Below are 72,089 nucleotides of genomic sequence, written 5' to 3' on the forward strand. Positions count from 1 at the left end.
TATATCAGATGATAGACGACATTGATATATGAGGAAACGAAAAGGAAGGCAGAAAATTGGGAAGATCGGAGAAAGCTGGGTTTGCAGTGAAAGACCTCGCCTTGGACAAAACACTAAATGAATTAATCTAATTCCACATAATGTGTTGAACTACATGTACTGCTGCCAGTAAGGTTGCCATATGCCGCGATTTTCGCTGTTAGCTCGTAATTTTATAGTGTAAGAAGAATGTCCGGGCCAAAAAGACGGAAGTTCGCGATTTCGAATGCAGTCGGACAGAAATTTGGAAAACTACAGTAATTTGTAGGATAGTGTCAAAATGATAGACTTAGTCAAGTGAATGAGAGGCTTCTCTTCGACCAGAATATAAAATTGAAATGTTTCCTATCTGACAACAAAGAGGATCTGAAGATATACTTTCAGACAAAATCTGGTAAATTTTTATCACAGCTGTGTTTCTATGGAGTGGTACTCAGAATTGCTAATAATTGTAGAAGTTTAATAGGGATATCTTATGCAAAGTTTTACCGTTAGATGACAGAAGCGTTCCATGCGGCACAACGTGTTGTAGGACTAACAAACAGTTGATTACGTTCTCTCACTTGTTGGTTTTCTATGCGTGTCAAAATTATATGTACAGTATAGTTATTTTGTATTTAACCTAGTATAAGTGAGTGTAGTTCAGTACTTTATTATCTCATAATTTAATTTAATTTACAATAAATAATAGCTTAAACTTGTATAATACTGAGCGATTCCCCTTAAGAGATGGATGGGGAAATCTTCAGTACGCAGAATATAGATACGAGTAAATTGAATATTTATGAACATAAACGAGGACTTTGAGAACGAGGTGCACGAATAAAAAAAATATGAACTTTGTCGAAGGTGAATATTACCTCTTTAATCATTACATTGTATCGTACGCTAAAAAACAGGATATGCAGCCACCAATGTGTTCTTTTTATATAGAGAAGGGACTAGAGATTGAATTCCTCGTATTTTTTTTCTAGTTGCAGAAAGATAAAATGTAATGTTTAATAAGATGATGTAATATGGTCGTAGTAGTATCACCACAGTCTAGTATATACAGTCACAAAGCTCAATACGTAGTAAATATGCATCCATAGATAGCTGCTAACCACTAGGATCGCTAATATCGCCTCATTACAGACAATGAGAAATAGTACCGGCACAGTCTATTGTTCCTAGCACCCTCACAACTCAAGCTTCGTATATACTAGACTGTGGTATCACGATTATTTCTGTGTTTTGTAGGTTAAGGACATGTAGTTTTGAATACTATGTAGAATGATTTAGAAAATTTGAAGTAAAAACATGGTTTTAATAATTAGCCTACAGCACATTTAAAACATAATTCACGAAATGGATTTCACTATGGATCGTCCTGGATAATAAACATCCCAGTTAATCGAGAGTTTACTGCAGGCATAAACTTCGGAGAAGTACTGAATATAATCTAAGTTAACATAGTTTGCTTTTGAGGTTTCATATGTTTTCATTAATTTTTCTTTTCCCTATTCTAAAATGAAACTGTAGCCGGCAATTCCTTACTTGAAGTAGTTATTTTTTTTAATAGCTAGTACTTTCGAGGCTCAATTTAATTAGTTAAAGTTTTTAAGGTTTAAAGCATATATTCAGAATATTTCGGGACCTGAATGAAGACAAGGCTTTCCCTGGTCTTTACATATAGGAACACAACAAAAATTTGGCATTTTGAGTTGTTTTTAAGAGTATTTAATGTACTAATACACTACGTAAATTCTCAATGTTTATATACCGAAAAACAAATGCACACGCAAAGCGCATCCCCCAAAGTACACGCGCGCTATCTATTGGTGCTAGTTCAGGATATCCCTATTCTCTGTACCTGGACATAAAGCCAACGTTGAAAGAGTATTTTCTTTTATGGATACTCAGTGGACAGAAGGAAAGACTGGCACATAACTGCAGATGCAGTATAATATGAAAACTGCAAATTGCAGTGAATTTTAGAACGTCATTCGGAAACAAAAGTACGGTACTTTTCTTTCTTGTGTTAAAATTTCTGAGAAATATGAAGTATCTGTGGTGGTGATACATAGACTTGAATGCTCTGCTGCTAAAATAAACGGTATTAACATAATGGACATGCCAAATAAGATTATCGATAAAATAAATTGTCTACTTGGAGAACTGTTTCAGAACAAGGGAGGAGTGACAGTAGGAGGAAGAAGAATAAAGTGCGTAAGATATTCTGATGATATGTGTTGTTAGCAGAAGAAGAGATGATACTAATGGATATACAAATTGAGCTAAAAACAGCTGTGAGCAGAATGGGATGAAGATAGATAAAAATAAGACGAAAACCATGGTCATAGGAGAAAAAATAAAGAAGGTAAACTTGCGAATTCTTAATGAAGCAGTAGAGCAAGTGACCAGCTTTAGATAATTGGGGTGTACTATAAGCAGTAACGTGGGTGCTGCCAGGACGTCAAAAGGAGGATAGCAATGGCAAAGGCAGCTTTTAATAAATAAAGGAGCATCGTCTGTGGACCTCCGGAAAAAGAACTTAGGAAGAGACTAGTGAAGTGCCTTGTATGAAGCAGAAACATGGACATTACGACGAAGTGAAGAGAAGCGAATAGAAGTATTTGAAATGTGTATATGGAGAAGAATGGAACATGTGAAGTGGACAAACAGAATAAGATGGATGCACTGGAAGGAATGGTGAACGGGAGAAGAGTTCGAGGCAGAAGAAGATATCGATATACGACATTAAGATATACGGATCATAAAATGAGGAGACAAAGGGGAAGGCAGAACATAGGAAGGTTGGAGAAAGCTGGGTTTGCAGTGAAAAATCTGCTCTTGGGCAGAACACTGAATAAAATGAAGATGAATCGAATTACTGAAGTGTCCAACCCTATTCGTATTAAGTAAATAAGGGATACTGGTGTAATGTTTATAGTAAATAAGTTATATTTAGAATAATATTAAAAACTCATCACTGTAAGTTTCTTTAGGTTCATAATTGCCGATTGAATTGGGTCGATCATGTCTTGGTTTTGTGTTTCTTTTAGTAGGTTATTTCACGACGCTTTATCAATAGCTTAGGTTATTTAACGTCTGAATGAGATGAAGGTGATAATGCCGGTGAAATGAGTCCGGGGTCCAGCACCGAAAGTTACCCAGCATTTGCTCATATTGGATTGAGGGAAAACCCCGGAAAAAACCTCAACCAGGTAACTTGTCCCGACCGGGAATCGAACCCAGGCCACCTGGTTTCGCGGCCAGACGCGCTAACCGTTACTCCACAGGTGTGGACTTGTGTTTCTTCATGGCAACCCTAGCTGCTAGCAACATCAGATCGTCCATCTTTTTTTATGCTCGAGTGCAAATTCCTATTCCCGGTCTAGCACAGGGTTGCCATACGTACGACTATAGTCGTGCTTTTAAGCCCCCCCTCTGTGCTTTTAAAATCGATCTGTAACTATGCTTGCCATGCAAGTCATAATTTGTCATCTTGAGCTCTAGGTTTCACGTAGACGGCGCAGTTATATCAAAATAATACGAGTTTAATTTTATTAACTTCCTTGTTTGTTCAATAAAGGAAATCTTTTATCAATTAAATAGTACCGTAGTAGCATTAAGAAGTCTAAACGCGCCAACAATATAGAGGTGTCGGGTTTGAGTCGACTGTAGATGGAATTAATTTGATTTTTTAACTTTTTTTTGGCTCTGATATCTATACTTAACTCTTTTTAATTTATTTTTATTTGGTATTTTTCATTTATATCTATATCTGTGTCTTTTATTTAGGTAGTATCTATTTGTTTTTTTTTTTTTTTTTCATTTTTAATTACAGCTGTATCTTGCATTTGTTTCTGTTTTATCTCTTTTATCATGTTATATGTAATTCTATGTTTTCTTTTACAAATACAGTATCTGTACTGTCTTCTGTAATTGTGGCTTTGCCCTGTTACAGACATGAATGAATGAATGAATGAATGAATTTTCAGCCGCCGCATTTATTGGCCTATCTGCCGTCGGCCGGCCATAGATCAAATTGTGCTGATTTTAAATACAAGAAAGTTGTTTCTAACCAAGCGTCATCGTGCACGCCTTACTGCGATGACAGTGCTGATGATGAAGAAATAAGTGGTGATTTGTTTCAATGCTGAATGTCATTGTGATGTGAACTATAATTAGTAGTATTTTTTTTGGAACTAAAATTTACTGGTAGATACATTTATTTTGCGATTCTTTATCAACTGCGTAATGACAGGAAGGTGATAATGCCAGTGAAATGACTCCAACACCAAAAGTTAACCAGCATTTGCTCTTAATGGGTAGAGGGAAAACCTGGAAACAACGTCAATCAGATAACTCGTCTCATCCGGGATTTCAACTCTGGCCCGCTCGTTTCACAGTCAGACGTGCTAACCATTACTACACAGCAGTGGACTAGAAGTATATTAGGAAGTTGAGAAATGTACGACAATTTTATGCTTAAGAGTATTTAATATACTAATACACTACGTAAATCCTCAGTGTTTATATATTTGAAAACAAATGCACACGCAAAGCGCATCCTTTAAAGTACACGTGCGCTATCTATCGGTGCTAGTTCAGGATATCCCTATAGACTGTGTCGGTACTATTTCGAATTGTCTATGATGAGGCGATAGTAGCGATCCTAGTTGTTAGCAAGTAACAATGGATGCATGTTCCCTATGTATTGAGTTTCGTGACTGTATATACTAGACTGTGCTATAATTGTAAAATTATTCCATCTCTCACTTTCGTTTGGTCAGGGAATAATGCAAAGAAAATGAGTCCCGTGTGTGGTGTGGGAGGATATACAGTAGCTATAAGTGAGTCATTCCACGTCAAATCGCACAGGAATAAAACACGACCTTCTCGGAAATGGTCGATTTTTTTTCATGAATTCCAGACATCAAATAAGGAGACCCGTATTTTTTTATTTTCACAATTATTAAATATTTGTGTAGTTATGAATATTTGAAGTTACGCAAATTATGCGCGCACTGTTACATAAACTCGCTTGGAACTTTGTGTCTACATATAATTGAGATTTGCGGTTTGGCGCATTTGAAAGACGAAATACAACGCTTTTTGTTACTTTAGGCCTATCACAAATAAATTTAAAATTTGGCCTATTTTTTTAATCATTTCTTTTTAAAAGCAAAATTACTATATTAAATAGCCAAGTTAAAAATCTGAAAAAATATAGACTTGTTCGCTGATGTATTATCTGTAAACTACTGCATTTATAAATATGGGATCGGCACCCATACATTTGTAACAATTTATTTTCCGGAGGCATGCACGCGCTCGCGATGCCCAGCTAATGAACTCCTTGTAGCCATAAGCTAGAAGGCTGCCCGTGGAAATTTCCCGTTCCATCTGATGTCACCATACTAATCATCAAATGATTAATACCTTAAGGAACATTAAATATCTTATCTAAAATTATTTTATTATTGTCAGCTCAGCTGAGGGGGAAGCCCTTCACAGTTTATACTGTAATATAGCCAAGTGTTTGATGATAGCAAGACTGAGTAAGGCAGTAAACTTTATGGCAGTAAACAGATGGCATGAGAGAAAAATAATCAGTTTGGGTTTGAATTTCGCGCAGTGACGTGACTTCTATACAACATGAGTGATGGTAAAGATCGCGTAATGTATAACAAGTGTTTAAATCCATTTACCTTCCTAATCACGCTTTTAAAAAGAAAAGTACACTAAGATGCGTAAGTCGCGACTTATTGATAAAGCTCAATTTAAAGGAGTCTTTGAGTGTGCAAATATGTGATTTGTTCCGTAAAAATCAATCAATTTCCGCATCAAATTATATGTGAAGCCGGTAGTTCTTGTGATATTAATAAACATGAATCAAATGAAAGTGCGGACAGAGAAAGTGATTATCCCAGTATTTCTTCTAGCAGTTCTATGGATACAGTGCTAGAAATCAGTAATATTGAGGAATTAAACAAGAGTTTGATGTCAATAGAATCCCCTATCAAGAAAAGAAAGATACAACAAAACGATATCCCCGTGAAAAGTTTCAAAAGTAAAAGACTCCCTAGCATGTTAAGTTTTTCATGTAGAAGATGCATCATCATCCATTCAAAAGTGAGCCATATTTTATTTTTGACGGAATGCAAAGAAAGTACAACCTGAAAATTACATAGTTATTGCAGACTTTCCTGAAAATTATTCATTTGTAATACAAGATTCAATACAATGTGTGCATTGGAACATATGCCAAGCCACAATACAGTACAATTTTAATTTTACTTCCTACTTTCTTTTACTTTATATTCTCTTATAGGCCTATTAATATTATATCTGAACTGTGACCGAACACGAGCGCTGCTCATTCGGTCTCAAATTTTGTTAATACTACTGCATCTCCTTTTTTTATATTGATTGTATTATTTTATTTCTATTTCTCTTATTTGTAATTATATTCTTTATTCTGTATATTTAAATAAATAAATAAATAAATCCTTTCGTAGTATATTTCAAAGGAGATACAGAAATTCGTTACAAAAGTAATGTCATCTCAGAAACCATGAAACATGACACCGATCCCTTTCACTTTTTTCAATCCGAAGCAATCAATTTCTTAAAGCAAGAATTCAACGATATGAAAAAAATCATCTACTTTTCCAATGGATCAAGTTCACGAAAAAAAAAAAAAAGTATTTTAAAAATAATTTCTTTCTTGAAGACGATTATGGAATTAGTGCTGAATGACACTTCTTTGCAATGTCGCATGGTAAAGGCCCATGTGTTGGCATTGGAGATACTGTTAAAAGACTTGCCACGAGAGTTAGCCTATACAAGACCCTATAAAAACACAAAAAAAAAAACTGTTTGATTAGTCACAAAAAACATTTCTAACGTGTCATTTATATTTTGTCCATTCAATAAGCACAAAAACCACACTGAAAATTTGCAGGCCAGATACCATAATCTAAAACCAATAACTGGTACATTAAAATTATATTCTTTCATTCCGTTGTCAAAAACTGAAGATTTAGTTAAACAATTTTCTTTCAAGAAAGAAGGTAGGCGAATGAAAATTTAAAATGTGAATGAAAAGAAACATTTGAAAAGCATAATGTACAATTATTTGAAGATATCATAATAAGTAAATTAGCAGTGTTTCCTCGAGTAACGTGATTCGTACTGGGTGTAATGTTGCAACGTTCAGTCAATTATCCAGCGCCGATAAACCTCTTAGCGCGCTTTAACGCTTCCCGTCCACTGCTGCTGCGCCGACCGCTACACATTCTGTCATAAGTAATTCAATTTCCATTAAACTATTGGAGATCCCATTCTGATTTTTTCTGGAATTATTAAGAATACTTCGGTGCACCTAGTAGGCATTTTTTTAGATTTTTAATAGGGCTATTTCACATTGATGTATATGTTTTAAAAATTGAATTATAAAAAAATATTTGAAATAATTATATTAAAATTAGTAAATATTTAATAAAAGACAGTACTTTAAGCTTTTAAATGCATTTTTCAAAACAATTTTAACATCAATATCGTCAGAAATATGACGCTTTAAATGTTGCATTGTGCGACATTTTTAACGAATTTTAACATGTAATATTTTAAAATCATGTGGACTTAGGAGGAAATAAAAATACACTTGTTGCTTTATGAGACCCATAGAGTTTGTAAAAAAATATAAACGCAATCAGAAATATGAAGGTCAAAATTTGTACAATTTTGTGCGATTTGACGTGGAATGACTCAAGTTTCAATTTATATTTCTAGCATTGCTAGCATTCTAGCTGCATCTACACGGTTCAATATTCCATGCGCGAACGCATGCAATCTGGGAAGAATATTGAAAGAATCAAGTTTAAAACGCAAGTTCAGTTAAGATGCATGAAGATTTTGTGTCTATATGTTGCGTCGTTTTGATCGTCATCGTCACTACGTATACAGTATATTATGTAAGCTTTAAAACCCGAAATCCGCTAAAACCAGAAACTAGTTTAAGCAAATGTAGGTAGATAGAAAGCGAGATTTCGTAAGATCTAGAATCAATGACAGGTTAGGTTAGGTTTGGTTTGTTTAGGTTTTTGTTTGGTAAAAGCCTAAACAAACCAAACCTAACCTGTCATTGATTCTAGATCTTACGAAAATTCGCTTTCTATCTGCATTTTTAAAACTTATTTTTACTAATTTAAATTGGTTTTGACGGACTTAACGCTGGTTCACAATAAACCGGGAACGAGAAGCAGAGGACGTTAATGTGAAAATTTTTGATTCACAATAAACCGAGAACGTAGACGACTATGCATATCGATATGCATGCCAATAACGATATGTAAAGTCGATATTACGCATTCTGATGTTATTTCTGTATAATTGACCAATGGCGTTCTCTCATGAGTACAAGGCAGCCAACATAAACACAGGTTAATAAACTTCGAAATTTCAACTGAAACATTTCATTAGGTAAGGTACTATAAATATGTCCATGCGTCTTTATTATCACAACCTATTTTAAGTCTATAATAACGTAAAATAATTAGAGAAGAAACATTTGCAATAGAACAAAAATGAACACAACAGTAGTTATTGAATTGAAGCATTAATATGTAATGTGTAATACAACCAATACAGCATTAAAATATGATTCACTTACGATCGGTGTTCAAAGACGCAGCTATTGAAAGCCATGTATTCGCCTTCATTTTCTCATCATTATACGAGGCGCGCCGCTTATCGTAAACGTGAGGATTTTCCTCAACACTCAAAATTAGAATCTCATCAAATGAAACTTGCTCCATGATGCACAGCACAGAACAAAATAATGCTACGGTCTTCTTGCTACAAAATATACGACGACAAAATAGCTTTTAGATGGCAATAGAATGAATCTAGTGGGCTATGATCGGAAACTTGAACGCCAAAGTTGAAACTTTGCCAACCCTCTGTTCCCGATCCCGGGCTCCGGCAAGCTTTTCGTTAATTGTGAATGCTCACATTTAAATGTACACAATTTAACAATTTTATCGTTTTCATTTTCGTTCCGATTCTCGTTTCCGGTTTATTGTGAACTAGCCTTTAGGGTTTTAATGGTAACATATGTAAAAAGTAAATGCTTGGCGCTACAGTCCATGAAGGGCCAAGACCGACCAGCAGACTGCTGGCCTCACGTCCACATGCCGAAACAGAAGTGGACGATCATCCAGCCAGAATGGAGGTATCGTGTGGTTAGCACGATGTCCCCCCCAAGCCGTTATAGCTGTTTTGCGAAACCGGATTTTTGCTACCTATCATAGCTTCCCAAGTGCATCACGATGCTGGTTGGGCACCGGTCCCATACACTGACCGAAATTTCATGAGAGAATTTCTTCCCCCATGAGGACTCGAAACAGCGCGCATTCCGTAACGCGAGTCCTAGGCAGAATGCCTTAGACCACGACGCCACGGCGCGGGACAGTAACATATGTAGGACTATTAATTAATATTAAATATTAATCTTGCATGCAATGCTTTAATGCACAAAGTTGAAAGAAAAGTTGAACCGTTTAGATGCATAATTATTTACAATTTATTTTCACATCTTTTTTTTAGATTTGGAAATAACTGAATCGGCCTTTTTATTTTCTATAATACTTATACATTTTAACAGAAGTATATCTAACAGTTCGTCCTTTCCTTTTTGCGAGACATTTGTAGATCGTTGTTTTGCATTCCCATCCATAATTTACTCGTACTCGTCACGTACAGTCACTACAGTGTCATGGGCGGCAGGAAGCTGGATCGCAACGGAAAAAATGAATTTCGTAATTCATTATTGTTTTCATGTATTAACGCCCATTTTTCAGAACGGAGATTAAGATTTGAACTACATTAATGTTAACCGTACAGTACGATTATTTAGTCCTGACAGTCGCAGGCGATGTTCAGGTCAGTGTTGCCAAGTTAGCGGTTTTGTAACTAAATCTTTGTTTTTAGGACTATGGTCAGCAACAGAATTTTACCGTCAGCGGCTAGCTATTTATTTGGCGTTTTTTGATGATTCTGGCAGGAGATGATGTTTTTAAGTTTTTTTTTTCTGTAAAGATGTTATATGTACTTGCGAACAACAATGTTAGTTAATCATAAATCAGAGTTTAGTTAGGCATTATCACACTTTCTCATTGTGCGAGTGTAAAAATCAACGTTTTATGTGAACTCCATTTGGTGCAACCATTTTCTGCCTCATCCATTGTTGTACAAATAAGGTATGTCGCATTCGTTAAACTCTTAATCTAATGTATGCATTATTTTTGTAAATGAATTAATGTATTTAATCATAAAGAGAATAGATAATGAACTGAATGATTATTTAAGTTTTCATTTCGCATTACAGTTTATGTAACACAGACATACTTAAAACTTTAAACCAAACTCATTGTTGCCAGGCACGTCTCCAGCTCGATGTGAAATCAGTTTCCGAACCGACTATGATTTGATTATTTCCGAAGTGTCCAGTATATTTTTGATCTACTTCATTCAATTTTGAATATATATATATATATATATATATATATACATATACATATACATATACATATATATGTATTATTTAACGATGCCGCGTAAAACTCCATACGTACAAACATTTAGAGATGTGTGGAAAAAATATAGTGTTAAAAAATTGGGTGTAAGAAGTTGCCGGTGATGGTTCGAAAGCTCGGTGTAAATGATGTAAGGTGATATTGAATGCAAAATATTAAGATTTAACTACCCGTGCTGATAGAGATGAACACAAAAAGAGTAGCGAGTGTTTTTCTGTTGCTCGGCAACAGTTGCCCGGCAACAGTTGCTGAGATACAGTGGCGGAAAATTAACTTTGGGGATTGGAAAAATGTTTCCAACACTACACACTTCTGGGCAGAGATGAGTGTTATTTCAATTTCCAAAGAATTAAAAATATTAGGTTTTTTTTTTTAATTTTAAATCTCATTATGGTTCATTCCAAATTTTAGGTTGCGATTTTCAGTGACGCATGTGGTGGCCATTCCTTCAGAGAGCTAGCTGAACTGGCATTTTATTTCCTTATCCTACCATTGTCAAATGCATAGGTTGAGAGGCTGTTTAGTGAGATGAATCTTGTGAAAAAGCACAGGATGGAAAATTCCAAGCTAAATACAATTTTTACCATTCGAGCAGGACTGAGAAGACTTGAAAAATGTTGTTGCACTTATTTCGAATTTGGAAGTGATGTAGTAAGAAAAATCTGTTTTTTTTTTTTTTTAACTACAGTTTAGCGGCTTTTTAAGCTTGTGCAGCAGTAAATGGAATTCTGAGTTGGCAACACTGGTTCAGGTTAGTCTGTTGCCTGCAGTCGTAGCGATCGGATGTCTCGCATGCGGTATTTCCAGTACAGTTGATTTATACTGCATTCCTTTGCCAACCGCTCGCCAATATCTCTACTCCGGAACTCTCCCCACTACTCCTATTACTTCCCCTCTTTCGCGTTGCTGAGCTGTCAGGACTAAATAATCGGGCTGTACCTCTGATTGATGTTCTGGCTGATATGTATATCTATTATCAGGCTGTACATCTCACTTGACGATGTGTCAGAGGAAGAATAATGTATGCATCTGAAGTCTGATTATTTAGTGGAATATGTAGCTAATCGGCGAATGCATTGGAGGGGGAAAGAACTGGCCATCCTACCCCGTTATCTTTTGGCCTAGTTGCCTCATGAGTGATGCCTTATTGGTGTTGCTTATGAGCAGAGATCGGAAGTTTAGGCATTATGAATCATTAAAATAGGCAGGCAAAAAGGCATCATAAATAGCTAAATTAGGCAGACAAAAAGGCATTATAAATAGCTAAAATACGCAATAAAAGGCAATTACAAAAACCTTGCACTAGGCCCACAACCTTGCACTTTCCAAAAAGGGATTTCGGCAGCAAGAAAAGCTCTACATAAGTCGAATGAAAATTGAGATTTTCGACTCGATGTTGCAATTATTACTGTTGGAAGCAAAGAAATCATCTTTCCAGTAAAAAAGGTAAAGGTATCCCCGTAACATGCCATGAAGGCACTTGGGGGGCATGGAGGTAGAGCCCCATGCTTTCCATGACCTCGGCACTAGAATGAGGTGGTGTGGTCGGCACCACGCTCTGACCGCCTTTTACCCCCGGGAAAGACCCGGTACTCAATTTTATAGGAGGCTGAGTGAACCCAGTAGCCTTGGAAAGTGCATTTTTGTGTTTGATTGTACTGATATGTTGCGATATGAAATATTTAGCTAGCTACAACAACGTCACAATGAAAACTGAAAGAAAAATAACCGTTAAAATAACTTTAGACCCGCACTCACTGTTGCCTTGTCAAATAAACACAAGCGATAATTAAAACTCTTATTGTTATACATTTTTGCACGGCAGCACTCATTATTGCAAAGAGAATATGAACCGACTGAAAGACAATAATATACATTTGACTGCCTCCATGGTCTGTTGGGGAAAGCTTAAAAATTGGTATATAAAAAAGCTCATTGTCTGACAATTTATTGTTTTAACAGCTCTTTATTGAAAGTGGGTAATCTTAGTCACCTGTGTTAATTATTGTCCCTCCTCAATCCTCTCTTTCACTCTTTCGACATCTCTGCTGCTATACGCCTAATTAGACCTCTTTCTTACTAGCATATATGTCAGTTTTATTTATTATTTTTTTTTTTTTTGCCATTGAACTGGGGCGGGAAATGAATAGCAGTTGCAATTTGAGATCTCTCTCATGATCCTGTCTTCAAAGTTAAGTAGTTAAAGAATTTGTCTGAGAAGCTCTATGTAAAACTGCAGACTCAAACTGAACATGCAATGTGAATTTAGAATAGTTTTATCAACTTTCGAATTTCTTTACAATAGCATGATCATGTGGTTCACACCTGTGGAGTAACGGTTAGCGCGTCTGGCATCGAAATCAGGTGGCCCGAGTTCGATTCCCAGTCGGGGCAAGTTAGCTGGTTGAGGTTTTTCCGGGGTTTTCCCTCAACCCAATATGAGCAAATGCTGGATAACTTTCGGTGCTGGATCCCGAACTCATTTCACCGGCATTATCATCTTCATCTCATTCAGACGCTAAATAACCTAAGGTGTTGATAAAACGTCGTAAAATAATCTGCTAAAATACAAAAATGATCATGTGACATGGTGCAACATGACTAATTTCAAACAACAGGTTATCACGGGTGTTGTGACTTTAAACGTATGGGGAATCCTTAAGTCATAGAAAACCAGAGCAGGTAGAGAAGAACTGCTGATTTTGGGTAATGTGCGAAACGTGTTATAAGCTTAAGTTTCAATATGACGTTATATGCAAGCGCAATAAAATTATTAGTGTTATCGGTGTTATACAGTATTTTGATATGAGTAAGAGGAAGAAAAATTATTGTTTTGTATGCATCTGAAGTCTAGTGTAATATGTAGCTAAGCGACGATATATGCAATGGACGGGGAAAGAAACTGGCCACCCTGGCCCATTACTTCTAGCCTAGTTGCCTGATAAATGATAAACGGTGTTTTGTTGGTATTACTTGTAAGGTTCAGACCTGACTACAAAAACAGCCCTAGTCATTTTTAATGAAATTGAGTTAAAGACACATTTCCTACTATTTCAAATGTTTATAGACTCCAAAAACGACTCATGTCAGGTGCAATAATCACAAGGATAAACACCAGTTGTACGGAAACAGCTGACGTGTTGTTCTATTTATTTTTATTGTTCTCATGAAAAATACCAATTTTGACAAGAGTTGTTTTTGTAATAATGTCTTCATATTATATATAATATGTTGAAAATTGAGAAGATATACTGACATTACTGACCGATGATGTTTTTATTACTCCAAGTCATTGATACTGACAAATCAGTAGGGTTGGCAACACATTTGATAATATCGCTCTTGCACGCTATTGGTCCACACGAAACGTCAGAACTGGTACAGGAGCAGGAGGTTCGCTGATCGTCCTTACGAGTGAAGTCGCCAGTCGCAGATACGATAGGTAGGAAACGTGTGTGAGAATTTTATTATTAAGCACAGGTATGTAAAATATATTTTATCAATTAGAAAGGAGAGGTAAAGTGTTACATAAGTGAGTAATTTTGCTGGATGTATCTACCTGGGCACTATAAATTCTCACTGTTAACCATTTTGTGCTAAGGTGACAAGATTAAAAAAAGGATTTGATTTTCTTGTACGAAAAGAAGAGACAGAGTGGGACAGGAAAAGTAGGCCTAATGAATATATCGGTGATATATTTTAATACTTTTATTTCGTCATTTTTAAATAATATTGAACATTTTGTTCTTTTTACACATATCTTCATTTCTCTTATACGCATAGTCACGCAATGTTACCGAAGCTTCATATCTTAGAACAAATCAATTTCTTATTGCTGAAGGCTTTCCGATGTTTACACTGAAATGAACAGCAGTAGTTTCTAGTTTTGGACATCTGATCACTAGGATCCAGAATATGTTACGTTATGTTTTATTTAACGACGCTCACAACTGCAGAGGTTACATCAGCGTCACCGGATGTGCAGGAATTTTGTCCCGCAGGAGTTCGTTTACATGCCATTAAATCTACTGACATGAGCATGTCGCATTTAAGCACACTTAAGTGCTATCGACCTGGCCCGGGATCGAACCCGCAACCTTGGGCATAAAAAGGATCCAGAATACAAAAGCACGATAAAATTTCATTAATATATAATTACTAAGAAGGATATTTATTTTATTTTATTGAGTTATTTCACGACGCTGTATCAACATCTAGGTTATTTAGCGTTTGAATGATATGAAGGTGATAATGCCGGAGAAATGAGTCCGGGGTCCAGCACCGAAAGTTAAGGCTGGTTCACAATAAACCGGGAACGAGAACCAGAATGAAAACGAGACGCAGAGGACGTGAATATGAAAATTTTTGATTCACAATAAACTGAGAACGTAGATGACTATGCATCGATATGCATGTCAATAACGATATGTAAAGTCGTTATTACGCATTCTGATGTTATTTCTGTATAATTGACCTAAAACATTCTCTAATGAGTACAAGGCAGCCAACATAAACACAGCTTAACCAACTTCGAAATTTCAACTGAAACATTTAATTAGGTACGGTACTATAAATATGCCCATGCATCTTTATCGCAATCTATTTTAAGTCTACCATAGCGTAAAATAATTAGAGATGAAACATTTGTAATATAACAAAAATGAATACAACAGTAGTTATTGAATTGAAGCATGAATATGTAGTGTGTAATACAACCCATACAGTAATAAAATATGATTCGCTTCCAATCGGTGTTCAAAGACGCAGCTATTGAAAGCCACGTATTCTCCTTCTTTTTCTCATCTTTATACGAGGCGCGCCGCTTATCGTAAACGTGAGGATTTTCCTCAACACTCAAAATTAGAATCTCATCAAATAAAACTTGCTCCATGATACACAGCACAGAACAAAATAATGCATAGGTTATGTCACGGTCTTCTTTCTACAAAATATACGACGACAAAATAGCTTTTAGATGGCAATAGAATGAATCTAGTGGGCTGTGATCGGAAACGTGAACGCCAAAGTTGGAACTTGGCCAACTCTCCGTTCCCGATCCCGGGCTCCGGCAAGCTTTTCGTTAATTGTGAATGCTCACATTTAAATGTACACATTTTAACAATTTTACCGTTTTCGTTCCGATTCTCGTTTCCGGTTTATTGTGAACCAGCCTTTACCCAGCATTTCCTCGTATTGGGTTGAGGGGAAAACCCCGGAAAAAACCTCAACCAGGTAACCTGCCCCGACCGGGATTCGAACCCGGGCCACCTGGTTTCGCGGCCAGACGCGCTGACCGTTACTCCAGAGGCGTGGACACTAAGAAGGATATGATGTCTTCAAGCATAGGTTATTTCCTATTGATAAATATGATTTACCCGGGAACGTCGTCAGTAAGTCAATTGGTTTGCTACACCACTTTATCTTCCACTTTCGATATAGGAATTACGGGTAGAGAGATTCCGTTGCGTTGAGTGCATATGTCCGACCATAGCGAATATATTGTAGCTCGCGTACGGCGTGTTGCATGCGATGGCTGTCTTGACATGATGGTGTAGTAGTTTTTATCAAATACTTTGTTTATATTCAGGAGAACTGTTGTTATCGTGGGACTCTGCAGTGCCGTGAAGCTAGTCGAGTGCTGTTCAGTGAAACATTTACGTCAAGTTGTGTACCGCTGCAGATTTCGGACCCCGATTTGTTAGTAACAAATTGTTACTGGTTATTACTCTTCTGTAACAAAGGTAGGAATATCCTACAAGTATAAGAAAACTTTGGAATATTAGCCTATTAGTTTAATAAAACAATTCTGAGAGATGAGATGAATAGTCTAACTCAGTTTTATAAAGGAGCCTTTGTTTTAAATTTAAGGGTTAAATGTCTGCTGGTTTAAAAAATAAACCAGTATATTTTGATCATTATTACCTACTATTTTACATTCCTTAATATTCGTATTTCGTAAAACTTAGTCTTATCTTTTGACTAAGGATTAACAGAAACCTACACACAGGGTTTAAGGAGATGTAAGATGATTAGTCCGTTGATTATAGAATAGTCTTTATATATATATATATATATATATATATATATATATATATATATATATATATATATATATATATATATATATAGTCTTTATACTTTATAGTAACGAGGAAAAGATTATGCAATAGCAACTGGAATTATCTCGAAAACTGTGTGCCGGGAACTTCTCTTCTGATACGCATGCACACATACTGTATAGACTACTGCAGTTCCATAAAAGTGGTTATATGTTTATTTTTATGTCAACCCCACTGTACATATTTTTTTCTTAAGTTTGTTTATACACACTTTAACATCTGTGGTCATGTCGCATGCCATATAGCCTAAAATCTAAGTTAGAACGAACATAATTTATATTCCAATTTTCATAGAAATCCGTTCAGACATTATCGCTTGAAAAGGACAGACAGACAGAGAAACAAAAATTAAAAAAAAAAAAACGATTTTCGGTTTCAGGATGATTAATTATAAGTTACATGTTAACACCAATTATTTTTGGAAAAGCGAAAATTAGCAGAAAAATTTCGGTTACAGATTTATTATTAGTATAGATAGGGATTGGTCACTCAGAGAAACACCTGTGTACTGCGAGTGTATTGAATGACTATATACAGCGTGGCTTACGAGATTATATAAGCTGGCGCAGATCGCTTGAAATACGAATCTAAAGTGGTTTCCGCACAATGCGAATTCCGCCGCTCGGAGTGCTGTTCAGGTCTAGATATTCGAAGCAGAACACTTAAATGACACTGACATTTGGGACATTTAAACGACTCACCGTTACTTATTAAATGCTTCGTACAATATTTTATGGTCAATAGACGTAAATTCAAAACTTCTATGTCTCAATTATATTAAAATAAATGGCCATCATTCTTGCTATTAAAATATATTACATATTATAAACTAAGGCACTATCTTCCTGTTGTTCAATTCATACACCAGACCTTTCCGAAAATAATGAAAAAAAACTTAATATATTTTGCGTGAACACTGTAGTCTACCCTTTTCACGTGTTTATTTAATAATAATAATAATAATAATAATAATAATGTTCCAGTGAATTCAGATATGTATTATCTTCCATTCTTCTGAATTCATAATTTAACCATTTGTAAGTGGGTCTAACTTTCCCCTTTATTAAAAAAAATATACTGACGTTGAAGTGTTAACATTTTTATGAATGAAAACTGCAGTCACAATGCATTATAAGTATAATTGTGCGATTTTTCTTGCACACCTTGTAGTGGTGAAATATCTAATAGGCTTGCTGATTAATCTGTAATGGATAGTAGTAGCAACTGCTGTAATATTTTAGTGTGTGTAAAGCGTTTTTAAATTAGAAGTTAGAATTAAATTGCATTAGGAAGTTAGTCTGCAATATATGTGATTAGAAATGGTTTCTGCATTTCGCGATTTCCCAAAACATTAATATCTCAGGATTCTCAGGGAGGCTTTTTTTTTTTGCCGCGCATAGGCACATGCGCATCTACTCTCCTCGATTCCTATTTCTCTTTTAGTAATGTCTGCATCTCGCTTCTCTGAGATGTTTTCTGTCGTCATTCGTGCCATGTCAATTTAACGGAAGCATAAAGAAAAATCTTAGTACACTATAGGGTGATAATTGTACCTTATCACAACGAATAATTGTAGTAATGATTATTTATTTATTTATTGCTCGTAATTTGTAATAATATTTGATTGGCTTGGAAGATGATGGGAGTACGATACACTGAACTTGGCATGCACAACATTAAAATCGCATTGTGCGTACGTTGAATTGTAAATACTGCAAATCGTGTATGTGTCATTATTCAGCAGTAATAATAACCATTGTCGTAGAATATTTCGCCGTTACAAATTATTTTTAATCATACTCTTTTCCTCGAAAGTATTGAACAACGCCACTGATTGTCTTAAGGCAAGGCAAACTAAGAACTATACTGATTTGATGGTGATGATGCCTGAAAGTAGAAGACACCGGTATTGTATTGTATTAACATTCCATGATATCCGTACATTGCTTCACAGCTAGAATATGGAACAAGTCAAAAAACTTAATACTACTATAAAGTCTTAATTTATAGTCACAGTCTAATTGAAATATATGCAGAAGAGGTTTACAATATAGTCTACTAGTACAATGCAAAATTTTAATGATAATTTCATGAAGCATTGTTGAATGTCATGTATTCACCTACAGAATAGAAGGCGTGAGAAATAAGGTACTTCTTTAATTTGGCCTTAAATAATCTTATGTTTTGAGTTTCATTTTTTATATCGATAGGGAGGCTATTAAAACATTTTACTGCCATATAACGCACTCCCTTTTGATAGCACGATAGACTTGCCAATGGAGTATGAAAGTCATTTTTGACGCGTATTTGTGCTATGAACTGTTGAATTAGTTAGTTACAAAGTTTTCACGATTACATACGAGGAAGGTTATTAGTGAAAGAATATATTGACAAGCCATAGGTATTATTAGTAGTTTTTTTAAAATGGTCCTGCACGATTCCCTATATTTGGCACCTACTATTATTCTAATTACTTTTTTTTGTACTAGGAATATACTGTTACTACCTGTGGAATTTCCCCAGAATATTATTCCAAAACTCATTACCGAGTGGAAGTATGCAAAGTATATTGTATTTAAGGTATTGATATTTACTATCTTTTGCATAGATCTAATAGCAAAACATGCTGAATTTAAATAATTTCAAGGGAAAAATTGTTCCGGGGCCGGGTATCGATCCCGGGACCTCTGGTTGAACGTACCAGCGCTCTCCCAACTGAGCTACCCGGGAACTCCACCCGACACCGTCTCAACTTTTCCCTTTATATCCACACAACTCGCGTGGGCTGACGAAATGCCAGAGACCCACATCGAGTGTACGTTAACACAAAACCACAATTCCAAGTCACATAGAGTTTGTGTGCACTCGATGTGGGTCTCTGGCATTTCGTCAGCCCACGCGAGTTGTGTGGATATAAAGGGAAAAGTTGAGACGGTGTCGGGTTGACTTCCCGGGTAGCTCAGTTGGGAGAGCGCTGGTACGTTCAACCAGAGGTCCCGGGATCGATACCCGGCCCCGGAACAATTTTTCCCTTGAAATTATTCAAATCTGCTTTACAGGAAGCTTCACCTGAAAGACTAGATTTGCATGCTGAATTTAGTTTGGGGGTTATTCCTTTAATATGATTTTTTCAATTTAACACGTCGATTTGTAAACCAAGGAATTTGGTTGTTGTTGTTTCTGTTAGATCTATTGTTAATTATTGCGCTTGAAATTTGCGAGGTTGAATTTGGACAGGATTTAAATTGAATTATGTTAGTTTTGTTACAGTTTAATACTAATTTATTGACTGAGAACCAGCCACATTGACTGAGACCCAGTCGCATTGTTCACGGTAGTTCACTTTTAGCAATTAAAACGAATTAGAGGGGACGAAATCTGAAGGTAAAACACAGAACTGAAAACGGTCAAATTGTCAAAATAAACAGAGCAGATGGAGAATGTAGTTCGAAAACAAAATTTTTAATTGAACAAAATCCAGACTTTCGGGAAATAAAATTGTAAATTCCATTAAATCGCAATGAAAATCTGCATACTCTTATTTAACAAGTCATCAATAAATCTCAAATAAGACTGTAATATGCTTGGCATGTTTATAATCTTCGTACTCGATCAGTAATGGAAAATTAATTAAATAATTTTTACGATATACAATGCTCAGTAATGGAACTATTTATTGTTTAATAGAATTGCTAGACGAACCTAGTGGCAGAAATTGTAATGACGCTCCGAGTCCCACTCTTGATCGTGTTATGCAGCGGCTTGTATAATCTCGTAAGCAATGATCTACAGTGTAGACTTTATGGTAAAGACTTAGAAACATTTCGGTAAATAGGATTATTGTGATGGTTGGGCTCGCAATAGCTGCTTTATTTTCGCAATGTATTGCAACCAGAATATTGTAGCAGTCATCCATGGAATACCATACCATCTTGTTAAGGACACGGGAAGTTTGGTGTAAATTGTCTGACAGAGTGCTAGTACATGTAGAATGGTCGCATTGCATAAGAAACTGACAACTGAAATAGGACAATGAAGGGGAAAGAATCTGTTAAAGTGTGAAATTTTAACTGTATCCATATTATTTACTAAGGATTAATTGTATCCATATTAGCCCTATTATTTTATTAAATAACTGATCTTTGCAACAACAAAAATTTTAAAAATTTTACACGTACCGAATCTTGTGTATTGGATATGGCGTCAGTCTCTCGTCTTTGGTAGGCCTAATTGTGTAGATCCACTCCACCATCGATTTTAAATTTTTTTCTGAAAATTCCTAATTTTTACTCCCTTTTTCAAAAGTAGCTGGAAAAAAGTATGGTAGGGAGATGACCTAACCTAACCTAAATTTCGACTTATGCATCAATATACGAAAGTATTAAGATAAGAGAGATTGATATGTTTGTCAGATTGATACCCAAGTCGAAATTAGTTCTTTTGAAAATGGTAGTAAAAATTGAGAGTTCTCAGGACAAAAAAAAAATAGAAAATCGATAATGCAGACCCACTCTATAGGATAATTACCATTTCTCTAACTACTGTACAGATTTTCTCATGCAGTATCTATTATCAAATTTGACCTAGATTAATGCATGTAAAACGTATTCATTTTAAACAACAAATTAATGTGTACATTGTAAATAAGAACTCATACCGGTAATAGCAATTCAATCGAATTCATGAATAATTACCTCTTAAAAATTATACCTCCAGTATAATGGTTCTTAAAGTAGAAAATTTTGGGCTAAAACTCTAACCAAAATTCTTTGCAAAATTAACGTAGCTTTGTTCGCTTCTGAAATAGAACAAGAAAGGAACTTAACTGCCCTATAAAAATTAAATTAATGTCGTAATAATTATACTCCCTATTTAAGAGAAATTTTAGGAAATAGAGATAGGCTATCTACTGGACATAATGTTAAAAAACTACCATAACCGATCCGTTGCAGAAATTGAGCGACGCAAAAAGGAAGCAAATGAACAGCTGTCAAAAGAAAAAGTGGCTGCACTCTTGAACAGCGAATATTTTCTAAGTCTAATTCGGATAATGGTGACGTTACATGATGCTTGCGCTTATAGAAGAAGTTTCGGAGGAATCATTCATATCTGCGTCTCATAGAGGAGCGATAATGTGTTCGCTTATTGATTCGTAGGTTGAGAGTTCGAGCCTTGTGCAAATTATCACTTTATTTTGTTATCGTTCTTTAGCGATGTAAATAATATTAAAGTTACTTATATTCTGTTATCGTTCTTCAGCGTTATAAATAATACTAAAGTTATCGCTCTCTAGCGATATAGGCCCAAATAATATTCAAGTTGTAATTTTATTTTGTTATCGTACTTTAGCGATACCTATAAGTAATATTCAAATTATCATTTTATTTTTTATCATTTTTTAGTGTTATAAATAATATTGAAGTTATTTATAATCTGTTATTGTTCTTTACAGGTATAAATAATATTCGAGTTATTTATATTCTGTTACCGTTCTTCAATGGTATAAATAATATTCAAGTTATTTTATTTTGTTATAGTCTTTAGCGATATAGGCCTAAGTAATATAAATTTAATGTTACTTTTGAAACAATACAATTGAATAATGCTAGTGTCAGTTTTTCTTATTATATTATTACATTATACTATCCTGTAACACAATAAAATGAAAAGGAGTGACGAAGATTTGAACACGAGACGTTGACATCTAAATGCCAACATTCTTCCGACTGAGCTACAGGGGCACAAGTAAAGAAGCATATGCGGAAAAATTGTCCCAATCCCCCACCAAGACGTCCTGATGATTTGTGTAACCTCGTCCGGGATGCCTGAAATGCCGTGACTGAGAACTGAAAATTATAGTCGATTCCATGCCCATTCGACTGCAAGATGTGATTGAGATGGGAGGAAGATAGGCTATGTTGTATATTGAATAGTGTCTTTGTTTTTTGAACTTTTAATTGTTTGAATTTTCTAAGACAGACGCCAGTAAGTTTGTTTTGTTTAAGCCACGAAAGATAGTTTTGTTGAAAAAATAACCTTTCTTTCTTTCCATTTGCAACCATAATGTCGTAATAAATAATGATGAAGTTGTGGCATAATACATTCATGAAACTGATGTTAATTACTAAAACAGTTATAAAAGAGATAGGAGCAATTATATCCCCCCTCTCTCTCTCTTAGAAAATAAAACAAAAAGCATGAGGTGTTCGAACGCACGATCTCACGAATACCAACCTGAAACGCTACCATTACAACATTAATACGGAAAACGCTTTAATTATAGCCTCACTGTAAATATCAGGCAATGTGGTCCAACAACGTGTAACATTAAGTGTTCGCATAAGCTTCTGTGGCTGGTGTACATGGTCTGTGGATCTTCGGGGCTTCTACTGCATTGTCTTAGTGTTGATGGCTGACGTCTCGATTGCTGTGTTGTGATCATCTTCAGAGCAGTTGGATTAAGGAAATAAGTCTGCGAGCTCGTATCTAAGGTAGGTGTCCCTGATATGGCCATGCTAAGGTTTGAGAATTTTTCTAGCCGCCATTTTGAAAAAATATAAACCACTTTTTTCTTACTAATTCTCAGTCTAATGGACTTTCTTAAAACAATTTCCTTTCCCCATAAAATAGCTTTAATTGTCCAAAACGTCCCAAATTCCAAAAGTCTACCTAATGGCCATATCAGGAACATGTGCACATGATATGGCCACCCTTGTTCCATGTTCTACAAATCGTGATTGTTTTCAGTTTGATAGCGCAGTTGTGCTAAAATTAAATAATTTTGGTGTAAAATGAATAAATATGACACTTAATAATCTTTTTTATAGGTTAATTCAAAAGTGTAGTCAAAACAGGTATTTCCATAAAAAATTAAGTTGTTTTTCTTAAAATCCCAGCTATAAGGCATGTAAATTTGTCAAGTGAAAAAATAAAAGTGAAATGAACTTGATATGGCCATGGTGCATTTGATATGGCCATATCAGGAGCAGGTAAGCTTTCACGAAAATCGTTTGATTATGAACAACTCGTAAAAGATACACCATCAACGACACCACCAATCAAGAGAACATTAAAAACTTAAAATTTACACTGTCACACGTTAAAAGTGTTAAAATTGTTTAAAAAGGTATTTACCTTCGACAGACGGCCCGTTTCGACGCTATTTATCGTCGTCTTCAGTGTCTCTTGAACCACTGAAGACGACGATAAATAGCGTCGAAACGGGCCGTCTGTCGAAGGTAAATACCTTTTTAAACAATTTTAACACTTTTAACGTGTGACAGTGTAAATTTTATGTTTTTAACAAAGTGTTGACGAGAACTTTAATCAATGCATTAAAAACTGTCTGGAGTACGATGGTTTTCATGGAACAAGTATTTGAAAAACATGCATAAAACAAAGGAGACTTACCAGAGAAAAATAAGAAGAGGTCACATGAAATTCATTCATTCATTCATTCATTCATTCATTCATTCATTCATTCATTCATTCATTCATTCATTCATTCATTCATTTTATTCCATAATCTTAACATGAGCAATGAAGCTTTAAGATGTGGAACAAGTCAAAATTTTACAATGTTACAATTACAATTTTTACAAATTTTTGTAATTTTACAATTTAGTAATTTTCTACAATTTTTACAATTTTGTGCAATTTTTTACATTTTGGCGAGATGTTGTGAGATGAGGTAAGGTCCGAGGATTCGCCAAAATATTACCCGGCATTTGCCTTTTGGTTGGGGGAAACCTCGGAAAACCCTAACCAGGTAATCAAATCAAAGGGGTTGATGCCAAGGATTCGCCATAGACTCGCCATAGACCATCCGGCTTCAGCCCCACGGCAAAACCGCAAAACAGACAAGTGACGCCATATTGCTCAACCTGACTGGATGGAAAACGATCAAGTGACATACCAGGATGTCCTTTCACTGGATGCTGCTGCAATTTAGCGGATTTTTTGGTTAACTAACTCACAATAGGGGGGGGGGTGGCCATATCAGGAACATGGCCATAACAGGAGCACCCACCTTATATAGTAGGGGGAGTACTTTCGGTGATAGGTCGTAGATAGGTTCTACGAGCTCACAGACTATTTCCTTAATCCAACTGCTCTGAAGATGACCATAACACAGCGGTCGAAATGTCAGCCACCAACACCAAGACAATGCGGTAGAAGCCCCGAAGATTATCCATAGATAACGTGTAACATTGCCTGTCTCCAAATTGTAGCAGAGATACCCGAAGGTAACTTAGTTTCTGGAAAGCGGCCACTTTTCTTTTGACGGCTGTACTTCAATTCAGTTTGTCAATAACTCTGACTTATTGGACATGTCTGTCGATTCATCATGACCATAGCAATAGAAGTGGTTTCACTAATTTCCTTTTTAATTTCATTAATCAAAACGCGAAAAACACATTCAATTAAGTCATTCTGAATGTAATTTGATATCCCAGAAAACACGGTAACAGTCTGAAAGTGGTGGTCTAAATTTAATCACTAAATGTGAAAAGGGAGTAAGTCACAATTTTGGCAAAAATTAGTTAAGACTGTAGTCATACTAATTTAGGTATGCTCTTTCATTCTGCATGAAAAGAAACAGGTCCCACATCTCCTTAGTTTAGATTTCAACACTTTAGTTTGCATGTTTACTTTGAAAAAGAGCTTAGTCCACGACTTGTTCCCTTCTCATAAGAAATTCAGTTTTGTTGTTCCTGCCTTCTAGAGGAGAAGAATACACTTTCAATAGAGTATATTGGACGAACCATCTCCACCCATGAAAAGATACATTTTAATATTTTACAATATTTCATGTGTGTATGAGAGTTCATAGTCTGGTAGAATTGTGGCATATGAGAACATTGATGGTTTGATCTATCACACTTTTTAGCTCTTGTCAAGAAATAATGTTACTCCCAATTTGTCCATAGAAAAGGCATATGGAACACTATGTCCGATAAACTCAAAATTGAGGACATTAAGAAATTGGTGAAGTAGATACCATATCTGAGGAAGTGAAAGGATTCTAGTATGAGATCATACAGTGTTTATCCACAGACATGGAAATCCTACACATACAACCAAAAAACTAAAAACTCGACACACTAGAACAATATGAAATATACAGGCACACCAAAACACACCCTAATCAAATGATCAACACACAGATCAATTTCAGAACACACACACACTATTTGACTCAACTCTTCATCACATGAACGCACCCACACAACAGGCAGAGATGTCGAAATGACGCCAAGACCCAGAAGGGTCTGATGATGGTGTCAAGTAACACTGAAACAGCTGTAAGCCGCACATGCTTACATAATTAACACGAGTAAGTTCGCCAGTTAATCAATTATTTATATTCAAGTGTTAAAAGTAGTGTACGCAAGTTTCAAAATGGAATATACTTAATTTCTATTTTTTGTGGCAACATGGGTAACATGGATACCACGTCCCTGGGTCACAAACTTAAAATTGTTGCAACTCTTTACATGTCAAGTATTGTTCTGAATTATAACAAAAGAAAATCAGGAATAAATGTTAAGGTAACCTAGATACGATTTATCTAAACTTGGGAGTGCAACTAATATATCCCCAGCTCTATGATATTCTGAGGCTAGCTCATGACATTAATCAGTACGGAGAAGCTGTACTACTGCGGTACAATACTTTGAGAACGAATTTTTACATACTTAGTAACATATTTGACCAAAGCGAAGTACTTGGTAGGCAGAAGTGACCTTGAAAGTTGTAATTCCACTCATTCCTCCCAGTTTTCATAAGATAGATCAAGTATGTAGCTGTTAACGGAAGAGGGTCACTAGTGACTTCTGAATACTATTTGAAGGTTTCACTGTGGTTCTTGCTTTCTGGTGTGCAGGATGGCGAGAACAAAAAGTAAATACGCAAAACGGCTGAAGGCGATGGAGGAGCAGATCCGTCTACTTCTCCCCCTTGTCGAGATGGTCAAGGCTCTGCAAGAAGAAGTCAAATTCCTCCGGGAACAGCTGAAGGTAATGGAATATGCTGAACCTGGAATATGGGTGTTCTGTTAAAAATATGTATAGTAGTTGGTCTATAGTCGCACAGTTCTTATAAGTGAAATATCGGGTCAACATTAACTGCCATTTTTAATATACAATTTGGTACCATATTGTTTATATTTAATAACACTTCCATGGATTTAGTAATTCAAATTACGTACTTCTTTAATTTAAACATTAGCTGTAGTATTCTTTCTTGTGATGCGAACTACTCGATCACAGCTTTATAAAATGAGTCTCTGTCCTTCATTTTGTGCACTAACTCGTTTTCAATTGATAACAAACTTAAGTTACACAGTCTTTGAGTCTGAGTACTTCTTAAGTAGGTCTTGATTCGTCTTAATGCAGAAAACAAATGTACCATAGAGCTTGTCAGTATTAACCTAGCAAGTTCATGCACTTCACTAAATCCAGAAGAAGGAAATTTTCATGCATAAAACTAACACGTTCGTGAACATCCTTTCCATGAAATTCAGGTGAAGTAAAGAGAACACTTAATTCATTCTTCAGTCCAATGCGATCAAATAAATTTCCGTACTGAGTCAAAAGTTTCTGTAAGAGTGATCTGGGAAATGTTTTTCTATATTCACAGTACTTCTGATATTGTAACAAATGAAAATATTCTAATTTATCAAGTTGAGAAAATCTACAATCTATTTGATGAATTAGGCAATCAATAATGTCCAATTACAGCTGGTGATAATTATTTTCTTGTTCCGCTTTGTCTGGACAGTGTGGTTTTGTCCTTATTTGAAATTGTATTGTTCCAAACTGATGAATAAGAATGTTCTCCTCTAACATATTAAAGCTTATCTTTGATGTTAGTTACTTTCCTCCTAGTCCACACCTGTGGAGTAACGGTTAGCACATCTGGCCGCAAAACCAGGTGGCCCAGGTTCGATGCCAAGTTACCAGGTTGAGGTTTTTTCCGGGATTTTCCCTCAACCCAATATGACCAAATGCTGGGTAACTATTGGTGCTGGACCCTGGACTCATTTCATTGGCATTATCACCTTCATCTCATTCAGATGCTAAATAACCTAAGATGTTGATAAAGCGTTGTAAAATAACCCACTAAAAAAAACTTTCTTTCTACAGTAAAGAATATCAAAATGTTTTGTTTGTGAGAGATTGTATATTATCTGTATAAATAAGCAATGTCGAAAATACTTCCAATAGAAATATAGTTTCATACTCTTGAAGGGAAGCTAGAAATCCACTTGATTTTATGACTCTCACTATTCCATTGACTAGAATGTTTATTAATATTTTTGAAGAACTCACAAAGTTCAGATCTGTATTCTTTTACAGTATGACAAAGTCTTGATGTAAAATTCCATCCAGTTGTTGCTACAGTGGGTAATTTCTTTTGCACAAATTCATGCACTGCATATGTCCTTTGAGAGGATTTAGAAAAGAAAGCAGAGCCCATTCAATGTTTGGAAAAATATTTGACATTCTTTAATAATTGATGCACTCTACTGGAGAACAAAATTTAGAACATGGGCATAAGAGTGGGTAAAAATTGTACTTGGAAAAGCTGATAAGACTTTAGATTGTAAGCCAGTCACATGACTGCTCATTACAGAAGCTCCATCGTATGTTTGACCCACGAGTTTAGTAGAAATTTAAAATTCATTATTTACGTGAGTAAATAAACTATCCGCTATTCTATCAGCACTAACATCTACAAAGTCCAAGGATCTTTCATAGACAGTATCGCCTTTTACATAGCGGAGAACTGTAGATAGTTGAGATTTTTTCTCAATATCAGAAGTTTCATCAAGCATTATAGCTACAAATGAAACTGAGTTAATTTCATTTTTTTATTTCTTCTTTTACTACATCAATAATAGCTTTCATGATATCATTTTGAATCAATGGAGAAGTTTCTCGAAACACTATGGATGAATTTAGATGGTTTTCTTAAAATAAATCATATTTTTTAAATACATTAAAAATTATAAAAAAAATATCCTTTGTTTAAAGAACTATCTGATTCGTCATGTCCCCATAGAGGGAGCTCCTGGCTAGCTAGAAGACAAATAGTGTTAATGATTCGTATCAATATGGCTCTATTTTTCTTTACCTCTTTGTTGTGTTTACTGGTATCAGTTCTTCGTTGATCATCAAGTAAAGAATCAATTCGCTCTTTGCCAAAAGGTTTTGATTTCAGGAAACATTGTACATGAGTTTGAGAATTTAAATGTTTTTACTGTGCACTAGACAAATCCATGCTTATTCCAAACCCCATTTTTGTTAAAGAAACAATAACCATGTCCAGCAAAATAACCTGTCTGAAGTTTTACAGCCCACTAACCATTCTACATTTTCATATTGTGAAATAGAAAAATGTCTAGTGTATTGTTCGCTTTTTGTTTTATATTGTTGCACTAAATTCGGAAGTGGCAGGGTAGGTCTACCCTTATTCACTATATGTAATTTATCTTCTAGTGGGCGAGAAGAGAATGGTTTTTGCAAAAGATCTTTTACAGTATACATTCCAAGTGCTATTATCATTAAATACAGTAAGTAATTTAAATTATTCACTTGCACTAGCACACAACTATGAACCCTAATAAAACCTAAACTGGGCAAATTTATTAACACAAATGGTAAACACACATGTCTAACGCAATATTTTATAACGCAACAATTGACAACTGAGCTGCCTATATACAGGATGACCTGCGAGCTTGAGAGGAGCGAGTATCCCCACCATGTGACCGTGCGCGCACAGAGAATTATAGCAGTAACTCTCAAACGAGGATGTTCTTTTGTACAGGCTGGACAACCAGACCAGACCTCATTCCACTTCGTTACACAGAGCGTACGTTATAAAACGAAGGCTTTTTTGGGAATAGTGTGCACATTCAACCAGCAGGCATTTAAAATAATTAAATGGTAATAAATTAAAATTAGTCTTGAACTATATATGTCAACTTCCAATGAGATTGCCACGCATTTAAATTGTGATAAATTAAAATTATTATTGCATTACATAAAACAACTTACTTACTGGCTTTTAAGGAATCCGGAGGTTCATTGCTGCCTTCACATAAGCCCGTCATTGGTCCCTATCCTGAGCAAGATTAATCCAGTCTCTATCATCATATCCCACCTCCCTCAATTCCATTTTACTACTATCCTCCCATCTACGTCTCGACCTCTCCAAAGGTCGTCCTCCCTCCGGCCTCCCAACTAACAATCTATATGCATTTCTAGATTCGCCCATACGTGCTACAGGCCCTGCACATCTCAAACGTCTGGATTTAATGTTCCTAATTATGTCAGGTGAAGAATACAATGCGTGCAGTTCTGTGTTGTGTAACTTTCTCTATTCTCCTGTAACTTTATCCCTCTTAGCTCCAAATATTCTTCTCAAACACCCTTAATCTATGTTCCTCTCTCAAAGTGAGAGTCCAAGTTTCACAACCATAAAGAACAACCGGTAATTTAACTGTTTTATAAATTCTAACTTTCAGATTTTTTGACAGCAGACTGAATGATAAAAGCTTCTCACCCGAATAACAATAGGAATTTCCCATATTTATTCTGTGTTTAATTTCTTCCCGAGTATCATTTATATTTGTTACTGTTGCTCCCAGGTATTTGAATTTTTTCACCTCTTCAAAGAATAAATTACCAATTTTTATATTTCCATTTCGTACAATATTCTCATCACGAAACATAATCATATACTTTGTCTTTTCGGGATTTACTTCCAAACCTATCTCTTTACTTGCTTCTAGTAAAATTCCCGTCTTTTCCCTAATCGTTTGTGGATTTTCTCCTAACATATTCACGTCCTTCGGATAGACAAGGAGTTGATGTAATGCGTTAAATTCCAAACCCTCTCTGTTATCCTGGACTTTCCTAATGGCATACTCTAGAGCAAAGTTAAAAAGTAAAGGTGATAGTGCATCTCCTTGCTTTAGCCCACAGTGAATTTGAAAAGCATCTGACAGAAACTGACCTATATGGACTCTGCTGCACGTTTCACTGAGACACATTTTAATTACCGTAATCGAGTTTCTTGAGAATAACAAATTCAATACGAATATTATATAAAACTTCTCTCTTAACCAAGTCATATGCCTTCTTGAAATCTATGAATAACTGATGCACAGTACCCTTATACTCCCATTTTTTCTCCAAAATCTGTCGAATACAAAAAGTCTGATCAGTAGTCGATCTATTACATCTAAAATCACACTGATGGTCCCCAATAATTTCATCTACATATGGAGTTAATCTTCTCAAAAGGATATTCGACGAAATTTTGTACGATGTCAACAAAAATGATATTCCTCGAAAGTTACTACAGTTAGTCTTGACCCCTTTCTTAAAGATAGGTATGATTATGGACTCCTTCCATTGTTCTAGTACAATTTCTTTTTCCCAAATAGCAAGTACAAGCTTATAAATTTCGTTAGATAATGCGCTTCCACCCTCTTGTATTAATTCTGCTGAACTTATAATTTTTCAAATTTTCTATCGCAATTTCGACTTCAGAAAGTGTGGGTTCGGGTATAAATGGCTCAGCAGTTTGTATTTCAATTTCGTCCTGATCATTTCTATTTGGCCTATGTATATTTAGTAGTTGCCCAAAATAGTTTTTCCATCTATTCAGGATTGAATGAGAGTCTGCTAGCGTCACCATTCTCATCCTTGACCACATTTACCCTTGCCTGATATCTATTCTTAAATTCCTTTATGACCTTATGTAAATCTCTAATATTTTTATTTTTACTATTTGTTTCTATCTCATTCAGTTTTTCCTTCAAGTAATCTCTCTTTTTATTCCTAAGTGTACGATTTGCTTCCCGTCTTTCATTGAAATAATTATCTCTATTCGCCTCCTGTAAGAACTTCAATTTTGCCTGTTTCCTTCTTTCTACTACCATGGAACAATCTTCATCAAATTACAGTTTCTTTTTCTTAGCTTCATAATGTTCTATGCTCTGTTCAGCTGCAATTTAGATATTATCTCTAATATTTTCCCACACGCTATTGACATCTAACTCTTCCTCAACTTCGTCGGAACTTGCTAATACGGCAAACCTATTTGAAATTTCGACCTTATAATGTTGCTTAGTTTCCTCGTCCTTTAATTTCGGAATACTGAATCTTCTAATATTAATTTTTTGCTCTACTCGCTTGGCTACTGATAGTCTTTCTCGTAGTTCTCCAATTACCAAATAATGGTCAGAATTACAGTCTGTCCCCCTGAAGGTTCGAATTTCTACTATACTAATATATCTTCTTTTATATATCAAGGTGTGGTCTATCTGGTTATGTGTCAATCCATTTGGAGAAGTCCAAGTATATTTATGTATATTCTTGTGAGGGACTGTTGTACTTTTGACAATTAAATTTTTTGATGTGGCAAAGTTGATTAACCTAACTCCATTATCATTACTAGTTACGTGTAGGCTCTCTTTTCCAATAGTTGGTTTAAAAATATCCTCCTGTCCTACTTTAGCATTGAAATCTCCTAATAAAATTTTGATGTGATATCTATGTAACTGATCAAAAGTGTGTACCAAGTCCTCATAGAAGCTATCCTTTATATGGTCGTCTTTCTCTTGCGTAGGGGCTGAGCATATAAAAGAACTTGAAATAAAAAAAAATGAGATTACCGAATTTACAGGATGTCCAGCGCACACAACACTGCAATATATGCCCCTGACTGAAGGAGACATTAAAGTTGAAAGAGAGAGAATTGAAAGAACTGAGAGAAGAATTGGAAAGTATAATAGTTTTCTGTTGCTATATTTAAATTTTACTACTGAACACCCTAGATTAGGTCACAGTTAAAGCTTTATTCCACAGAATTATTTGCTCATACCAGACATTCACAAAATGGGTGACGAAGGAAAATTGAAAAAGAGTTAAGACCAATTTGTAACCATGTACAAAATGCGAAGATAGAATTAGAAATGTCGTGTTCTTTAGTACAATATATTCAGTAGTTGGTTGTGTGTTATTCTGTATCTCATCATACTGCCACCTTCAGTAGTTGGTTGTGTGTTATTCTGTATCTCATCATACTGCCACCTTACTGACTGAGCTATACCTGAACATGATTCCTTTGTGGTTATAGGTGAGCCAGCCTAATCTCCAGTTGGAGGAACACCTGGAAGAGGTAAGCGATGAACTATTAACATGGTTATAGATAGGGTCCGTATTCTAGCTACCGGTACCAAAAGACTGAAGTTAAATTCACATTGGGTATATAATATGCCGAATACGGGTTATGCAATAGATAAAGATATAAACAAACAGGTCATCGCTGTGTGTTTGTGGAGGACAGTCAACTTCCGACTTACGGTACTGAAGCTATACTAATAAACAGATGCTGGAGCTGTGATGTTCCTTTTTGTTGTGGTCTTTGCAATGAAAATAGTAACTTGCAATCGTAAGTTAACCCCTTACCGCATGGGACAGTCTTTCACACACTAGTTTTATATTCAAATAACTTGAGTAGTTCTTTCTTTCTCAACTGATGTCACATAATGGTCAAATCCATTTCTTGACAGTGTGCCATATCTGTCCAGTATCCAGTTTGAAATATTATATGCTTGTATTATAAGTTACATGAATATAAAACTGGTATGTGTCATATCTGTCCCAGTATGCGGTAAGGGGTTAAGGAACTTGAACATATGCAAATGTCACTTGAAATGATTTTATATTGCAAGAAATTCTTTCAACAGCACATGACGTTATTAGTGGATGATGTAGTACAAGATATTCTTATTGTTTGATATTTTTTCGTGATATTATGATATTGCATGTAGCTCATCACTGAAACCCCACTAATTTTCTATATATAGTTTTCTAGAAATTCTCTAAAATGTAGATTATTTAATTCATTAATTGGGATGTTGGCACTGAACAACATAATAGGCTACCGGTACACAAATTCATGCTGAATGTCGAGTTAATATCTTCATAATTTTGAGATTTCGATGGTACTGGTTCTTTTGGATTACGTTAAACACACCTTGTGTGCCTTTTGTCACTTTTACATTTATTTTACATAATTTTTATGTAATGTTGTCTATGTTGGCAGTGAAAATATTAGTTCAAATATCCTCAACTATGCCCTGCAGTATTACATGCTTGAGCATCTTACCTAAGGCGTTTTACTTCTGCAGTGAACCTTCAATCAGCCACAAAGATGCAGTTATTTAAATAATACGACTAGTAAGAGCAGTGATCGATAAGACTACTCACTAGAATTGTATCCCGGTTTTGACTTTCTAGAGGAAGAGGGGAGAGGATGCGTAACTATTTTGTATATGAATATACCTGTACCTACGTTGTGACGTCACATACTTCGGATCAAGCAACTTTATTCCAGTTCATAGGTAGCTGAAATATGGAGCCTAGTTATAGATACAGTAATTGGACAGTTGAGGGTGCATTAAAGGTTGAAGCAGTAAGCATGAACATTTTTGAAATAGGCTGACACACAAACACTAAGGTGTGTTCAAATGGGGACTTAAGGTACTCCATTTTATATATATATATATATATATATATATATATAAATAAAAAATTGTATTGTGTATTGTATTGTAATTTTATTGTGTATACCACTGCCACCAGATGCTTGCCCACTAGCAGTGTAAATACATACATACATACATACATACATACATACATACATATATCACAATGTGAGAGTTAGGACCAATTTGTAAACATGTACAAAATGCCAAGATAGAATTAGAAACGTCGTGTTGTTTATTACAATATATTCAGTAATTGGTTGTGTGTTATTCTGTTTCTCATCATACTGCCACCTTATTAACTAGACTATGTCTGAACCTGATTCTTTTTTTTTTTTCTTTTGTTATAACAGGTTGAGGCCTCGTGTGAAGCTCCAATGGAGCAGGAAGAGGTAAGTGATGTACTGTTACCATGGTTATAGATATCAGTAATTGGACCGTTGAGGGTACATTAAAGGTTGAAGCAGTAAGCACGAACACTTTTGAAATAGGCTGACACGCAAACAATAAAGTGTGTTCAAATGGGCACTTAATTAAATGATAAATATAGGTACTTCATTATATATCACAATGTGAGAGTTAAGACCAATTTGTAAACATGTACAAAATGCGAAGATAGAATTAGAAACGTCTTGTTGTTTATTACGATATATTCAGTAGTTGGTTGTGCGTTATTCTGTTTCTCATCATACTGCCACCTTATTAACTAGACTATGTCTGAACCTGATTTTTTTTTTTTTTTTTTTGTTATAACAGGTTGAGGCCTCGTGTGAAGCTCCATTGGAGCAGGAAGAGGTAAGTGATGTACTATTACCATAGTTATAGATATCAGTAATTTGACAGTTAAGGGTACATTAAAGGTTGAAGCAGTAAGCATGAACATTTTTTAAATAGGCTGACACGCAAACACTACGGTGTGTTCAAATGGGCACTTAATTAAATGATAAATATAGATACTCCATTATATATCACAATGTGAAAGTTAAGACCAATTTGTAAACATGTACAAAATGCGAAGATAGAATTAGAAACGTCGTGTTGTTTATTACAATATATTCAGTAGTTGGTTGTGTGTTATTCTGTTTTTTCATCATACTGCCACCTTATTAACTACCGGTAGACTATGTCTGAACCTGATTCTTTTTTCTTTTTGTTATAACAGATTGAGGCCACCTCTGTACAGGTGGAGGAGGAGGAGGAGGAGGAGGAGGTACTGGTAAGTGATGAACTGTTACTATGATTATAGATACAGTAATTGGACAGTTGAGGGTACATTAAATGTAAAATTAGTGTTAAAACTGAGACCTTAAACTTTTCAAACACATTTCAAATTGTAACAACTTGCAGAGCTTCTGAATACAAAAATGGAGTGAAATTCATATTTACTTGTAGTTATTACTCATTTTGAAACATCTAGCTGAATAAACAGAGTTCTTATTTTATAAGTGGCACAGTAATAACCAGGGAACGGATTTATATGGACTAAAAATATATGAAATATTTAAATATATATGTAGTTATTTTTACCAAAATATGGAATTAAATATGGATTTTTACCAAAATATGGAATTAAATATGGACTTAAAATTATAAAAAAAATGACTATGTACGTTAAATATTGGTACATTTTAATCAAACTAAACAAAAAATATAATGGACGTACCTTATCTTCCAATGTAGTTTCAACAAAACACAATTTTTATTGTCTGTTACCATAACAATAGGTTACAAACATTTCTTTCAAGTGCTGAAAAGTGAATCTTCTTCTATTGTCTCTGAGGATAGATTTATACTGACTAAAAGAGCGTTCGACGTCACAAGAAGTAACTGGTACATAATTCAATTTCACAATGTCTGCTGGGGATAAGTCCAAGTTAATCTTCACTGTTGATTCACCACTCATCACAGCAACAACCTTTTGTAGTTCTTCATATCCAGGGTTTTTTGAAAGTACAGTGTCCACCTTAGCTCTTACTGCATCTGCAACTTTACCTCTACCACGATTCAGTTGTTCCACAGTACTATTTATAATTTCAAAACTTTCAGATAGTGAAAGGTGCCTATTTTGGAGACTTTTGAGCGTTTTTATGATGCATGAAAATGTATGCTGAATGTGAGCTAAGTCATTCTTCACACTTATGTCACAGGTAACTGTTTTCGCAGTATCAATTGAGACTGCATCTTCAGAGTCCAATGCAAGGAGAACATTGTTAATAGAGTCTATATGTTCGGCATAATATTCAACTGCTTCTAGCCATGTACCCCATCTAGTTAAAATTGGCTTTGGTGGCAATGGAATTTCAGGGTACATTTCTTTCAACACGTTAACTCTACTGGGAGCTTTGAGAAATACTTTTTTCACTGATGAAATCAACAAATCTACTTCAGGGAAATTGTCTCTGACCACTTCTGCCACACGATGAAATGCATGCGCCACACAAGTAAAATGAGTCAATTTAGGATATACAACAGATAATGCTTGTCCAGCTTTGACCATATAAGGGGCAGCATCGCTAATAAAGAATAACACATTATCGTACATAATACCCTTTGGCCACAGGATACCCATAGCTTCGTTGAACAGTTTAACTATAGTTTTGTTATTGCACTTTTCTAGAACATCACAATGTAAAAGAATTCGTTCAGAATATTGTTCACTTAACAAACCGATAACTACATTACCAACAAGTCTACCTTCTTTGTCGGGAGTCTCATCAATGGAAACCCAAATTGAACTATCTTTAATTTCATCTCTTATCTTCTGTATTGTCTCATCGTAGATGGATGGAGCATACGTCTTCCTAAGTGTTGACTCATCCGGGATTGTATGTTGAGTATATTTTTCAAGGAATTCCCTGAAGACCTTATTCTTTAGTTTATAGAGAGGAATATCAGCAGAGATGAGAGAACGGCACAGGTCGATGTTAAACTCAGATCTTACATTCGATGTTGTTGGTTGTGTTAAAAACAATTGTCTCTGCTTGGAATTTAGTTGTTTGTTGGCCTGATGTTTACTAGTTGTAATGTGTTGTTGCACCAGGAACTTTTGTGTAGATGATACTGCACACTGACACAAATTACAAAATAATATTTTATTGTCAGTTGATAAACCATCTTCTTTAAATTCTGAAATGTAACTTGTTAGTTTTGATTTTAAATTGACTGAATGACGTACTTTTGGCATATTTACCGTCTTTATAGTATGATTTACAAAACTGAACCTATGTGTACTCTGACTGGCATTTAACTGTTGAGCTGCACAACTGAAGTCTGTTAAAAATTTTAAATTAAATTAATACAGTTTTGTAACTTACTTTCCCATTGTTGATAGGACTGCTAATTTTCAAATAACTCTGATGTTAAAGGGATTACTGAACATGTGTTTAAATCTCTATTGTTGAAATGTATTTTTAAAAGTTAATGGAATTTTGTTTTGTTTTATTGTTAAACCTAATATAATATGGACTGTTTTATATGAAATATGGAAAATATATGGAAATTAACGAAAATATGTACTAAACTCTAAAATATGGAAAAATATGGAAAATAAAAGTAGGATTTTTCAACCCTACACATTGTGAAACATAAAGATAATGCAAAATATAAATTATATTAGCTTTATAAGTAAATATGTATTTACATATAAATCCTTTCCCTGAATAACATTTCCAAACATTTCTATTAGCAAGAACAGCCACGATAACCAACATTCACAGCTTAAGGAAATGGATTCAGACAAGAAATATTGTACAAACACATTATAAATGGAAGAACAATGTTTTTGGAAGTTACTTTATGTGCTTCATTCTCACTCTGAGACATTTAAAAGAAAGTATTAATAAATTGTCAAAGTTCTTCATATCATCGTTTATACATTCTGAACATATGACACTGGCCCTTTTGGTGGCCAGGTTTCATTAGCGACAGACCCATCAGTCAACATCAGTCCCTCAATTAAAGGTCATAATATTGTGAGAAAACGTCCGTCCTTTTGATAATTGATGAAAGTATGGTATAGAATTACATGCTAAACGTGACTCATTCTGTGAAGGAATGCTGCTTTTTGTCATTATGCGTGTTAAGGTAGGAAATGTAATCACAGAAAGATCCATTAGATAAAGATGTTACTAATTTTGTCTTTATGTACCCCTTATAAAGGGATAGTTTCTCGTATACAAACGTAATCCGAGTTTGTACACAAAGAAATATATGTTACCTGTAACTTCTATACAAAGTTTAGAAATCCATTAAATAGGAGAGCAGTTATTAATTTTGTTTAGATGCACTCCCTGTAAAGGGAGATTTTCTCGTTTACAAACGTAATCGAAGTTTGTATACAAAAAAGTATGTGCTACTTGTAACGTTTGTACAAATTTTTATAAAATTCTGTTAGTTCGGAGAAAAGTTGTTAATTTTGTCCATCTAGATTTGCTCTCTGACTCAGTGTGGCTATCCTGAAAGATGTTCTTAATTAAATGAGTTTAGGCACGTAGAGGCATATAAAAATTGTTTAACAAAGAATCCAAGGCCATCCTCTGTACTTTACCTATGTTAAATGTGTGCAAATGTGTATAAATTCTATAACTCAACAGAAATAAAATTAAATATTCTCAACATTGATAAATTATGTAATGTGCATTATTTTTATAAAACCCCGGCTCTAAAAGTAGAAATGTAAGAACACATACACCAGGTTGTGAAAGTACATAACCTGGGGATTAATTTCCATTGTAAGAAATTCACAACATACTTCTGCAAACAAACCATAATTACTCAGAATGCACAAATTCCACTCATATGATGAAAGTAGATGGCAGTAAAGATCCACTGTTTCAGGATGTTATCAGAGTTATTCAGAATGAATTTTAACAATAATATTTGCACAGTGAAATAGCCAGTTCTCATATTTAATTTTTTTTGTTCCACTTAAAGAATTATGACCCATTGTGTGGTGGTAGCTGCAATTGCTGCTCCTGCTACTGCTGCTTCAAGATGCTAAATAGATTTTAAATTAAATTTTCATTACATGGTTTCAATTCCAGGTTGCAGTTGACAGGCAACACTTTCCGAACTGGTCGGTGGAATATAACAGAGCCAGAGGGAAGTTTTTCTTAACAGGGCGACAGAACTCGTGAGTACTGCAATATCTCAACATTTGTTTCATGTCAGATTACGTTAAGTTTAACATTATATCATTTAAATGAAAGTTAGTCTGTAACAAGACACTTCGTATTTCGTTTACAGTTTTCAGTACAAACTGTAGGATTTCCAATACTGTACATATTTACTTTCTCATTACCAAATCCCACAGAATTTATTTAGTGATGGTAATTTGCTCTCTATAGTAATATCCATAATAATTTACAATTTACAAATGGCTTTCAAGCAACCCAGAGATTCATTGCCACCCTCACATAGCCCATCATCAGTCTCTATCTTGTGCAAGATTAATCCAGTATCTATCATATCCCACCTCTATCAAATCCATTTTTATATTATCCATCTACGTCTAGGTCTTCCCAAAGGTCTTTTTCCCCTCCGACCTCCCAAGTAACACCTATATGCATTTCTGGATTCGTCTATACGTGCTACATGCCCTGCCCATCTCAAACGTCTGGATTTAATGTTTCTAATTATGCCAGGTGAAGAATACAATGTGTGCAGTTCTGCGTTGTGTAACTTTCTCCATTCTCCTGTAACTTCATTCCTCTTAGCCCCAAATATTATCCTAAGAACCTTTTCTCAAATATCCTTAATCTCTGTTCCTCTCTCAAAGTGAGAATCCAAGTTTCACAACTATACAGAACAACCGGTAATATAACTGTTTTATAAATTCTAACTTTAAAAGATTTTTTGACAAAAGCTTCTCAACCGAATAATAACTGACATTTCCCATATTTATTCTGTGTTTAATTTCCTCTCAAGTGTCATGTATATTTCTTATTGTTGCTCCAAGATATTTGAATTTTTCCACCTCTTCGAAGGATAAACCTCCAATTTTTATATTTTCATTTCGTACAATATTCTGGTCACAAACCATAATCATGTACTTTGTCTTTCTGGGATTTACTTGCAAACCTGTCACTTTACTTGCTTCACGTAAAATTTCCGTGTTTTCCTAATCGTTTGTGGATTTTCTCCTAACATATTCACGTCATCTGCATAAACAAGGAGTTGATGTAACACGTTCAATTCCAAACCTTCTTTGTTATCCTGGACTTTCCTAATAGCATATTCTAGAGCGAAGTTAAAAAGTAAAGGTGATAGTGCATCCCCTTGCTTTAGCCCTCAGTGAATTGGAAAGGCATCAGACAGAAGCTAGTCTATACAGTCTCTGCTGTAAGTTTCACTGAGTCACATTTTAATTAATCGAACTAGTTTATTGGGAATTCCAAATTCAATAAGAATATTATATAAAACTTCTCTCTTAACCGAGTCATATGCCTTTTTTAAATTTATGAATACAGTAACTGATGTACTGTACCCTTATACCTCCATTTTTTCTCCTATGTTTCTCGAATACAAAAACTCTGATCAATAGTCGATCTATTATGCCTAAAATCTTACTGATGATCCCCAATAATATCATCTACATATGGAGTTAATCTTCTTAAAATAATATTGGACAAAATTTTGTACGATGTCAACAAAAGCAATATTCCTTGAAAGTTAGTACAGTTAGTCTTGTCCGTCTTCTTAAAAATAGGTACAATTATGGACTCATTCCATTGTTCTGGTACAATTTCCTTTTCGCAAATAGCAAGTACAAGTTTATAAATTTCGCTACATAATGCGCTTCCACTCTCTTGTATTAATTTTGCTGGAATTTAATCGATACTTGTTGACTTGTACTTTTCAGTTTTTCTATCACAATTTCTACTTTAGAAAGTGTGGGTTCGGGTATAAATGGTTCAGAACTTTGTATTCGAATTTCGTTCCGATCACTTCTATTTTGCATATGTACATTTAGTAGTTGTCCAAAATAGTTTTCCCATCTGTTCAGGACTGAATGAGAGTCTGCAAGCAAGTCATCATTGTCACCCTTGATTACGTTTACTCTTGCCTGATATGCATTCTTAAATTCCTTTATACCCTTATACATATAAATCTCTAATGTTTTTATTCCTAATATGTTGTTGTTGTTATTTTCTAATGCCAGGCGTTTGATAATAAATTCATTTGACCTCTTGCACTCCAATATTTTTCAAAGATATTATCATGGCCAGCCACTGAAGCACAGATTTTGAGGTGTTCCGAATTCATTTCTTGGTTTGAGTTGCACAATGGGCAGTTAGGGGACTGATCTATTCCAATTCTATGCAGGTGTTTGGCCAAACAATCATGGCCTGTTGCCAATCTAAATGCAGCTACAGACGATTTGCGTGGTAAATAGGGAATTAACTGTGGATTTTGATGCAGAGAGTTCCAATTTTTCCCTTGAGATTGTGTTATCAAATTTTGTTTGTTGAAGTCTAAATATGTAGATTTAATAAATCTTTTCACAGAGTAATACGTAGATTTAGTAATAGGTCTGTAAGTAGCAGTGCTGCCCTTCTTTGCTAAAGCATCTGCATTCTCGTTTCCCAGGATTTCACAATGGGATGGTAGGCCTATCCATTGGAATACAATTCTTTTATTGAGTGATATTAATTGAGAGAGCATTTTAGTTATTTCTGCTGTTTGAGATGAAGGTGTGTGTTTAGAGACTATTGATAGAATAGCTGCTTTGGAGTCTGACAATATAACTGCATTTTTAAATTTATTGATGTGGCATAGAAGATTCCTGAGACTTTCACTTATTGCAATGATTTCTCCATCAAAACTTGTTCCATACCCAAGAGATCTATAAAGTGAGAAGAGACAGCACGTAACACTTGCACCAGCACCTTGTTCTCTGGAGATCAAGGATCCGTTAGTGTATAAATGAAGCCAGTTTTGTGGAGGGTAACTAATATTAATTGTCTCTAAAGACAATTGGTTTAGTATGTCAGTATTTACTTCTGATTTTAGTATTTCTTCTGTTAAATTTAGATTATATTCTATATTTAATAGAGTTAAAGGGTTTGGTTTAATTTGTAGGTTTTCTTTTAAATTCAGGATATTGATTTTCTGTTTTAATTCTTGAACAATGGATATGAAACTTTTTTGAGTTTTTGAGTTTTCAATCTACTGAGAGGACTGTATGATTGCCAATTGTTTCCTGGTAATCTAATTGTTTTTCATATTGAATTGGTGCTTTTTCTTCTATTGTCATTTTGATGCTGTTAATATTAGTGAGGAATCTCATAGAATCTATTGGAGTTGTTTTGATTCCATCAGTAATGAGTCTGAGAGCTTGGTTTTGAACATATTCTATTTCGTTCATGATAGGTGAAGTAATTAAAATTTCTCCGCAGTATGTCAGCACTGGCTGTATAAACATTTTGTATGTAGTATGCAAATCAAGATTTCAGGTATAACTCCCTGTAAAGTTGATTTGAATAATTTTGAGGGAAAAATTGTTCCGGGACCGGGTATCGAACCCGGAACCTTTGGTTTAACGTACCAACGCTCTACCAACTGAGCTACCCGGGAACTCTACCAAACGCCGATCCAATTTTTCCCTCTATATCCACAGACCTCAAAGTGGGCTGACAGCTGTCAAGCAACTAAAGTTCAGTGCACACTAACTCTGTGTGACTTAAATTGTGGCTTTCTGTTATCGAACAGTGACGTGTATTATGCAAATCAAGCTTTCAGGTATAACTCCCTGTAAAGTTGATTTGAATAATTTTGAGAGAAAAATTTTCTTTTATCGTATCATTTCCGTCTTCTCTTTTACCGTTAACAAATTTAGCTGCCCTATACTGGATTCTTTCTAAGGAATTTATCTGATATATTCTATAGGGATCCCAACATGTAGTTCCGTATTCCATTAACAGTAGCACTAACGTTAGATATGCTATTTCCCTCGATTTGGGGTTAGCCTTTTTCAAGATTCTCATAATAAAGTGAAGTGACCTCCATGCTTTACCTGTAACATTATCAACATCCTCGCTCCAAGAAAGTTTGGAGTTTAAATATACTCCTGGGTATTTACAGCATTGTTCTTGCGGAATTACAACACCACTGAATTCGTAATTTAGACTAGTTTCCTCTCGGGTTTTACAAAATGTTATAGACTTACTTTTAGAACCATTTATTTTCATCCTATGCATTAACGCCTAGTTATAAATTTTATACAAGTTTGTTTGAATAGCATCCACATCTGAATTATTTCTAATCTTTCTATAGATAATGCAGTCGTCTGCAAATAGCCTCACATTTGATATAATATTCTGGCATAAGTCATTTACGTTATTATAAAGAGTAATGGCCCCAGAACGCTGCCCTGTGGCACCCCTGAACTTATATTTCCAATATTTCATGACCTACTCTAACTATCTGGGTTTTATTTTTTAAGGATTCTTGGATCCATAGCACCACTCTTTTATCAATTCCTAGCCTACTTAACTTATCTATTACTATGTTATGTGGTACCAAATCAAATGCTTTCGAAAAATAAATCACAACTGGATCAATTCTTCCGCCTCTATCTACCTCTTCAGCTAGATCCTGAACCAGCGACGTAATTTGACTATCACATGAGAAGCCTTCCCTAAAACCATGCTGGCGGTTGTAAAACCAGTCTTTCACATTTAGAACACGATGAATATAATCCGATATAAAATGCTCCATGACTTTACATACGACAGATGTAAGGCTAATCGGTCTGTAGTTTCCAACGTCTAATTTATTTCCACCTTTATGTATGGGTACCATTATAGCTGATTTCCAGTCACATGGAATAGCTACATTATTTATAGAAACATGAATTATACACATTAAGTACCGGTATGGAATTATGGGCTCGGAACCTAATTTAAGAATCTCCGTAGCAATACTATTTGGTCCTCGAGACTTCCGATTTTGTAATTTCGTTATTCTCTCTCTAACCCCTTTGGAAGTTATTTTGAAAGTCGAATTTGGTTCACATTCACGCTCTGTGATACAACCACAAAAACACACAAAACAAAGACATCTCAACACACAAACAACACAAACAAATAAATACAACCACACAGGCGTATACAAACTCACATGCAATAGTTACGACAGTTTATACATTGGACAGACAGGCAGATCATTCCAAACTCGATACAAAGAACACATTAAAGCAATAACCAGAGGACACAATACATCTACATATGCCGAACACGTAACACATACAATAACATAAATACAGACATTGAAATCCTACACATACAAAAACTCAACACACTAGAAGAATATGAAATAGACAGACACACCAAAACACACTCTGATCAAATTCTCAACACACAGATCAATTTCAGAACACACACACTATTTGACACCACATTTCAACACTTTTCAACAATCGAACACATCCACACAACAGGCAGCGAAGTTTGAGATGACGCCGAGATCTAGTAGGCTCTGAGGATGGTGTGAAGAAGCACCGAAACAGGTGTAAGCCGCACATGCTTACACAATTAACACGAGTAAGATCGCCATTTAATCAATTATTTATATTCAAGTGTTAAAAGTAATGTACGAAGGATTCAACACTGCACGCATTGTATTCTTCACCTGACATAATTAGGAACATTAAATCCAGACGTTTCAGATGGGCAGGGCATGTAGCATGTATGGGCGAATCCAGAAATGCATATAGAGTGTTAGTTGGGAGACCGGAGGGAAAAAGACCTTTAGGGAGGCCGAGACGTAGATGGGAGGATAATATTAAAATGGATTTGAGGGAGGTGGGATATGATGATAGAGACTGGATTAATCTTGCACAGGATAGGGACCGATGGCGGGCTTATGTGAGGGCGGCAATGAACCTTCGGGTTCCTTAAAAGCCATTTGTAAGTAAGTAAGTAAATAAGTAAGTAAGTACGAAGGATTCAACATGGAGAAGTCCACACCTGTGGAGTAACTGTTAGGGCGTCTAGCCGTGAAACCAGGTGGCCTGGGTTCGATTCCCGGTCGGGACAAGTTACCTGGTTGAGGTTTTTTCAGGGGTTTTCCCTCAACCCAATATGAGCAAATGCTGGGTAACTTTCGGTGTTGGACCCAGGACTCATTTCACTGGCATTATCACCTTCATCTCATTCAGATGCTAAATAACCTAAGATGTTGATAAAGCGTCGTAAAATAACCAACTAAAATAAAAAAAAAAACATGGAGAAGTATAACAATGGCAAAGGAAATTTTTAATAGGAAAAGGAACATCATCTTCGGACCACTGGAAAAAAGAACTAAGGAATAGTCTAGTGAAGTGCTTTGTGTGGAATGTGCCATTGTATGGAGCAGAAGCATGGACATTACGACGAAGTGAAGAAAAGCGAATAGAAGCATTTGAAATGTGGATATGGAGAAGAAGGAGCGTGTGAAATGGACAGACAGAATAAGAAACGAAGCTGTGTTGAAAAGAGGGGGGTGAAGAAAAAATGATGCTGAAACATATCAAAAAGAGAAAAAGGAATTGATTAGGTCACTGGCTGAGCAGAAACTGCCTACTGAAGGATGCACTGGAAGGAGTGGTGGACTGGAGAGGAGTTCGGGGCAGAAGAAGATATAAAATGGTAGACGACATTAAGATAAGTGGATCATGTGCAGAAACTAAGAGGAAGGCAGAAAATAGGAAATAATGGAGAATGCTGGGTTTGGAGTGAAAGACCTGCCCTTGGGGAGAACACTTATGTATTTGCAGACGACCAATTGGTCATAGCCTAGGATTATGATGATATGGAATATATGAGTACAAAACTCGTAGAAGAATATAATAAATGGTGACTAAAAATAACTTTGAAAAAGTCATTTTATGTGACATTTGGTGAAGAAACAATGGATTTAATTTTGGAATACGGGAAAAGCTGTATCAAAGGCTGTGATGAATATTAGTACTTAGGCATCAAAATTAATAAAAATGGCAGGCAAGAGAATGATATAAATATCGGATACAGAAAGGAAGATAGCGATATTAACAATACTAAGGACTATACTCTAATAAGTAGGAACCGGATTTATAGGATTGTACCTTTGTTTTCTTACTTCCAAACTCATAATTTCTAAGATATTTTCCGAATCCTGCCATAAGAGTCATATATGTAAATCTTGTTGAATTTAAAACCTAAATTGGACCTTAAGAACTGACTACATATTGACTAAATCATAGTCAATATGTAGGCCTATTTTTCCTTATGTACTGCTTTTTATATAATATATTTAGAAATTTCATTACATCTTATTTTTAATATCTTCTGCATTGGAGAAAGCGACTCAATCTCAAGTCTTTACCCTTTCAGTCTTTTTTGTTCTGGATAAAATGGTTGACAGGGAATTCGTCTTTTTTCTATAACGGTCTGTCCTTCAGAGGCTTCATTCTCTCAAGGACACTGATTGGGACTGTATGTATTTTGGAATGCAGATATGACATGCCGGTAGAAGGGTTTAAAGTGACTGAACTTTCCCTTGAGGTGAATGTACTGCGAAAAAGTTGCATTGTGAAATTCGTGAAGTTTTCAAGCATCTTTGCTGGTAGAAGACTGTGATCTTGCATGTGTGGGTACGAGCTTTGAACTTTTCTGAGATCTCTGTGCATTTTGTCTTATTCTGATGCTTCTGTGTTAACATTGAATTTTTATATTTTGTGTTTTGTTAAACTATGACAAAACAAGTAAAATGACATTTATGACACAGTGGATTTGATATGATTCCATCTTTACCACCGTAGGATTGACTTTAAGCATGCATTTTGAACAATCGGGCAATTTTTGTGATCCCTTCACAGTTTGGACAAAAAAACTAAAAAAAAATGATTTCACCTATTCAAATAACCTAAAATGGATTTCTTAAGTACCTAAAAATCCGGCCCCTACTAATAAGCTAAAGTAAACCTCAATAGAATTAAGTAATAAGTAAAATAGAAAAAAATGTAAATCTAAATCAATAACAAAAGAAACAATGAATTAAATATTTGTATAGCATACAAAGAAACATGTAACTGACTCACTGTAGTTTATTCTTGTGGGTGAATCGCTCTTCACATCACCTGTCTTCACAATTTTTGCTCTATCCTGTGTCCATACATTGTGCAGCCCTTCAACAGCTCATGTCTTCTCTCAATACAACTCAAGATTTTTTGAGCATTTTTTTACTTACATGCCTGAACGTTAAATGAATTTATATTTCAAATAGGGTAATCAAATGCTGAATAAATGTTATTTCATAGTATGTAATGTTGTTTTGTACTTACTTCTACTATATTCTCCTTCAAAACATAAATTTGGGAAACAATTTCACATCCTTTCAGTACAACAATAACCCTGATATAACAATACATTTTTCTTAGTCTCCAGAAAATTGTTGTATCAAGGTTCGACTGTATATTCAAGGGGTAAATTATAAATATTATTTTCCTAGTCGTGTGCACCATAAGCCGACAAACTCATATTACAGCAAATCAGTTTATTTTTTGTGTTTAAGGCTGTACATCATTGCTGGTCGAGTTAACTCATAGATAGTGAATATGAAATCTGTGAAATAATTAGGAGAAATCACTGTACAAAGACAGCAGTCAAAGAGCGACCTTTTCGATTATCAGGATGCTGAAAACTTGTATTTTTGTGAGAATTTCAAAAGCAGTTTGTTGCGTCATCGCAATAGTTTCTCATTCTACAGAGTGTACGAAAAATTCCGTCCAATAACAGTACTGTAGGATATATGTGTATGTATGTATTTATTCACACTGCAAATGGGTAATACCCAGTGGCAGTGGTAACTAATTACACTCAATAATTACAATTAATAATAAATTACAATTCATAATATTAATAATAAAATAATAGCAATATATAATACCTAATATTAACAAGGTCATACTGCTATTAGTCACGTGATTTTACCCTGCATTCTAGAGCACATTATATTAATTTAAGTATAGGAAGCAACATTATATGATCCATACTTTTGGAGATATGTCAAAGTAATCTGTCAGTGAAATGGGACACATTGCCAAAACTATTGAAATCAATGAAAGAGGTTTAATAGTGATTTTTAGTTCTATGATATATACGGTAGTGCAGTATGAACAAATGGGCTCTACATCAGGATATATTTCCCTGTAGAGTGCTTAGGCCACAATATAAGAATGGTTACCACTCTCACCCAGGATAAGATGCATGCCTCAGTACTCTGCTAAACTGTACTCCTCCATAACAATGCTAAGGCGAAACACTTCCAAATGGAACTGCATACCACAATCACAAACGCTTTACATACTCCATTCTAATTACATAGTACTTACGCGTTTTCATTGGTTATTGCTAGATGTGCTTTGTTTACAAATTGTGTTGCCCGTTCCTACAATGTGGAGTGTGGGCCACCAAATGCCTGCTCTCTGTACTTATTTACATAATCATCACTGTTAACAACACAGCAGTAATTTAAGAAGCTGTGAGGGTTCCTTTCAAGGCATTTCAAACTGATATTATATAGGCCGTAGATCTTGTCTAAAGCTACATTACGTTCATTACCCCAATTGACCTGGGGTGAAAATTGTGAGTGAGGGGATGGATTCCTATCCTTTTTTAATTGTATTGATCCCCTTTAACAAGGCCTGTGATTATTGGGCGGCATTTTTCGTACACCTTGTAGATACTTCTTATAATGAGAAAGTAAAAATTAGAGGTATATTATTCATTAGTGCATGCATGACAGTATCCTTCACAGCTAAGGACTCGTGACAGAGAGATAATTGTGAAATGTTTTTGTTTTCAGAGCAAAGTTGCTGTCAAAACATATCCAAAAGGCTAAACGAGTGAATCACCACAGCCTCAGGCAACCCAATGGGGTACACTATGTTCTGGTGGGAAAACCGTCCCACCAAACGGGTAAATACCATACCATACACTGCTCTTATGTTGGAATTTATTATAACTTTACGTCACAGTGTCATTACGTCGTCATTGTTTTGCGTTTTCTGATGATGAGTGTGTTTATTCTGTAGAATGTTCACTTCAGGAATTCCTGGAAAGATATGGTGCATTCTGTGATTTTTTTTCTCCTTAGGCTTCACAGTTTTCTGTATCTGGCTTTTCTCTAACTTGTAGAAAATCTACTCATAAGATTCTGGTAAAACACTACTGAGCTTCTATTCTCAAATTTCATACAGTGTATGTGTTTTTCAATACCATTTCAGATAATTTTTATATTCCAAAAATTTAATCCAAGACTTTGAATGACACAATTGGCCAATTCAACTAACTGTTATAAGACAAGTTGACAAATATGAAATATTCAATTATTTTCAAAGACTTTCGTTTCAATTCAGCAGCATGTGTAGGCCTATTCTTTGAAATTTGTTAAATCAATGAACAGATTTAAGATGGGATTTTGGTTCGCCAACTTGAGTTGACTCAAATCACTGAAGTTGTATTCATTCATTCATTATGTTCTGCCCAAGAGCAGGTCTTTCGTTCACCATTCCTTACAGTGCATCCTTCAGTAGGCAGTTTTTTCTCAGCCAGTGACCTAACAAATTTCTTTTCTTCCTCCTCCTGATAAGTTCCAGCATCATTCTTTCTTCACTCACTCTTTCCAATATAGCTTATTTCTTATTCTCTCTGTCTACTTCACACGTTTCCTTTTCCTCCATATCCACATTTCAAATCCTTCTAGTTGCTCCTCTTCACTTCGTCATAATGCCCATGTTTCTGCTATACACAATTCCACACTCCACACAAAGCACTTCACCAGTCTCTTCCTTATTTTTCCAGAGGTCTGCAGAAGATGTTTCTTTTTCTATTAAGTGCTTCGTTTGACATTGCTATCCTCCTTTTGACTTCCTGGCAGCAACTCAAGTTACTGCTTATACCGGTACTACACCCCAAGTATTTGAAACTGTCCATTAGGCTATATCGGGGGGGGGGGGAGTTTTCGAATTTCAAACTTTAGTGGCATTGAAATGTTGCATTATGATGTTATAACAATGCACAAAAAAAGATGTCTCTAAATTCATTTTTCACCGAAGTGCAATCACTTTAAAACTTGAAGTATAATTACGAATTTCATTTATTTTTAACTTAACACATAAAGGAAGGGTTTTAAGATCCTTCTTCCTTGTCACATGGCACGTAGTCAATTCTAGGTTAAGGAATGAGGGCATTATAATTGGTAATGGATGGAACTCGTGCCACATCTCATTATCTTAGTTTTAGTTCACTGTGGGCTGAATTACAGAGAAGGTGCTTTTATAAGTTTCGAGAGTGAGACACCATAATAATGGCTGAGTCGGATGTACAAATAAGACTTAGAACTTGTACGAGATACGAAGAAATCTTCAAACAAGAAGAAAATTTTAACTCTCCAAGTATATAAGGAGGTAATGCATAAAATAGGGCCTACGCTTAACAGAGAAGGAAGCAAAGAGCCAGGAAAGAGTCAAATCTCATCTGCAATTGCCTAGAGAACATTTGGCAACACTTCAATTTGTGGGGTTTTGAAGCAGGAAATATGCAATCTGATCAACTATAATCATGAAGATGAAAGTAAGGCACAATACTGCTGTGGAGGAGATAGTGTCAGGTTCCAAATAACTTTTGGATGTTGCAATATGTATGTTCTTCATTTGCAACCTGCAGTTGCAATAAAATTAGTAACGTTCATGACAGAGGATTCCTAAGTGGCCAGAGAAGTACTAGAAAAATGGCGAGTCTGATAGAAATTAAAAAAAGTACCATAGGGACAGCTTTTAAATCTGTGTTCGACAGCAATGGAAAATAATTAAATTTTGTAATGTGTCCGGAATGCTGATAACTGTATGCTCATGCCACATGCCAATCGAAAGTACATGCAATGCGCGCAAGCAGAAAACCAGTAGAATGCAATCAACTGGTGCAGTGCTGAACAGTGCGATGGGCTAGGAAGCAACCGCGTCAAGCAGTGTTGGTCTTGGGTGGGCTGGACTGCTGATGCATTAGGACTAGCAGTGCTGAGCTCTGGGCAGTCTGCAGGACTCTGAAGTGAGGAGCAGCAAAGGGTCTTCAGAAACCTGTTTCTTTATTCCTTGAATAGGCAAAGGAGGATCAATGCTTATTACTATGGCAACCTATAACAGGGCTGTGTACTAAATGTGGGAAAGAGCATTTTTTCTTGGAAACCAGTAGTTACTCTTGCATTATATGTGGAGTGTCGTTTCAAATCGTATTAAATGCAGAAAAACAAATTTTACAGGAAACGTAAAAAACGTTTAACGGCTAAGATAATGGAAAAATTTTAAATATCTTAATGTTACTTTTTAGGCATTGTGAAATGACTCCAAATGTAATAAACACTGACACTGATTGTTTAATCTATTGCACGATATTGTCAATTGAAGTTTGCACTTAATACGTTTTGAAGCGATTTTGTCACATAATACGATTTGCATCTATAAACCACGCTGAATTGTGCCCTGTCATTTGTCAGTTTTTCTGTGGTTTTTGCAGCAGCATACTACGTAGGACGATATATTAATAGTTTTTATTGCTTTCTGCTGGAAAATAGTGATAAGGAATGGCGAGTTTCTTACCTGCAACCCTTCGAACGGAGCTGCCTAAAGAGACATACTTTGGATCGTGCGGCCACCCGGGTCGATCTCTAACTCACATTGAATATAAATTTTAAATAATTATGGCATCTACAGGGTGAGCACAAAGTTCCGTTATCCCCTTAAATATCTGAAATACCTCAAATATGCACACTATTGATGTAATTCTGGTCATAATTCAAACATACAAACAAAATAACCACTGTACACTAACTGTGTATACCTAAGTATCTAAAGAGTCAGTATGTTCCCCATTATTCTCATGACACAAAATAATATGGACTAATGGGACTTTTTGCCCACCCTGTATGTTTTATTCTTCAATCCTTATATATATCATTCACCAGCGAACAGCCTAATACATTTGATGAACTGTCGAAATTAAATTCACTGATAAATGTAGTGACACAAGATGCCACTTCAATAGCGCCCGCCCAGCCTGTGCTTCATTTCATGTAAAGAAATTTGGCTTCTGTGAAGCTTTATCAGTTACACAGAGAGTATAGAAAGCTAATTGTCTTGAATAATATACTTCACTTATGTTGAGTTTCGAGAGCAGTTGCAGTTGCTGTAAGTCGAAACAAAATGACTGTGTCTCATTAGGTTCTGTTCTCATAATTTTATGGAACGTATTGGCACGAAGCTTATGTGCGCCTAAATCGATTAAGAGCCTAGTCTTTTTCAGTGTATCACCGCAGTTTCTTATTGGGAACAGCATGTTTGCGCAATAACTGCATTCATCATTGGCCGGTGTACAAAATCCTATAGCCTATTGAATTCTGTCCGAGAAATATTTGGAAAAAAAAAAAAAAAAAATAATAATAATAATAATAATCTTTTTACTCTTAAGTCGGGTATTAACACTTTAATTGTACATTTTGAAGAACTTTGTAATATTTAAGTCGGAAGCCAAATAGAGTCTCTGACTTTTACTTCTATTGTAATATGATTCCCTTGCTCTTTCTTATAGTAGGTTATTTTACGATGCTCTATCAACATCTGAGGTTATTTAGCGTCTGAATGAAGTAAAGGTGATAATACTGGTGAAATGAGTCCGGGGTCCAGCACCGATAGTTATCCAGCATTTGCTCATATAGGGTTGAGGGAAAACCCCAGAAAAAAACTCAACTAGGTAACTTGCCCCGAACGGGAATCAAACCTGGGCCACCTGGTTTCTCGGCCAGACGTGCTCACCGTTACTCCACAGGTGTGGACCACTTACTCTTAATTTAGAGATAAATTACACTACTTCCCTCTTCTTAGCTACATATAGTGCTCTCTTTCGGGCACCACCTCTCGTCTCTCTGGTTCCCTTACTGCTCTTAATAGATTTTGCTATTGTACATACCTTGATAATCACAATGTTGTAAAACAGCGGGAAACTTAATAATGGTGGGAAGATACAACACGCTGGCCAACGCTGTCCATTTAAGATTTTAACTAATGGAAGTTGCACATAATACTATTTGATCCGACACATCATGGAAGTTGTACATAATACGATTTGATTCAACACACAATTTTCATTATAGAAAAAAGGCGGGAAAGAATACGAATTGCTCCAATATGAGATCAGGGTCTTAAAGAATACCGTCTCAGCTATGCGAAATCGCTTCAAACTAAATTTCGACTGAGGATGTATTTAATACGTTTTGAAACGACACTCCACATATAGAAGATGAGTGTGAGGAAGTGAGACAAAAGGAAAAGAGTGCAGTGATACACCCAGATACTTCACGAGACTTTCATCTTTCAGATAGTGATAGATTTATGAGCAGGTTATAACTATTACAAGATGAAAATGCATAATTAGGAAATTATACGATAACAAAGATATTGATTTGGAAAAAACAGGAAAGCACCAGGAATAGACAATATAAGCAACGAAATGATTAAATATACAGGGGAGGCAAATTAACTGAAAAAATTTACCAATTGTTCAGGAGAATATATTTAGATATGAAAATACCAGAACAATGGAGAGAAAGCATAACGATACCAATATTTAAGAAGGTAGTAAAAACAGATCCAGAGAATTACAGAGGTATCTGTCTATTGAATTCTATTCAAAAATTAGTAACAAAAATAATAACTAAAGAAATAACCCAACTAGGAATAACTGAAGAACAACAAGGATTCCGGCAGAATAAATCTACGATAGATGCCATATTCACATTGAGACAGATAGCTGAGAAAGCTGTCGAATTCAATAAGCTGGCTTATCTATGTTTTATAGACTTAGCAAAGGCTTTTGATAGAATTAAAATAAAAGATGTCTTGGAAATACTAAAGAAAAAAGGAACCAACTATAACATTATAAAACTCATAAAAGATCTCAATGTTAATAATTACACAAGAATAAAGGTAGATAACCACCTAACTGATAAGGTGCCTATAGTAACAGGAGTGAGACAGGGTGACAGCCTTAGCCCTATTCTGTTCAATGTGATCATGGACGAAATAATAAAGGAAACTAAAGCTGGAACTAGGGGCTGTAGATTAGGGAATAAAGACATTAAAATAATATGTTATGCTGATGATGTGATCCTTTTAGCAGATAACGAAGATAACCTACAGAGATTACTATGTAAATTTCAAATAACAGCAGAAAGATTTAACATGGTGATATCAGAAAATAAAACAAAATCACAAACTATCTCAAGGCAGCCACTCAGATGTAAACTTGCAGTATACGATAAACCCATAGAACAAATAATGAGTTTCAGTTACTTAGGAACAAAAATAACAAGCAATAAAAATTTGGAGGAAGAAGTAAAAGAACAGAATACTAAAGCAAACATAATATCAGGATATCTAAGAGATGTAATTTGGAAAAATAAATACATGAACATAGAAAGCAAGATCAGAATATATAAAACGTGTATAAGGCCAGTATTAACATATGCAACTGAAACTCGAGCAGAAACAAAAAAACTGCAAAAATGATGACAACAACAGAAATGAGGACATTACGAAGTATTGCTGGCATTACGTTATATGACAGACAGACGATTAGGGAAAAATGTGGAGTGCAGGACGTGACAAAATGGATCAAGACTGGAAGAAAAGGATGGCGGGACCATGTATTAAGGATGACAGAAGACCGACTCCCGAAAATCGCAATGAAAGGAAAGTTGGACACCCCAAGACCTTTGGGACGACCCCCTAAACGGTGGAAGGAAAGTTGGACACCAACATCGGATTAAGACAGCAAAGATGGAAAATACAGGATTTATCCTAAAACACGAGGAAGAAGAAGAAGATAATTTTAAAATGTAGGTGAAGAGTCACTTCAGTCACTTGATCTTGTGATCCGCGCCTGGTTTAACATGATAAGGATGATTCCAAACATCTCTTGTTAATTAATCACATTCCTAAGTTTTGAGAGATGTAGTGCATAATGTGATATCAAGAAATGCCAGTTATAGTGACCCTAAAAATATATTGTTGGGAGTGCTAATAACAAATAGGATGAGAGATTCTTAACATTGAGAAGAAACTTTCAGGCAAGAGCTCTCAAAGCAGTTGGAAATAATCCTATACAAATTCGTATCTTCAGAAACTCGAAACTGAATTTCTCAGCGCAATACCACAGACATGACTGATTGGGAGCAGAATACTACTACAGAACCTTTTCAATTGCAAGAATTTGTAAAGAACGAGTATGTTCCAGGTATAGAAATTCCCTCGTTCCCATGGCAGTTGAGGCCTTTTAAGTACCTACACTGCTTACAAAATATGAAAAGAAAAGTAAATAGGCCTACTTCGGTTTGAGGAAGAGAAAGTAGTCGGAGAATTGGTGATTCAACAAATAAATGAGTTAGGTGTAATGGAGCATGGGTAGGATGGAGCTCGATAGCAGCCACTGCTTACAGTTAGTTCTGAGTTGATGTAGCCTCTAACACATGTTCTGCCAACTAATGTCAGTTAAATTACACAGTTTAAATCCACAGAGTTACAGTCTATATCATGCAAAGAACTGCAAAATAATGACCATACATACTCAAATTGTTAAAATTTCAATGAGATTGCTCTTTGGTCAAATTTTTGTTTAGGACCTTCAAATTTGGTACACACAGTAACTGGGTCCTAATGCAAGTTTTTAACCCTGTTAGCAGTTTGGATTCGTTAACCCCCTATTTTCGATGCAGTCTACTATCCACTACTCTACTGCCTCATTTAAATTCGCAAGTTTGCCTTCTTTATTTTTCTTCATATGACCATGGTCTTCGTTTTATTTGCATTTATTTTCATCCCTTACTGCTCTCAGCTGTCATTTAGCTCTAGTAACATCCCTTAGTATCATCTCCTTTCTGCTAAAACCCCATATCATCAGCAAATCTTATGCATTTTATTCTTCTTCCTCCTGCTCTCACTCTTTCCATATTGTGGAAACAGTTCTTCACTAAAACCTACAAGGAGATGTTGAACAGGGTAGGTAGTAAAGGGCATCCTTGACGTACTCCTCTCCCTATTTCACTTCCTTCTGACATTTTTCTTCCCCTGTTCTGACTTTGACTCATTTTGTATAAAGATTCCTGAGCAGCCTTGTCTCTTCCCAAGGCACATAAATTTTCTTTGGGATCTCTTTAAATTTGTTCCAATCCACTCTGTAAAATGACTTTTCCAAGTCCACAAATAATGCATACACTTCTTTATTCTTTTCTAGGTATGTTTGGCCCATTGTTCGCAGCAGTCCAATTGCATTTCTCATACCTTTTCTCTTTCTGAAGCCAAACTGCTCTTCTTCCAATTGTATCTCTATCTCACAATATAACTGTCAATTCAGTATCTGTATGAGAATTAGCGATATCGGAAGATGGTCCTGAATCGTTACATTTGTTGGCATAATTTTTCTTTGGTATTGGTCTCCTTTCTTTCTTTCTTTCTTTCTTTCTTTCTTTCTTTCCATAAGCGCTGGTTGAACTTCTTTTCTTAGAATAAAAAAAATTCACTTTCGTCTTCTGATACGGCTGCTTCTTCTTCTAATAGCAAACTCACTGTTATATTCCTTGTCTCATATAACTCCTATTCCTTGTCTCCTATAACTGTTATACATATTTCGTCCTAGTGTTCAGTATTCCTTGTTTGTCAGTTATTTGATTTCTGATTTCGTCCTCTATGAAGTACGTGAATTTTCTGTTCTTATTTGTGAAGTCCAGACATTTTACTTCACGGTATACATTAAATAATATCTTCCATATCCCTCTAGATCTTCTATTTCTTTACATTTCTCTCTCATCCAGTCTTCCTTCGCCTTATCAGTTTCTGTTCTTATTTCATTGTTAAGGAAGTTGTATTATACACAGTTAAAAGAAAAAAATGCAAAGCAAAACTCTATCTCATTACACGTCCTGAAAGGCAAGACAAGATGTTAAGACTTCCATCTTACGAGGTATTAGGAACTTCGTAGCAGTACTTGTAGGCATGTCATATGCACTGGCCACCTTTGACCCTGAAGAAGCAATCTTCAAATGCGTATTCTTCTCTAGTAGAGGCTGATACTCGGTGTCTGGAATGACAGTTGTCTAAAATTTAATTACCGATTTGCTTAAAATGAGTTCCTGAAGGAATAGTTATCATCACAATTACCATTACTTCAACTCGGAACTACACCTAGTCATGTGATGACCTGACCATTCTTTTGCAGATTTGAACTAGTATTGATGTGCATTACTCTTTCTTAAACTATATTAACTATTGATAAATAATGCTGCAGTCTACAGTTTATTTATAAGTACCGTAATTGATTAACTAGCGGACTTACTCGAGTTAATTATGTAAGTTTGTGCGGCTTACAGCTGTTTCGGTGTTTCATCACCATCGTCTCATGAGAGAAGTTCGAGATGATGCCGAGATCTAGTAGGCTCTGACGATGGTGATGAAACACCGAAACAGCTGTAAGCCGCACAAACTTACATAATTAACACGAGTAAGTCCGCTAGTTAATCAATTACTTGTATTCAAGTGTTAAAAGTAGTGTACGCAAGATTCAAAATGGACAGTTCATTTACTGAATTATAGTTTTACATCTTAGAATGTCGGCTTTCATGGCTGGCATCATTGAGTTTGTTGTTATCCGGGTTAGGTCTGCTGCAACTGTTATTACCATAACGTTTCATCTACTACTCCGGTAGACATCATCAGTTGCGAGGCACACAGGATGCAGAGATCTCCTTAACGTGCCAAGGATGACTGAAACTAGGATTGGTTGCATGTCAGTATTTAAGGTATGGATGGATTGTGGCTTGTCGTTGTCACCACAGTTAACACTGGTGGCCACTGTGTTCTGATTGACTATCATCATGTTTTGGCTGTTGGAGAAAGGGTTTCATACGTGTATTTCTTAGGGTCAGATACAATTTTAAATTATCAATGTCAGTTTCATCTTCAGTTTAAGATTCTCTGTCGTTTATGGGTGCTCTACCAATGCCAACAGTGTTTTATTCTCCGAAAAGTCTATTTGAACACTGAAATGAAATCATTCACAAAGTACTGTACACGTTCAGCAATATGATTGACACTGTTAAAACTTTAGAGGATATACAATTTTGTATTCCGGCATATTAATTACAGTAAAACCTGTCTAGGTTGTACACCTATGGTCACACTAAAATTTGACCAACTTGGAAAGGTGTCCAACATAGAAGGAAACTTTTTATGACATCACAAATAGGTCTACATTGATAAAATATGACAAATTAACTATGCCTATTTACATTTTAATAATTACAGCACTGTACAAGGTGTCCATAAAGTCATACATACATACATACATACATACATACATACATACATACATACATACATACATACATACATATTAACATTAAAGAATGTGTTCCACATGTCTCTCATGACCAACAAATTGTACGAAATGGAAACAATATAATAGTGATTACAAGAATCACCAAGGCATAAGGTACAGAGTAAAACGAGACTGCTTCAAGAGCTTCAAAGAAAATTTCATCAGTGCCATAAAAGAACACTTCAATAGAGAGGAAAACGATATAAATCAACTCGACCAAAAAATACATGACCTTGTTTCTGAACAGACTGACATCGAAGAAATGGCAAGTAAATTTCAAGTCATCATCTCTACAGCCTGCAAGAACTTACTTAGAACTCTCACATCTGGCACTAGGGCAGCTGGAACCAAATCAGTTCCATGGTGGACAAAGAAACTGACAATTATGAGAAAAATGATTAACACCCAAAGAAGAAGATATCAAAGGACAAGAGGCGATGATGCTCTGCACCAACATAGGAAATCGCTCTGTGAGGAAGCAAAAACAAGGTATCAAACAAGCATTCGACTGGAAAAAATCAAATCCAGGAAAGAGTACTGCAACATCACCACAACCACTAACCCATGGAATGAAGTGTATAAGATAGCATCTGGCAAGATCAGACACAGTTGCAACTCTCAACCCTAAGGAAAGCTGATGGCACTTATACAAAGGATCTAGCTGACACAATGAACCACATGATGAACCATTTTATGTTTAGGTGAGGGGTTTGGATTTTTTCCATTGCTGGTTGTCACAATAAAAATTAAGACACAACGTGTCGAAGGGTGGTTCTCCCTTCATCTTCAGGTGGAAGGAAGGAGAGAAGAGAAAAAACCTACTGTTGGGATCGTTACATACAGCTATTCTGTATGACTGATCGTTGATTCCTGGCTTCGGTGGAGATTATAATTAAGAAAGATCCGAAGTCATTAGCAATATGTTGGCACTAAACCAAACGGAATGAAGAAGATGGGCGTGAAGTGGCTAAAAAATTGATGAAAGGAGCACAAGAGGAGGGGGTGGGGAACTAAAAAAATGAACAAGTCTTATGATACCACGATAGGAAGAAAGATAAAAAAGGAAAAAACTAGTGACAAAGGACATGATAAAAACTACTACTGCCACCTAGCTGCAACACTAGGTTGCCTTTGTCTGATAGTGGAGATGACCCCAAATGGTCTACGTGGTGTTGGTGACAGCATTCTTCCCCTTGTATTGAATATTTCTGATGTCTTGTTCAACTATGGGTAACCAAATATCCGGAAGAATTAGACTAGGTTGACTAATGGCATTGTCCGAAAAACTCATATGAGCGGCTTCCTTGTATTTCCTCTGTGTCAGAGAACGCTCAGTTTGTATTTTTTATTTTAGTTTGTTATTTAACGACACTGTATCAACTACTAGGTTATATAACGTCGATGAGATTGGTGATAGTGAGATGATATTTGGCGACATGAGGCCGAGGATTCGTCATAGATTACCTTGCATTCACATTACGGTTGGGGAAAACCTCGATTACCAACCAGGTAATCAGCCCAAGTGGGGATCGAACCCGCGCCCGAACGCAACTTCAGACCGACAGGCAAGCGCCTCAACCGACTGAGCCACGCCGGAGGCTCTCAGTTTGTAGAATTGAAGTATTTTCCCACTTTATTTTGTGTCCGGATTCAAAGCTGTGTTGTACTTTTCTTGATTTATCTATTAGGCATTGTTTGAAGTTATACTTATGCTCCTTAATTCTTCTGGACAGAGGTCTGCTCGTTTCACCTATATACATGCGATCGCATTCACACGGAAGTCGACCTGGTTGGCAAGTTGGTATAGCGCTGGCCTTCTATGCCCAAGGTTGCGGGTTCGATCCCGGGCCAGGTCGATGGCATTTAAATGTGCTTAAATGCGACAGGCTCATGTCAGTAGATTTACTGGCATGTAAAAGAACTCCTGCAGGACAAAATTCCGGCACATCCGGCGATGCTGATATAACCTCTGCAGTTGCGAGCGTCGTTAAATAAAACCTAACATTTAACATTTCACACGGAATGTTATAAATGCAGTCTCTGGTATCCATGTAATTAGGTTTGGGTTTGTTGTTGGACAGGATTCGGCTGAGTGTACTCTCTGATTTGAAGACCGCTCTGATGTTATATTTCTTGGAGATTTTCTTGAATTTTTCGGAGGTGCCTTTTACATATAGGATGACTATGGTACTCAGGGGGTCAAGGGGGAGGATCGTTCTTGTTACCATTTTATCCAAGATGATGATGACGAACATGATAATGGGTACCACAAACACATCAGATTAACGACACATCAGCCCCCGAGCACTTATGATGACATACTATTCACCAAGGAGGAGATATGAGATGTAATTGATAGGATGGATGACGAGAAAGCACCAGGGGAAGATGGAATAACAAGAAATATTTTACATGTGTTTGAACAAACACCGCTATTCGTAACTGCATTGTATAATGGATGCCTGAAATCAGGAAATTTCCCTAAGCTATGGAAAAAAGCCATCATTATACACACTGTCAAACCAGGAAAAGAGCATTCTGATGAGATCGGTTGACCGATAAGTCTGTTAAATGTGGCTGCCAAGATGCTGGAAAAACTATTAATAAATGGAATAATATATCATTTGAACTCCAAAGATATACTGAGTAGAAACAGAAGCAGTGGACGCTATCATGGCAGTTAAACATTTCGTAGAAGAAAATCTAGGAGAAAAATAACATGTTGCAGTGATTAACCTCGATGTGAAAGGGACCTTCGATGCAGTCTAGTGGTCTAGCATCTTGAATGCATTAAAGGAATTTCAATTCCCCAGAAATCTTTATAACCTGGTGAGAAACTACCTCAGCGATAGAAAATGCACATTATCTGTCAATAACATAAAAATAGAGGTTTAAGAAAAGTATGCCCTCAAGGGTCGTGCGGTGCCACTGGACAATGGAATATCCAGTATGATTCCCTATTGAAATTATTACAAGCAATGTACGAAAGTAATTACATTCTCAGACGATGTTGTTATCCTAATCAAAGGAAAAAGCAAACTGGAAATTGAAAATAACGCGAATATCGAGCTAAGGAAGGTCGCATCATGGGCAGAAAACAACAAAGTATCATTCAATGAGCAGAAATCAAAATTAATCTATATAACAAGAAGTAAGATCAGAACTAGAGAAAATTTTGAACTGCATTTGAACAACAAGAAATTAGAAGAAGTAAATAGCATGAAGTATCTTAGAATAAACATCGATAACAAATTTCAGTTTAATCAACACATAGAATATATAGCCGAGAAATGCACAAAATTGATACATGCCTTGTCCAAGTCAGCGAAAATTAATTGGGGTCTAAGACCAGATGTGACGAAAATAATATACAAAGGAGCTATTTTATCTACTCTATCCTATGGAGAACCTGTATGGGTAAAATCACTCAGCAGGGATTATAATGCCATGAAATTAAGAAGAATACAAAGACTGATGAATATAAAAATAGCGAAGGGCTACAGAATCACATCACATGGAGCATTATGTATTATAACCAGACATCGGATTCTAGGGCAAATGCCTATTTTGTTTCTTTAGGAGAAAAGTAAAAATAATTATTAATATTTGTGTTTCATGGAAATTGAAAGGTATTCAAAGAGTTTTATAGTGCCCTAAAATGCCCTAAAACGGTTATTAGAGCCTAATTTGTTAATATTCGCCTAAAAATGCCTAACTCACTGTAAAGTTTCGCATTTTACTCTTACTTTTTATAATTTATACATGCATTCACTGCGAAATTTAAGGCATTTAAAAAGTGGAAAGTTTGCTTCACACCGGCCATGAAACCAATGATAAAGGAAACAAAATGTTTTGAATCTCACGACACTTGCAATAGATTTCACCGAATTTAACATGTTTGGAGGCATAAATGCCGACAAAGAACCAACCTTAGTTTTGAAGCAGGCAACAATCACAACATGTGCTGCTACCGATTCAGAGATATACTATACTATAAAAATGACTGTTTTCGGTCTGAAACCGATTAGCTGTACTGCCCTTCAGAGTGTCATAAAATCACAATTTTTGGAGAAAGAGTGTTTTTGAAATATTTATGAAAAGTCGTAAAACTGCGAATTAGTAGGGTAAACCGTTACAAAATATTTAAAAGAATGGCCCTCCTAGTGTTAACACTACCAGGAAATGCAACAATAAATGGAACTTTGTATTTTTGTCCAATTGAATCTCAATAACAACGGTTCATTTGAATGCTCGTTAACAGTTGCTCTTTCCCTCACCTTATTTGTGTTGAGAAGTTTTGAGCGGTAGGACGTTTTCCTGTGAAGTTTAACGCGATAATGCCGGAAAATATAAGTGCAAAATCTACATTGATCCGGCAATGGCTAACAGAATATTCAGAATTCACTTATGATGGAAAAATAATATTCTGCAAGATTTGTAGCAAACAGGTATGTAACAATAGTTGAAATATATAAATTCTATTAATTTTAATGAGTAGGCCTATAATATTTATACATTGACTGAGCTATCCTGAGGTATAATTCTTTTTAAGACCACTACACTTTAACCTTTTAAATTCCGATAGTTAAAGTATTTGCAGGTCATTAAAATTTTGATTGTTCGTACCCACTAACTTTGTGATAGAAATACGGCAATACAACAATTAGGATTTTATTTTAATTCAGTTTACTTTACATTTTTAGATTTCGCAAGAAAATAAGTGCTACCTAAAGCAGCATGTGCAAGGAGCGGCTCATAAGGCTAAAGCTCAGCAGAAAAATCAACTGCAACAAACTTTACTAACACAGCCTACTTCATCCAATCTCAGCAGCAATTTCTATGCTGATTTAACCAGAGCGTTTGTTGCTGCTAACATTCCCTGGAATGCAATTGAAAATCCGGTTTTAAGACAGTTTTTACAAAAATACTGCAAACAAAATATCCCATCTGAGTCGACCCTAAGAAAAAATTACTTAGACAGAATATACAATGAAACTTTAGCTTCCATTCGGGAAGATATAGGTGATTCTTACATATGGGTTTCTGTGGATGAAACCTCAGATCCTATGAATAGGTATATAGCAAATATGGTAGTAGGAAAACTTAGTCCTGATGGACCTTCGATTCCACACCTCGTATGTGTTAAGAATTTTCGAAAGTGAATAGCCAAGCCATTGCTTATTTTGTAAATAAAGGCCTACAGTCTTTATACTCAGGTAATATAGACGATTCTAAAGTTCTGTTGTTTTGTACTGATGCTGCCTCATACATGGTTGCTGCAGCTCCACTTCTTAAAACATTTTATCCTAACCTCACGCATGTAACCTGTCTAGCACATGGCCTTCACAGGGTTTCTGAAACAATCCGGAATGAATTTCCTCTTGTCAATTCGTTTATTTCTAACACAAAAAAATGTTTTTGTAAAGCCCCATCCAGGATTTCAATATTCAGAGAGAACTTTCCAGATATCCCACTCCCACCTCAGTCGGTTGTTACACGATGGGGAACCTGGATTCAGTCAGTGGTGTATTATTCTAAGTATTTTAAAGAAGTGGTCACAGTTATTGATAAATTACCTGAAACTGATAGTGCAGCGTGTGTGAAAGCAGTGAAAGATTGTCTGAATGACTCACGAGTGAAAAACGATATTGCCTACATAACATCAAACTTTTCTTTCATACCTGCAAGCATTGAACAATTAGAACGTGAAAAACAATCTCTTTGTAGCCAAATAGCAATAGTAAAGGAAGCTCAAGTGAACATACATTCTGCTTTGGGCGAAACTGGGAAAAAAGTTAAAAATAAGTGGGACAACGTATTAAATAAGAATGTAGGATTTTTATTGTTGGAAAAAGTATCAAGAGTGATATCGGGGGAAAGTGTAAATGTTCCAGTAAGTATTGATGTTTCTATTGTACCTAATTTAAAATTTGCGCCTCTCACATCAGTTTCGGTTGAAAGAAGTTTTTCTGCTTTCAAAATGATTCTCAGTGACAAAAGGCAAAGGTTAACTGTGGAGAATTTAGAAAAAATTCTGGTGGTGTACTGTGCAGATAATTATAATAAAGTCTGAGCATGGAACTGAATTTCAGTAACTTAAAATGAGTAATCTTGATATCAATAATCATTATTTCATTAGTTTCAATATATTAAATTTGTGCAGCTCTGTTTATAAATATAATATAGTATTCTTTTTTAATGTTTAAACATACTTTTTGTGCGTATTTTAGTGTATAACTAAAAATTTCAGTGAAAGAAATAAGTATGATACCTTGATGTGCCTAAAATGCCTATTTTCATTAAAATAGAGCCTAATTTTACAAATTTTCAGCTTATTTTAGGCGCCTAAAACTGCAATTTTTAGTGCCTAAAAATCCGATGTCTAATTATAACTGGATCAAAACCTATAACAATAGAACTTGCAGAAATGGCGAAGTACTATAACATTACAAACGACTTGGCAGAACATCAACAATCAATCAGGAAATAGCAAGTTTAGACACGACTAAGAACTACAAAGAATAGCCTTATCCTGCACATAAAGTGCCAGTATGTCAAAAAATGGAAGATAAAAAAATATAGAATAGAAATATATACTGATGACAGCAAAAACGAGATGGGAGTAGGAGCTGGAATAATAATGTACATCTGCAAAGAACCATCTCATTATCTCCAATATAAATTACACAAGCATTGCTCAAACAACCAAGCAGAGCAATTCGCAATACTGAAAGCACTGGAAAAACTAGAAGATACAGACATCTTACCTGAAACGGAAAAATCAGTGGCTATCCACACGGATAGTCAAGTTTCCTTAGATCTCCTAAGAAAACCACACGACAGACAGAATTAGAAGAAAGATGCAAGACCTTCAACACAAAAACTGGGAAATACACTACACATGGATCAAAGCTCATGTCGGCGAAACAGGGGGCAAAGAGCAACGATATTGAAGTGAAATACAACTTAATAGCGATCAGTACAGTGAAAAATGCTCTAATGGATGAAAGTGTAGGCTACAATAATGGGAAACACAATGGCAATCTATCACAAAAGGCGAAATCACAAAATCACACTTCCTGAGTGTAAAAAAACAGACGCAAAACAAAACTAACACTCTAAATCATATGACAGTATTGTTAACAGGATATGGCAAAATAGGTGCATATCTCTACAGATTTAAAATACTAGATGACCCAACATGCCCTTGCAACCAAAACGCACAAACAGTGGACTACATATTATGGAAGTGTCAACTTTTGAAACAAGAAAGAGAAAGACATATGAAAAGCGTAATTCATTCAGGTTGAAAGTGGCCAGTCGAAAAAAGTGAACTAATGGACAAATACCTAAAACAATTTATGTTATTTGTAAACAGTCTAAACGTCGACAAACTACAAATTAATTCATAGAAATTAAAACATATGTTACAAGATTAAGTTCCGTTATGTAAATATAGATAATGTAAATTAGTAATACCCAAAAACAATTTTAGGCTGTTGTAAATAATTTTCACTTTGGCAAGCTACAAAACATGGCATAGGAATATTTAGAGACTAGAAAATGAAGATTATGTAAATAAGAAAACATTATTTGGTAATTTAGTAATATCCAAAACAATTTCAATCCTGTGCAAATAATATATATTTTTCGCAAATTACAAATTTATTGTATACAAAATATCTTGATTCAGCTTATGTAATATAGAATATGTAATTTACTAATACCTGACATAATATCTCTGCAAATGATATAAACTTTAGCAGTTAGAATTTTTGAATAGGGAATATTTTGAAGACTAGTGAATTAAGGTTATAGGTTATATGCCTTACTTACTTACTTACTTACTGGCTTTTAAGGAACCCGGAGGTTCATTGCCGCCCTCACATAAGCCCGCCATCGATCCCTATCCTGTGCAAGATTAATCCAGTCCCTATCATCATATCCCACCTCCCTCAAATCCATTTTAATATTATCCTCCCATCTTCGTCTCGGCCTCCCCAAAGGTCTTTTTCCCTCCGGTCTCCCAACTAACACTCTATATGTATTTCTGGATTCGCCCATACGTGCTACATGCCCTGCCCATCTCAAACGTCTGGATTTAATGTTCCTAATTATGTCCGGTGAAGAATACAATGCATGCAGTTCTGCGTTGTGTAACTTTCTCCATTCTCCTGCAATTTCATCCCGCTTAGCCCCAAATATTTTCCTAAGCACCTTATTCTCAAACACCCTTAACCTATGTTCCTCTCTCAGAGTGAGAGTCCAAGTTTCACAACCATACAGAACAACCGGTAATATAACTGTTTTATAAATTCTAACTTTCAGATTTTTTGACAGCAGACTAGATGATAAAAGCTTCTCAACCGAATAATAACACGCATTTCCCATATTTATTCTGTGTTTAATTTCCTCCCGAGTGTCATTTATATTTGTTACTGTTGGTCCAAGATATTGTAACCCATTCAATTCCAAACCCTGCCTGTTATCCTGAACTTTCCTAATGGCATATTCTAAAGCGAAGTTAAAAAGTAAAGGTGATAGTGCATCTCCCTGCTTTAGCCCGCAGTGAATTGGAGAAGCATCAGATAGGAACTGACCTATACGGACTCTGCTATATGTTTCACTGAGACACATTTTAATTAATCGAACTAGTTTCTTGGGAATACCAAATTCAATAAGAATATCATATAATACTTCCCTCTTAACCGAGTCATATGCCTTTTTGAAATCTATGAATAACTGATGTACTGTACCCTTATACTCCCATTTTTTCTCCATTATCTGTCGAATACAAAAAATCTGATCAATAGTCCATCTATTACGCCTAAAACCGCACTGATGATCCCCAATAATTTCATCTTCGTACGGAGCTAATCTTCTCAAAAGAATATTGGACAAAATTTTGTACGATGTCAACAAAAGTGATATTCCTCGAAAGTTATCACAGTTGGTTTTGTCCCCCTTCTTAAAAATAGGTACATTTATGGACTTCTTCCATTGGTCTGGTACAATTTCCTTTTCCCAAATAGCAAGTACAAGTTTATAAATTTCGCTATATAATGCACTTCCACCCTCTTGTATTAATTCTGCTGGAATTTGATCGATACCTGGAGACTTGTACTTTTTCAGATTTTCTATCGCAATTTCGACTTCTGAAAGCGTGGGTTCGGGTGTAAATGGCTCAGCAATTTGTATTTCAATTTCGTCCCGATCATTTTTATCTGGCCTATGTACATTTAGTAGTTGCGCGAAATAGTTTTTCCATCTGTTTAGGACTGATGGAGAGTCTGCAAGCAAGTCACCATTCTCATCCTTGATCACGTTTACCCTTGGCTGATATCCGTTCTTAAATTCCTTTATACCCTTATATAAATCTCGAATGTTTTTATTCTTACTATTTGTTTCTACCTCATTCAGTTTTTCCTTCAAGTAATCTCTCTTTTTATTCCTAAGTGTACGACTTGCTTCCCGTCTTTCATAGAAATAATTATCTCTCTTCTCCTCAACTGGATCCTGCAAGAATTTCAATTTTGCCTGTTTCTTTCTTTGTACTGCAATGCAACAATCTTCATCAAACCACGGCTTATTTTTCTTAGTTTCATAATGACCTATGCTCTGCTTGGCTGCAATTTTGATACTATCTCTGATATTTTCCCACTTGCTGTTAACATCTAATTCTTTCTCAACTTCGTCGGAACTTTCTAAAGTGGCAAATCTATTCGAAATTTCGACCTGATAATTTTGCTTAGTTTCCTCTTCCTTTAATTTCAAAATATTGAATTTAGTAATATTAACTTGTTGCTCTACTCACTTGGCTACTGATAGTCTTTCTCTTAATTCTCCAATTACCAAATAATGGTCAGAATTACAGTCTGCACCCCTGAAAGTTCGAATGTCTACTATACTAGTATGTCTCGGTTTATCTATCAAGATATGATCTATTTGGTTGTGTGTCAATCCATCTGGAGAAGTCCAAGTATATTTATATATATCCTTATGGGGGAATGTTGTACTTTTGACAATTAAATTTTTCGATGTGGCAAAGTTGACTAATCTAACTCCATTGTCACTACTAGTTACGTGTAGCCTCTTTTTTCCGATAGTTGGTCTAAAATATCCTCCTGTCCTACTTTAGCGTTGAACAGTGGCGTATACTGGTTTAAGGGTCTGGGCTACAACTGACCCTATTATTACACAAAATATATTTTAAATCCCTATAATAAAATTCCTTACTTATTTATAAGTAAATTCCAGACGTCTTGATTGGGACGAAAATACGTTGATGATTTCGTCTTTGAAATTTCAGTTGGGCCACTTGCGAAGTTTCTGTAGAAATGACTTTTCAATGGACATCAGTGCCAAGCTGGATAAACGTTCTTGTGTATGAGTTGATCTACAGTAGGATTTTATTCTCTTCAACGCAGAAAATGTTCTTTCTACTGATGCTGACGTAGCTGGTATTGTCACAATTAATGTTGCCAATTTAAGGACTTCAGGAATAACTTGGTTCAGCTGGTTTTCATATATGGCATATAATATTTCATGGATAGGTTTGTTCGAAAAATCAAAGACTTCTGCTGAATATATTACACTTAATTCATTTTTAAAACGTACTTGATCAAAGTGACTGTTATAGGACTGAAATAATTTGTTTAGTGCCTCATTCGGGAAGTTTTCTCTATAAGCAGAAAATTTTTGAGAATCTAGAAGATGTGTGAACTGAAGCTTTCCATAATCAGAAAATCTGTCAGTAATTTCCATGTGCATACGCTCTAATATGCTGTAGTACAGTTGCCTGTATTTCAGTTCATCATCTCCTTGTCTTCGCTTTAATGGTGGTTCCATTGTATTGGCTGAAGAATTTTCATTTTCCATATTACTCCATATGGACGGAAACCCACTACATCTGAACTCGGATATAGCCTAGTATTTTTTAACTTTGATACCTCTTGCAAGCAGTATGCTATGTCTAGACTTTTTGTCTGAAGAATATTGTAGAGCACATCTGTATGTGCGAACACTCTAGCATAAACTTCAAGAAGAAATATATTCTGAAACTGTGTGAAAAAATACAAATATCCTTGAGCCTGCACAATTACATCATCATCCCAGTTTTCTTCAGAGTCATTACAAATGTTATTTTCAAAGAAAGCAGTCAGTTGTTCTCTGTATTCGTTTACTGTATTTACAAGCCGAGATGTAAAATTCCATCTAGTTGGTGCTACTTTTGGGAGTTTCTTGTTCATAAATTCTTTGAGTTTTTCTGATCTTTTAGGAGATGATGAGAAAAATGCAGCTAAACTCGACAGTGATTTGAAAAAAAAAAATGCGGTATTCTGGAATGGATGAAGTAGTTTATTGCAAAACTAAATTGAGAACATGGCTGTAACAATGAACAAATAGTGCTTGAGGATACTTTTCTTGAACTTTTGTTTTTAAGCCATTAATATTTCCCGCCATAACTGAAGCACCATCGTATGTCTGTGTAATTAACTTATTGCCGACATTGTATTCTGCTATAACACCTTCCACATGCTGAAACAAAGCAGCAGCAGTTTTGCCTGAACTGACGTTTGTGAATCCTATAAACAGTTCTTGAACATTGGCAGTACTGTCGACGTATCTTAAAACAGTGCACAATTGACTCTGATTAGAGCAGTCACTTGTTTCATCAACAACAGTGGCCATAAAAGGTGCTTCTTCTATTTCAGATTTTATGTTCTTTATCATAACCCCACTTATAGCAAATGTTAAGTGATTCTGAATTGCAGGAGAAGTACCACGAAATACTGTTGAACCCACAAGATGATTGGCCAGTATATGGTCAAATTCACTTAAGGAACTTAAATATTCAATATAATTTCCTCCATTGTCTGATTCCACATTCTCGTTATGACCCCGAAAAGCGAATTCTTGTTTTCCTAGAAAGCAGACTGCGTTAATAAGATGCAGTAAAATCTCCCGATTTCTTTTCACAAGAGCATTGTGTTGGTTGATGTGTAGAGCTTTTTGCTTATCTAGCTGTAAATCAATTCTTGTCTTCCCAAAGTTTGCAAAATTCATGCTACTACAAATATGAGCTTTTGATTTGTCGTGTTTTAGGACTGCCGTTCGAAGGGAGTTCACATTAGAAAACCTCTCTTTTGACCACACATTGTTTCGCGGCTAAATAACAAACATGGCCAGCAAAATAGTTTAGACAGTTTACAACTACCACACAATCAATTCCATTTACCATATGATGTTGAAGTGAAATGGCGTGTGTACTCACGCTGTTTTTCTTTTCCGTCCATGGACAAATTTAACTCAGGAGTTGGTCTTTGCATTTTCACAATTTCAACTTTCTCGTTGTATGTACGACGGTTAAAAGGCACTTTTAATAAACCTTCTACTACACAGTCATTTTCAACACAAACCTCTCCAGAAACTTGCTCTGCCATATTTTTCACAATATCACTTATTTGGGAAATTAAAAACTTAATAATTCAGAATTAATATAACTCTTAGACACTCGAACAAATCACAAATTTAAAATACTGCACTGCAAGAACACAATCACATTCATGAGCTGGCGTACTAAGCGTATTGTTGCTTCGTGCCTGCGAAGAAACCGATCACGAGAGCGGCAACTCGCCCGGCCTTACACTGCACGAAGGAAACAGTAGGGAGCGGGGGGTGGGCAGTTGTGCGAAGGACAGCGTGCGCGGTACGGTCACAAGCTACCATTCGTAGGAGCGGTTTCTCCAGCGATGCCGCCTTGACAACTTGTTTCTTTTCGAGAGCAGAGAGCGCATATAAATCTAACAGTTACTTTAATTTTAATTACTATGATAAGACTAATAATACAAAATTATTACATTATGTTATATTATAAACTTTTTCTTTTGTAATTTCCTTGGGCTACTGCCGGTAGCCCCGGTAGTCCGCAAAATACGCCCCTGGCATTGAAATCCCCCAATAAAATTTTCATGTGATATCTAGGTAACTGATCAAAAGTATGTTCCAATTCCTCATAGAACCTATCCTTTATATGGTCGTCTTTCTCTTCTGTAGGGGCGTGAGCATTTATAACTATGATGTCGCACCATCTACCCTTAAGTACTAAATATGATAACCGGTCACTGATAAATTCGACCTTTTTTACTGCTGATTTTATTCTTTTATGAACAAAGAATCCTGTTCCTAATTGGTGATTATTGTTTCCTTCCCCATAATACAACAAGTAATCTCCTATTTGTGATATGCCATTCCCATCTAACCTAACCTCTTGTACTCCCACGAAGTCTATTCAATATCTAGCTAGTTCTTTAGCTACTAATGTTACTCCTCCTGG

The sequence above is a fragment of the Periplaneta americana genome, chromosome 7 (genome assembly GCF_040183065.1).
Source record: "Periplaneta americana isolate PAMFEO1 chromosome 7, P.americana_PAMFEO1_priV1, whole genome shotgun sequence".
Taxonomy (NCBI): domain Eukaryota; kingdom Metazoa; phylum Arthropoda; class Insecta; order Blattodea; family Blattidae; genus Periplaneta; species Periplaneta americana.